We start from the raw sequence: 72,089 nt of genomic DNA on the forward strand, positions 1-72,089 counted from the left end.
GTCACTTGTGGCAGGGACGCCCATGAGGGTGACTGTCCACCTCCGTCTCCTCGTTGTGTGAACTGTCAGGGTGACCATTCAGCGCCCTCTCGCGACTGTGCCATCTAGAAGGATGAACGCTGTATACAGGAAATTCGGGTCAAAGAGAAAGTGTCCACCCCGGCTGCTCGCAAGTTTTTTGATAGTAGGAAGCCCACGCTGCTCCCAGCGGGGAAATACTGTCCTTGCTTCTCCTCGGACTACCAGGGAGGTATAGACGCAGACATGCGATCTTACCTTTGGCGCTACGGTCGTCCGTTCGGCTAGTGCTAAGATCGCCAGGTCAACGTCTCCTCTTCCTCCCGTCACCCCTAAGACACAAGCACCTTCATCAGCCTCTGCCAAGACTAAGACCCAGATGTCAGATGCACAGGCCTTCAAGAAGGAACCGTGCCGTGAAGACTTTGAAAGGCGTGCACTTCATTCACCACTCAGTGCTCGCTTTTCATAATTCTAATCCACGCATTATGGTATTCGGTAAACTAATAATTCAGGTAATATTAATAATTTCTATGGATTGCCTGATTTATTTGACGGTTTTTACAGCTTGTCTCACACTGATCTGTGAGAGGAACTTGGCGCCAGGAATTTTCTTTATTTATGGGCGAGAGCAGCAGTCTTCCTAGCAGCCATGATGGCTCCCCGTTTCCCGTCCTTTTTCCGATCGCCAGGGTAGCACGTGGTGGCGTTTGAAAGTTCAGTAGTGGCCAAAGTTTCTTTTGCTCTCAGTTCCCCAACCTGCCTTACCAACCCTGTAACTGATATTTCTTCTCAACTTTAACGTCGCGAGGTCGCCTCCCTGTGAAATTCTGGCCCTATGATTCGTCAGTTCAGGTGCGCTCCCGTTTTTCGCGGGCGGGCGCCAACCGCCCTCCGCGGATGGATAGTGGACAAACGGGCAGTAGTCAGTGCTAGTGTGACCGTGCCTGAGGAAGGAGGTGCTGCTTCCAGGAGATGAAGTTCGGTAAGCATGAGCGCCGACGTGCACTGTAGATTCGCGCCCTGCGGCCCAGAGGGAACCTTATAGGTCATTGTACTGATGTGCGCTCCTTGAATTACAGTTTATGCAATGTTTTCCGTGTTAAAAGACTGTAGGGTTTTCCGTATACAGTCGGGCATAATGTGCGAGACGTGTTGGTTAGTCATAGAAGCTTGCAGTACGGCACTAAAGTGCAGACATTCATGCTCACTTTTCCACTTCATCCGACAGTAGCTCTTTCAGTTCTCCTGTGTAAAATTCGACTCAGAATTTGTCTTCCTAGCTTGAAAACTTGTGCCCTTTGTCCTACGCCACGTGGTGTCTGGTGCCCCTTCATGTTTCGTTAACGTAGTCGGACCGCGACCCAAAGTTATGAGTAGTTTCACGTCTTGCTGGTCGTATTCCCAAATTTGATTGTATAATTGTTCAGTATTCAACTGTTAAATGAGTCCTTTAATCTGTATATTCTCCCTTTCATTGCGTGAAACCATCCTTAGTGTCACAGTAAAATAATGAACTATAACGGTTGCTACAAGGTCGTGCAGGTCTCGCGCCATTAATGATAGGATCGGGATTAAATATCGCGCGCCTGGCACGACCATTGCACGCATGGCACCGATAATAGTAATAATGATTTCCAGTTATTCCCAATTGATAAACTGGGAAGTGTTCACGGCTCAGTGTGAGTACGTGAGCACTAAAGCCACTTGATGTGGTGGAAGTAGTGGCCTGTGTTTTACCTTGCTGGTTTAAAAAAAAAAGAATATAAAAAATTACAGCCCTTGTAAAATAAAACGAGCCACCTCTTTTAACTTCTTACGTACCCCGAACTCCCATCCATCGACCAGTACTTTGACAAAACGACCTTCCAAGAAGGCTCATAGGAAGCAAAGTTCTCCTTCCCTGGCACGGCGCGTTTCTTCTCCTGCGCCACCCAGCTGTTGCCGCCCCAGGCCGTCACCCGTTTCGCCTGGCCGCACCGCTGGTAGCCGAACATCTGGCCGTTCACCGGCGGAGGAAGCTCCCCCTCCCGACCATCTTAACATGGTGGCCGACGAACCTATTGAAAAAATGGACGCTGACTCTCCCGCTATTGATAGCGGTACCAGTGCTCGCTCGAAGCCAGGCCCTCAGTGGCCTCGAGGTGATCCCTTCTACTTCTCCTTTTTCTTTTTCTTCTCACGATGGTACTTCTTCATTAGAATATTCGCGGCATTCGCTCCAACTGAGAGAACTTAAAGCTGTTGCTACGCTTGCACTGTCCGCTCGTCGTAGCTCTCCAGGAAACGAAGCTACGCCCATGCGATCAAATTGCCTTGGCACACTACACCTCTGTGCGTTTTGACCTACCCCCTGTGGTAGGTATCCCGGCTCATGGAGGGGTTATGTTGCTGGTCCGGGATGATATTTACTACGATCCCATCACATCGCACACCGGCCTGCAGGCAGTTGCCATCCACATTACTCTCCCCACTTTCACATTTTCCATTTGTACCGTTTACACTCAGTCATCTGCCGTTACCAGGGCAGACATGATGCAACTTATTGCTCAGCTACCTGCACCATTTTTGTTAAGTGGCGACTTCAATGCCCACCATCCCCTTTGGGGCTCTCCAGCATCCTGCCCGAGGGGCTCCCTGTTCGCAGAACTTTTCAACCAGCTCAATCTTGTCTGCCTCAATACTGGCGCCCCTACTTTTCTTTCGGACACATCTCACACCTATTCTCATTTAGACCTCTCTATATGTACTCCCCAACTTGCACGCCGGTTTGAGTGGTATGCACTTTCTAATACATATTCGAGCGACCACTTCCCGTGTGTTATCCATCTCCTGCAGCATACCCCCTCTCCGTGCTCATCTAGTTGGACCATCTCCAAAGCAGACTGGGGGCTCTTCTCTTCCAGGGCGACCTTTCAGGATCAAACCTTCACAAGCTGCGATCGTCAGGTCGCACACCTCACGGAAGTCATTCTCACTGCTACTGCATATTCCATCCCTCACCCTACTTCTTCTCCACGTCGCGTACCGGACCCCTGGTGGACCGCAGCATGTAGCAGCTATAAGTGCTCGTCGACGTGCTTTACGCACCTTCAACCGCCACCCTACGATGGCGAATTGTATTAATTACGAACGATTACGTGCGCAGTGTCGTCGTGTTATTAAAGAAAGCAAGAAAGCCAGCTGGGCTGCTTTCACAAACTCCAACAGTTTTACTCCTTCTGTCGTCTGGGGTAGCCTGCGCCGGCTGTCTGGTCTAAGGTCCACTCACCAGTTTCTGGCTTGACGGTCGCGAATGACGTCCTTGTGGCCTCTGCGGATGTCTCCAATGCCTTCGGCCGATTTTCCGCAGAGGTTCCGAGCTCCGCTCATTACCACCCTGCCTTCCTCCCCCGAAAACAGGCAGTGAAGGCAAGGCCACCTAACTTCCACTCCTCGAATCATGAAAGTTATAATGCCCCATTCACCATGCGGGAACTGGAAAGTGCATTTGCTTGGTCATGGTCCTCCTCTCCGGGGCCTGATTCTATTCAGATGCTGAATAACCTTTCTCCTGCGGGTAAAGGTTTTCTTCTTCGTACTTATAATCTCATCTAGATTGAGGGTCATGTTCCCACATGCTGGCGCGAATCTATTGTCCCGATTCCTAAGCCGGGGAAGGACAAGCACTTGCCTTCCAGCTATCGACCCATTTTCCTTACCAGCTGTGTTTGTAATGTGATGGAACGAATGGTTAACTCTCGATTGGTTTGGCTGCTCGAACCTCGACGCCTACTTACCAATGTACAATGTGGATTTCGTAGGCGCCGCTCTGCTGTTGGCCATCTGGTTACCTTGTCGACCTTCATTATGAATAACTTCCTGCAGAAGCGCCAGACAGTGGCAGTGTTCTTTGATTTGGAGAAGGCTTAAGACACCTGTTGGAGGGTGGGCATTCTCCGCACCATGCATCCTTGGGGCCTTTGCGGTCGCCTCCATAGTTTTATTCGTGCCTTTTTAATGGATCGAAAGTTCAGGGTACGTGTGGGTTCTGTCCTGTCCGACGCCTTTCGCCAGGAGCATGGGGTGCCACAGGGCTCAGGTTTGAGCGGTGGTCTGCACCATAGCGATCAATCCAATAATGGATTGCCTCCCAGCTGGTGTATCAGGCTCCCTTTTTGTGGACGATTTTACCATCTACTGCAGCGCGCAGCGTACATGTTTCCTGGAGCGCTGCCTTCAGCGTTGTCTTGACCGTCTTTACTCCTGGAGTGTCGCCAATGGCTTCCGTTTTTCTGTCGAGAAGACGGTCTGTATTAACTTCTGGCGCTACAAAGAGTTTCTCCCACCGTCCTCGCATCTCGGCCCCGTTGCTCTCCCATTCTTGGAGTCAACAAAATTTTTAGGTCTTGCGTTTGACAGGAAACTTAGCTGGTCTCTACATGCCATATTTGGCTGCCCGTCGTACCCGTTCACTAAATGTCCTCTGTGTTCTCAGCGGAACGTCGTGGGGAGCGTATCGAACCGTCCTACTTTGCCTATATCGGTCGATCGTCCGCTCATAGCTGGATTATGGGAGCTTTGTATACTCCTGCACGGCCGTCCATCTTACATCGCCTCAACTCTATACAACATCGGGGGTTACGTCTTGCGATCGGAGCGTTTTATACTAGTCCCGTCGAGAGTCTTCATGCTGACGCTGGTGAATTGCCACTCACCTACCGGCGCGATATACTGCTTTGTCGGTATGCCTGTCGGCTATTATCAATGCCCGACCACCCGTATTATAGTTCCTTTTTTGACGACTCTCTCAACCGTCAATACGGGTTGTATGTATTTGCCCTGCTACCCCCAGGAGTTCGCTTTCGTCGCCTCCTTCAGCAACTTGATTTTCCACTCCCTGCAACCTTTAGAGTGGGCGAGAGCCAAACGCCACCTTGGCTCCAGGCTAAGGTTCGCGTTCACCTTGACCTCAGCTCGCTGCCAAAGGAAGTTACCCCAGCATCGGTATACCGCTCGCGGTTTGTTGAACTTCGTTCGAAGTTCATTAATACGATCTTGATACGTACAGATGGCTCTAGGACCAATGACGATGTCGGGTGTTCTTTTATTGTCGGGGCACACAGTTTCAAATACCGTCTCCATGGCCATTGTTCGGTCTTCACAGCTGAGCTATTTGCCCTCTATCAGGCTGTTCTTTACATCAGCCACCACAGACATTCTGCTTATGTCATCTGCTCTGATTCCCTGAGCGCCATCCAGAGCCTCAGGGATCCGTATCCGGTTCACCCTTTCGTGCACCGGATCCAACGCTTTCTTCAGCATCCGGCGGACGATGGTTCTCCGGTTACCTTTGTGGATTCCTGGCCATGTCGGTGTCCCTGGGAACGAAGCTGCAGATGCCGCGGCCAAGACTGCGGTCTTCCAGCCTCGGACAGCTTCTTGTTGTGTGCCTTCATCTGATTTTAGCAGGGTCATTTGTCAGCGCATTTTGTCGCTGTGTCATGCCGATTGGTCTACACTTACTGAAAACAAGCTTCTGGCCTTGAAACCTCTCCCCACGGCTTGGACCACCTCTTCACGCACTTCTCGGCGGGAGGAGGTCGTTTTGGCCCGGTTACGCATTGGACACTGCCGGTTCAGCCATCTCCATCTGCTGACGGCTGCGCCGGCGCCGTTCTGCCCATGTGGGCAATTGCTGACGGTACGCCACATTTTAACGTCCTGTCCGAATTTTAATACACTGCGCATTGATCTTGGCCTGCCATGTACTCTGGATGTAATTTTAGCGAATGACTCAGGAGCAGTTGCTCGCGTTCTTCGTTTTATCCACTTGACGAACCTGTCTGACATTTGATTATGCTGTTTTCTTTTAATCTCTTGCCTGTTAATGTGCCTTTTATAGTGTTGTCCTTTTTAGTTGCTGTTTTAACACTGTGCCTCGCAGTGCATTCATAATTGTGTCTGGGCGCTAATGACCACTGTAGTTGTGCGCCCTAAAACCACAAAAATATTCTTGATTTGACTGTCATTGTGCACTCTACATGTTATATTCACTGCTAAGCTGTATACGAGGTTAGTGCGCTAGTATCTATTATCTGATCCTATGTTACGTTCTAAAAAGTACTTAAACTACACTACCTGCAGCGTTCCAGGTATGCCAGTGTGGTAGAAACTTCTGTTGTTGGCCGTCCCCACCGAGCTAATATCAGTGTGAATGCTCCTGGCAGCGGGCTGGCCGAATGTCTTGAAATTTGCTGCAGTTAACTACTGTTAGTTTATCCTGTCTTAATCTACAAAAAACCTAAAATTCTTGGTACTGGATCTTACTTGATTTCAGCGAGCAGCGATGAGCAAGCTGGTGGACACACCTCCTCAGGGCAAGACCTACCCAGCAGAAGACGGGATGAGCCGCCAAGGCGCGGCGTGCACTTCGCTTGTGGACCCGTCTCTGGAGTACACGGACCCCACCCCGGACATCCACGCCCTCTTCCTGCAGTTCAACGACCGCTTCTTCAGGGGGCGCCTCGCCGCAGTGGAGGTGAAGTGGAGCTCCAGAATGACGTCGTAAGTTGCCTCATTCTGAGTTAGCACCAGTAAAATGTACGGTGTACATGTCCGCAGGGTTCATATAACAACCTTCTTCGACACACCACTTCCGGTAGCTGTGGAAGCATTCTTTTGCACAGCCGACTGTAACAGTCAGAGGTCATTCAACCGTGTATCACGGCGGTGGAACGATGTGTGTTTAGACTTCACCGCCCGAATCGCGAGGATTGTAAAATCCTCTATAAAAAATCCTCAATATCAAGTGGGGTGCGCGCTAATGAGATGCATGGTTGTTGAGGTGTAACAGTTCTTAGCGGGCAACCTCCGGGGAACCTGCTGCACCTCAGTTGCGTAAAGCTTACCCAGGCCAGCGGTGCTCCACACAGGTGGACATCATCTATTTTCCTAGGTGCTCGTGGGATGAATCTTTCGAAATCACACTGGACTCGCATTTGGGAGGACGACGGTTCAATCCCGCGTCCGGCCGTCCTGATTTAGGTTTTCCGTGATTGCCCTAAATCGCTCCAGGCAAATGCCGGGATGGTTCCTTTGAAAGGGCACGGCCGACTTCCTTCCCTAATCCGCTGAGACCGATGACCTCGCTGTTTGGTCTCTTCCCCCCAAACAATCCAATCCAATCTTTAGAAATTTTTTCTTCTCCCAGTGGAAAGGGTGGGCCACTGGTATGTACAAACACACAAACATAAGGGCTCGTGTAACCAATCCTCCTGATTCTGGCCGTATTCAGAGTGATGGTATTTACAGTAACAGAACACATGCTGCTGGCCAGAATGTATTTTTCATAGTCATGTGGAAAGGTTTCACCCGTTTATATCCAAAAGGAAGTTCGTGGAATCTATGGCTCTTTAAAGTCAGTCATGTGCTTGTGCAATGGAACACTGTTCGGCGAAAACTTCTACTTTATACCAAGCAACTAACCTCCAAAAAGCTAGATGTCTTGGAGTATGCAAGAGAGACAGAGGAGCACACCACCTTGAACCCCAGCAAAAATCTTGTGACTTGCAGGGATCTCGTAGACAATCCCAGAGAAGAACTGAAAAATGGGTGGGCTCAAGCAAGGATTGTTCACGGGAAAACTGTAATGAAAAGGGTGGATTTCGATCTAATGAAATTACTCCTTTATACTTCCATTTAACACGAAACTTCCAGAGCATGTCATGGCAGATTTCCTTCGTCTCATTGAGCGTCCTTATTTCACACACTCACTGAGCTTTTTAAAGTACCAGCACTTTCGGCAGACTACTAGATGTGAGAAGCCTCTTGCGACAAATATGGGAAGGCCGCCCATGGAGTAGTTGTTTGTCCATGTCATCTGTGAAAACTGCTCTGAGGATCACCCGGTCTGGAGTATGGACTATAGCGTTTGCCTTGAAGAGAGGAACACAGAAAATTAAAACCACTAAGTGTCTCGTGTGGCGTGGCCAGAAAGGTCTAAAAGGCCATGCAGCCCCTGATGTTCGCTACCTCCTTTGCGTTTGTTCTTAAACCGTCACTCCCTAAAACCGATGCTGCTACACAAACCAAGATTGCCAGCGTCAGCACCTGACGTCTCCCAGCGCACTTGTTCTGCTGTAGTTTACCTCCCCCCAGAACACTTGACAGGGCTGTGGGTTGCTGCTGTTGCAGAGCTCCCTGCTCCTCCAAACGTTCAGCATGGCCAACCGTCCAGTGCTTCTAATTCCACAGCCACGGTTGTGGCTCCGAGGCCCACTCAGAGCAAAAAACTAAAGACAAAGCGCCAACCATTGAGATATCTAGGAAACCAACTCTCCAATGATGTCGAACTCGTCCTGACGTGTCCACAGGTCGTGATCCAGTGGCTAGCGTTGCTGCCTCTGGATCACAGGGTCCTGGGTTCGATTCCATGCCAAGTTGGGGATTTTCTCTGCCTGGGGACTGAGTATTTGTCATCCTCATAATTTCATCATTATTCGTGGCAGTGGCTAGATTGTATTGTGTAAAAATTGGTACGCTGATGACCGAACAGTTCGCGCCCGACAAACCAAACATCGTCGTCCTCTGTCGTATCTCTTGTACCTTGATGTCGGACTGTGAAAATCATCTCGCCCCGAAATTGAGCCTCCAAACATGGCACGCTACCCTCCTAGGTTGAAAGATGGCGTGAAAGTGCCAACCCCCCCATAATAAATGACTCCCATTCTCCAGTGGAACGTTAATGGGTCCAGGACACATGTGGAGGAACTCCAGCTTCTAGCACAGGAACGCCCCCCTGTGCATGTGTTTTTATTTTTTCACGAAACACATTTTAAACAGTCTCATACCCCTGTCCTACTTATCTGGAGTTATACACTCTATCACAAGGACGACCTCAGTAGGGAAAAACCGATGGAAGGGTGACTTTCTTCGTAAATAACGCACACCTCTCCTCTGCTTTCCCCCTGGCTACTATCTGCAGGTAGTTGCAATTGAAATTCATGTGTGTTGGAAGATCACTATTTGCTCACTGTATTTACTTATGCCAGATGAAGTAAACTCTGGGGGTCTGACAGGTCTTACAAAACAACTCCCCTGACCATTTCTCCTCCTGGGAGACTTCAATGTCCATCTGTCTTGCAAGTCTCGACCTCCACTTGCCCTCAGGATCGGGCATGACATCTCACAGGCTGCGCATGCTAAACACAGGCACTCCCATCATTTCTGTGCTGCATCCAGGTCATTATCAGTCATCGACCTCTTTTTGCTTTCCAACCCTCACTGACTGTTCAGTGGGCACTTACTGATTAACTTCATTCCAATGATCACTTCCCACTCTGAATTCACTTACTGAATGGACTGTTGCTTGAACTGAAGCCACGAAAATGGTAAGCATGGCTAACTGGACGCTGTTGAGCTATCTATCTGTTTTAACACCATGACAGGGTCCAGGAATGGATGGACCACATCATGTGAGTGATCCATCATGGCACTGACTTACCAATCTCAAGTCTTCAGGTCATCCTAGACGGCGACCTGTACCTTGGTAGATTGATTAGTGAAAGGCATGTGGCTGTTCGACAGTTAGATGCCACTCAGCAGCAGACACACCTCATAGCCTTTAGAAAGAGCAGGAAAATCCCATGTCAAGCTTTCTTGAATATCAACTGTGCCTCTTGTTCTAAAAAAGTATGGGAAATCATCAGGATGATTACTGGTGAACAGTCATTTAACAATAACAGTAATGCTGGAACAGAAGTGTCTCCAAAAAGTGCCCAGACACATTGCTGAGATGAGGCACAGCATTTTGCAGTGATCCGGTGTTTTGCTGCTACCATACTACTGCAGAGAGGGGCAAGTTGGTGAGTCTTAAAATTGCATTTTCTCCTTGTGGAGCTGGAATCGACACTAAGATTCCTGATACTGCACCTGAGGATCAAATCTGGTACTTCATGCTTAGACATTTGCCAGCAGCGTCAAAGGAAATCGACTTCGAATGTTTTAATCTTCGATGGCAGACAAGTCACTCTCCAAACTCCTTGAGAGAGGCAATTTTGATACCTCTCCTCAAACCGGGAAAGGACTGCACACCTCAGTAGTTAATGGAGCGTCACCTAAGAGAGCTGTGTAGGAAAGACCCTGGAGGGAACGATTAACCGTAGTCTGATCTGGTCGTTAGAGACTAGGCGGCTCCTTAGCCGCTCCGCATGGATTGCAGAGATTGCAGTCCACTGTCAACATGACCCTATTACAGGCGGCAATTCGGCAGGCTTTGCCATATAAACATCGCTGTATCGCTATATCCTTAGATATCAGCAAGGCGTACTACACTACTTGCAGAGACAGTATTCTCGAGCAACTCAGTCAGTGTGGTTTCGTGGCCACTTCTTCATACGGTCCTTCCTGTCAAAGCGCTGTTTTTATGTTTAGAGTTGGACGTGCTGTCGAATTGTATTGAGCAGGAGTCTGGTGTTCCTGAGGGCAGTGTTTTAAGTGTTGTGCTCTTTGACATCGCCATTAACAGTATCACGACTACGATAAGGAGGCCTGTGCAGTGCTCCGTATTTGTGGATGACTTTGCTTTTTTCTGTTCGTCTCCAGGGTTTCAACAGCGACTGTCAGTTGTAACAGAGTAGAGAGCTTAGAGGAGTGGACTGAGGAGACGGATTTCCAGTTTTCTGGGTAGGTAGGTAGGTAGAGGTAGGTAGGTAGGTAGGTAGGTAGGTAGGTAGGTAGGTAGGTAGGTAGGTAGGTAGGTAGGTAGGTAGGTAGGTAGGTAGGTAGGTAGGTAGGTGTGTCGGTTTCATTTTAATCGTTATCACACTAATTTACCTGGCTCTCATACGACACATACCTGTCTACATAAAGACCTAGTGATGTTTCTTGGCCACATTTTTACTCCAACCAGTCGTGGTTACCGCATCTGAGAGATGAAAAAGCCAGAACCCAGACGGCAGTGAGTATCATAAAGTGCATTAGCCACAGACAGGGTATGTCTGCTCCAGTTTTATAGAGCGTTTGTACGTTAACAGCTAGGCTGTGGCAGGAGAGCGTATGGGACAGTGAGGCCATCTTATCTGAATGTTGATGCTATCCACCATGAGAGGATTAGGTGCTTACAGGACCAGCCCTGTACCCACTCTGAGGCTGTGGGGTTGCCCCTCACCAATTGGTGGCGGCATCCCACGGTGCATCAGTCATCTAAGTTCCTCGCAACTCCGACTTCCGCTGCATACCACACTGTTGCTTGTCTACTTTTGCAACTCCTTTTCTCAAATTGTCCAGAGCAACAATGCCATATTTGGGATAGGTGTGAAGTATGTGCTGGAGTCACTTTGTGTGGAACATGTTCAGTCACAAATCCAGGATTTTAACTGCCTACCACAATGGTTACGGAAGAGGCCCAGGATGATATTATAGTGCAGTACAGGAGATACTAAAATTCTGCATATGTTTAGTACTTCATTTTCTGCCATTTTAATTGAACACCACAAGTCTACAGCTGTCTTTACAGATGGGTCGAAACGGGGGACTGTTTTCCATCATCGTGTCCTCGAGGTCGCCTGGGTCGAGACTTCACCGTATTAGACACGAAACTCTGTGCGACCTTGGGGGCGCTGGAGCAGATGAGACGCTATTAGACTGCTAAATTCGTTGTCTGTTCAGATTCTCTGAGTGCCCTTCGCTCTCTACAACGTCTGTGTACAGCAGATAAAGTAGTCCAGAATATCAAGAACTCTGTCCCAGCTACAACAAACAGGGGAGGAATTGTCTTTCTTGGGGACCAGGGCATTGCAGGGTGGATGTAGTAGCAAAGGAGGCGTGTAGCGATCCTCAGTTATTTCAGTGTGCTGTCCCCCTGCATGCCATTAGGTCGCTGTTGAGGTACAGTCATGTGTCGGTGGGAAAACGAGTGGCTGGAAGTGATTGATATCAAGCTACGTCAAGTAATGCCCACTACACGGCCGTGGCGTACTTCCTTCCAGCCATGAAGACGGGATGAGGGCTCATCACTCATGTTCAGATAGGTCACAGACCTCTGACGTATGGCTTCGTGCTCCGGCGAGAGGACCATCCAGTGTGTGGAGCTTGTGGCGTGCAGATCACTGTGCACCACGTTTTACTCGACTGTGTTTCATTTTCAGATCAGAGAGCAGCTGCAAATTTACTGGCAGATCTCCCCTCTAGTTTAAGTGAAGTTGAAACGGAGTTAGTTTTTAAAGGTTGGTGATCTGTCCAGCTTGTTTCATAAAATTGTAGAAATGTTCGTAGTCTGTTAACACGCACTTTTTTTCTTAAGTGCTCACCCTGTCACATTGCCCTGTGTCTCGTGTAGCTCTTCTGTGGTTTTACGTAGGTCTAATCCCATGTATAGCACCTTTCACCCTCCTCTGTTGTATTAAGGCCTGTGACATTGTGATTGTGTGGATCCATGTGAGGGAGGTGGAGTGAATATCATTTTAAAGGTTTCCTCCTCACAGTGCGAAACAATTTTAGACCTTTTATCCAAATTAATTTCTTTTCATATGTACAAGGGAGCTGATAACCTCGGCGTTGAGCAGTGTAAGCTACACGCACACTTGAGACTTGGTGCATCTAAGGAAATATGAATCTGAACTAAAATAAAGTTTTTTTTTTCTTTGGTAGAATGAAAAATGGTGAACATTGTCACTGTCTCACAAGGGAATAAAGCTAAATCAACAATCCTAACCTTTCTTTAGCGCAGTCATACTAGACCTCTTGGAAACATGTTATTTGTTGTTCTTGACACACAGCGATCATTCTGAAAATGACAAATAGCTGACGTGTTCATGTTGCGGACAGTGTAGACTGTAGATTAAGATAAAGTCGGTGTTCATATGAAATACAGCGCGTTTTGCGAACAAACGTAATGGCATCGGCGTATCATTCATATAAGGGTGTCGCTAGAGGAAATTAATAAATGATACGGCCAACTGAGCAGAAATTTGTTAGAATTTGGAATATCAATGTTACTGGGAAATGTCTCCAAAGTTAAGATCATCTTCTTTCAGGGTGTCTGTCTGAAGTTAAATTTTTGTTTCTACACATTTCTGATCTTTATGTGTTAGTCATCGCTTATGTTCCCACGATTACGAAAATAATTTTAGTAACCTTAGACTGAAACGCCAGTTTCACTATTAACCGAACTCAAAATTCAGCTAAAGTACTGTGAATCAATGAGTTAGGTTTCTGACAAGTAAAAGTTAAGATTGTAATGTTAGAGCTTATTCTTAAACTGCTAAAATACTGACGTGCAGTCTTCATTCCATGATGGAGTTAAAAACTCAACGCCCTGTCGTCGAAGCAACACAATCTCAGTTCGCAGTTCTGTCTCGTGAAATCATGTCTTATTAGTAACATAAAATTTTTTCTGTTTTGATCGTTAAGTATTTTTATTAACATTCGCTAACGAGATGAAAATAAATTTTTGTGTCATTAACAGTAATGAAGTCGCTACATTCCAGTGAGTCACAATTTCAAATTTGTGGTCAGTTTTCAAACTTTCTCGCACGCTGACTCACTGCTTGTTCACTGCTTTCATTCCCCTTACGTTTACCACTTGAGTATGCTAAACATAAATTATTGAGCCACACGCCTGCTCTCGGTGGCGTGATTTTCGTGCAGTTATTTCGTTGTTCAGGCATGAAAATTCTATCAGCACTGGCAATTTAAATTCAACGTTGTCGAAATGTTCCATCGTGGTACTATAGGAGTAAGGTGTGTATAGTTTAAATATCTGTAGACACACATCGCCATTTCGTGCTAGCCATTCAGTATTGCTCATATGGTGGCAGTAAGTAGTCGACACAAACTGCAAGTCTTCAGAACGTGTAACTCACATGCTCCATCTGCCTTAGGAATGTCGGTGTTTGCACGTACGAAGGAGAGGATGGCCTGTGCACTATAAGACTAAGTGAACCGCTGCTGAAACTGCGTCCGAGGAAGGACCTAGTTGAAACACTTTTGGTAAGTACATCATGTGCTATCGTATTAAAATGACTCATACAGATTTTAGAAACGGTTGCACCGTTAATATAAAAACACATTTGTCTCTTACCTTTTCTGGACTCACCCCTAATCCTTGCCTCTTGTCCCTGGGTCCACGTTCATTGGCAGTTATATTTATGCTGAACAGTAGCTGTAAGTGCTCTTGCAGATGGTACGATCCCTTCCTTGAGGTAAGTTGCTAAAGCTGGTTTTCGACGTGGTGGTGGTGGTGGTGGTGGTGGTGGTGGTGGTGGTGGTGGTGGTGGTGGTGTGTTCCTACATGAGGCTACCGTAGTCAGATGGGCTTCGTTTTGACTTAGAGCTATGGACATGTTATCCAGCCCCTAGATTGTAAATATTATTGTGAGCAATATTGTCACGTAGAAGGTGTAAGTAGATGAATGACGAACATTAACTTCACTTAACGAAGGTTTATTCAGCACTTACACATACCCCCCCAGGGGGTCCACAACTCTTTTGTGGATACATGCATGGCGAGCACGGGGCCCCGAGCCATTGCAGCCTTCTTTCTCTCCCGGGCTGCATTTCCTTTCCCTTCCCCCCCTTTCCCCTCCATACCCCTTCCCCTCGCCCTCTCCTCTCCCTCTATTGGTGTCCTTGCTTATGTTGGCCCCCGCTATCCTCCTGGTTCTGTTGGTTTTACACTCCGGCTTTGTTGCGTAATCATCTCCTCCTTTTGGCATTCCTTGGTCCCCCTCTGGGGTTTGACCTCCATTCCAAAATTTCTCTTCCGTAGTGTGAGCCATTTGGGGAAGAGCACCTTACCTAGTGTCTCCAACGTGCGCCCTCCTAGTACATTCCACCTTTTCTTTTACGTCGTTGTCTGATGCTAGGGTGCATAGCCAGCACGGTAGCCAGCCCGTGTGGTGGGGTCGCTATGTACCCTTTTGGTTGAGCCCCCTGAACACACAGGGATCACACTTCTGATACCTGAGCTGTGACCTCCTCATGCATGCCTTGGAGTGGTTGCTCGTCATCCTGGAGCATCGGAACTCCCGGCAATGGCCGCCACGCCAGACGGCCCTTGCTGTGGCTGGGTGGCGCCCGTGAGGAGAGCCCCTGATCGGAGTGGGTGGTATCAGGGCGGACGCTATGCAGATGAAACGCATACGGGTCCAAAACTCTGGCCGCTCTTCCGCGGCCGTCTCTCTGCGTGGTACTGATTCCTCAAGTGCTGCTTTTCTTGCCCCTTCGGCCTTCCCTTCCATGGCTACCCCCTGGGAGGAGGGTCAGGCCCGTCGTCTAGGGGCAAAACCTTTCCCCCGTTATCTAGTTTGCACCAGGACTGATGAAGATACTTTCACCAGTGTCAAACCTTTATTCTTTGTGGAACACATTGAAGACAAGTTCGGCGAAGTGGACTCCCTGAGCAAGATGCGGTCGGGTTCGTTGCTGATAAAAACCGCTTCGGCTGCCCAATCTGCGGCCCTTCGTGCCTGTACCCATCTTGGCACAATTCCCGTGTCCATTAGCCCTCACCAGTCTCTAAATATGGTACAAGGTGTGATTTTTCACAGAGACCTCATCCTTCAAACTGATGAGGAACTTCGGGAAAATCTCGGACGGCGGGGTGTTCACTTTGTTCGGCGTGTTCAGAAGGGTCCTAAAGATAATCGTATTGATACTGGTGCCTTTATCCTGGCCTTTGAAGGGGATACCCTTCCTGAGAAAGTTAAGATTATGGTCTATCGCTGTGATGTGAAGCCGTACATCCCACTTCCTATGCGGTGTTTTAAGTGCTTGCGTTTTGGCCACATGTCTTCTCGCTGTTCCCAGGACCCTCTCTGTGGTGACTGTGGACGTCCACTCCATGAGGGGAGTCCCTGTGTTCCCCCTCCTGTATGTGTAAATTGTCATGGTAGTCATTCTCCATGTTCACCAGATTGCCCGTCTATAAGAAAGAAAAAAAGATACAGGAGTATAAGTCCCTTGATCGTTTAAGGTACACAGAGGCCCGTAAGAAATATGCACGATTGCACCCTGTGTCCATGACATCTAGTTACGCCTTGGTTACATCTTCATCCCTTCCTCCCCCTTCCTTACCCCCATCCCGGACCCCTCTCCTTCCCCCCTCCCCTGCGGCTCCCACACCTTCTCCTCTGGGCGCTGCTCCCCCTCCCCAGCCAGAGAAGTGTCCCACTCCTTCGGCGTCTGCCGGTCAAGGGCGCCTCTCCCGGGATGCCCCTTCCCGGCACCTTCCAGGTCAAAGGTTTGCTGCAACGCGGCGACCGCGAGAGCCGCGGTCTCTCGGCTCCCAGGTTGCCCGGTCTCTTTCTGTTCCTGATCTTGCTGCAGCTGGCTCCTTTATGGCACACAGCCCTCCTCGATCTCAGCCTGAAAAGAAGAAGAAACATAAATCCCGGGACAAAGAGCCTCTGGTGTCACCGGAGGTCCCTTCCCCGACTTCACAACCGGATTCTGACCTGTCGTTTCTGGATGTCGCCCCCTCCTTGTCGGTGACGGGTGGGGATCCGGCGCTATGACTGGCTTTAGCGTGTTCAGCCCTCATTTAAACCATCGTTCTGTGGTTCTCCAATGGAATTGTAATGGCTACTATCGTCACCTTCCGGAATTGCAATCCCTTCTTTCGTCCTACTCAGCAGCTTGTGTGGTTCTCCAGGAATCTCATTTTACTGATGCTCACTCACCGACCCTCCGTGGGTTCCGCGTTTTCTGTCGAAATCGGGTCGGACCCTTGCGGGCTTCTGGTGGCGTTTGTACGTTGGTCCGTACAGACATTGCTAGCACGTGGATTCCTCTCCAAACTACATTGGAAGCGGTTGTTGTTAGGGTCCACTTAGACTCTGCAGTCACAGTTTGCAATCTTTATCTCCCTCCTGGCAGGACTCTTACACCTGCTGCCTTAACCGCCCTTCTTCAGCAACTTCCTCCTCCCTTCCTCCTCCTTGGGGATTTTAATGCTCATCATCCTTTGTGGGACAGTGCCTTTCCATCTAGACGAGGTCTTCTTATAGACCAATTTATAGCAGACCACGACCTGTGCCTTCTTAATGATGGCTCCCCTACTCATTTCAGTGCTGGTCATGGTACCTTTTCTGCCATTGATCTTTCTCTTTCTTCTCCCTCTCTACTCCCTTCATTACACTGGTCGCCACATGACGACCTTTGTGATAGCGACCATTTCCCGTTGATTATCACGCTCCCTTCCCGCTCCCCGATGGACAGGTTACCTCGTTGGTCTTCCCACCGCGCCGATTGGCCTCTATACACTGCACAGGTCGAGTTTTCTCCCTCTTTGTCGGGTTGTATTGATGACGTCCTACGTGACGTGTCTGACGCGATTGTTCGCGCTGCTAACCTTGCTGTCCCGCGCTCATCTGGACAATTTCGTCGTCAAGTCCCGTGGTGGAGTACGGCCATTGCCATTGCCATCCGTGATCGCCGTCGAGCTTTGCAACACTTTAAGAGGCACCCATCTGTAGCCAGCCTTTCTACCTTTAAGCGCCTTCGCGCTAAAGCCCGTTATTTAATTAAACAGAACAAGCGGATATGTTGGGAACGATTCGTTTCTTCCCTTGGTTCCACTGTCCCTCTGTCACGGGTATGGGCTACACTTCGCTCTCTCCAAGGTTGCCATCGGCAGTCCACCCTCCCAGGCCTTCACCTCCCAGATGGCATTTGTACGGACCCATTAGTTCTCGCAGAACATCTTGCGACCCATTTTGCAGTGGCATCAGCGTCGGCCTCCTATCCAGCTGCTTTCCTTCATCAAAAACGGCAGGCTGAAGCTGTCACCTTATGTTTCACCACTTGTGAGTCAGAATCTTACAACGAACCTTTCACTGAATGGGAATTTCTTTCTGCTCTATCTTCTTCTCATGATACGGCCCCTGGCCCAGATTCCATTCATAACCAGCTGCTTCAACATCTCAGTGCTCCACAACGGCACCATATTCTTCGGGTGTTTAACCGTATCTGGCTCCAGGGTGACTTCCCTTCTCAGTGGAGGGATAGCATTGTGGTTCCTGTCCTTAAGCCTGGTCAGAACCCCCTATCTGTTGACAGCTATCGGCCAATTAGTTTGACCAATGTTGGTTGTAAGTTACTTGAACGGCTGGTAGCCCGTCGGCTCACTTGGGTCCTCGAATCTCGGGATTTATTGTCCCCTTACCAGTGGGGCTTTCGAGAGGGACGATCTCCAATCGATCATTTACTTCGCTTGGAATCCGCAGTTCGGCAGGCTTTTTCCCAGCGCCGCCATTTGGTTGCAGTGTTTTTTGACCTTCGCAAGGCCTATGACACGGCCTGGCGCCATCATATCTTACTAACCCTTCATCAGTGGGGTCTTCGGGGCCCACTCCCGATTTTTATCCGCCAGTTCCTGATCCATCGGTCATTCAGAGTTCGAGTTGGTACTGCTTTTAGTTCTCCACGGACCCAGGAGACGGGCATCCCACAGGGTTCTGTGTTGAGTGTCCTTCTTTTCCTCATTGCTATCGATGGACTTGTGGCCTCTGTCGGTCCCTTGGTCACCCCTGCCCTGTATGTGGATGATTTCTGCATTTGGGTTAGTTCCTCCTCGATGCCATCTGCAGAACGGCAGCTCCAGGTGGCTATACGGCGTGCCTCTGCATGGACCCTCTCACACGGGTTTCAATTCTCTCCTTTAAAATCGCGGGTGGTCCACTTCTGTCGCCGTACTACGGTCCACCCTGATCCAGAGCTCTATCTCGCTGCACAAAGATTGCCTGTGGTTCCACAGTTTCGTTTCCTGGGTCTTCTTTTCGACAACAAGCTCACTTGGCTGCCCCATATCAGACTCCTGAAGGTAGGATGTTTCCGTAAACTCAATGTCCTTCGCTTCCTTGCCCACTCCTCTTGGGGTGCGGACCGTTCCCTCCTCCTCCGTCTTTATCATGCTCTAGTTCTGTCACGTTTGGACTATGGTTGTCAAGTTTATGGTTCAGCTGCTCCTTCCACACTGCACGTGCTGGATCCAGTCCACCATCGTGGTATCCGTTTGGCCACCGGTGCCTTCCCTACTAGCCCTGTTGATAGTCTCCTGGTTGAAGCTGGGATCCCCCCCCCCCCCCCCCCTTTCTGTTCGGCGGTCCCAGCTTCTGGTGTCTTATGCCCTTACTATCCGTTCTTCTCCCGCTCATCCTTCCTATTCTATCCTATTCCCAGACCATGGCCGTCGCCCGCCCGACTCCCGCCCTCGGGCGGGTTTACCGGTTGGGCTGCGCCTTGCGTCTCTTTACCGTGATTTTCAGCTTCCTTCTTTGTCCTGTCTTCCTCGCTCCCTCCCCTCCACTCCTCCTTGGTTAGTTCCTCGGCCTCGAATTCGGATGGATCTCCGCCGCGGTCCGAAAGATTCCATCCCCCCGGTGGTGTTCCGTACCTTTTTCCACCAAATTTTATGGGAGTTTCGGGATGCTGTTGTTTTTTACACTGATGGCTCTAAATCTGCTCATCATGTTGGGTATGCCTTCATCACGTCCTCTGTTGGAACGGAAAATCATCTGCTGCCACCTACATGTGGGGTGTTTACTGCGGAATTGATGGCAATTTCCCGGGCCCTTACCTTTATTAAACAATCCCCACACAACCGCGTTTTGTTATGTACGGACTCGATGAGTGGCCTTCTTGCTATTGACCGGTGTTTTTCGCGCCATCCCTTGGTCTCTGCCATCCATGACCATCTCGCTGATCTTCACCGTGCCGCTTGTTCCATTGACTTCCTATGGGTCCCGGGCCATGTGGGTATCCCTGGTAATGAGCTCGCTGATCGTTTGGCTGGGGGAGCAGTTTCTTACCCCCATTTTCTGTAACCCCTCCTGCAGCGGATTTACGGCTTCACATCAAATCCCACTTCGCACAGTCATGGGCCAATTCTTGGGAGGCTACTCCACTGTCTAATAAACTTCGTGCAATTAAGGTGACACCAGGCCCATGGCGTTCTTCCTTTCGCCTCTCCCGCAAGGACTCGACCACACTGTGTCGTCTCCGCATTGGCCATACCAGGCTGACCCATGGTTTTCTTTTGCGTGATGAGCCACCCCCGCTATGTGGTTGTGGAGCCTTCCAGTCAGTGGCCCACATTTTGGTTGAATGCCCCCTTCTTTTGGCTCTGCGTGCTAAGTACAGACTCCCCCACACTTTACCTTTGATGTTGGCTGACGATTCCCGGATGGTCTCTCTGGTTCTCGGCTTCCTCCGGGAGAGTGGTTTTTATTCTCTGTTTTAAAGTTTTTAATCTCTCTCTGGTGTTGGGGCAGGGCGGTGAGTGTTTGGGTGTCTCCCACTGTAGGCAGTGTTCCGAGATTCCCGATTCACCTCCCTGACCGGAATCCTCTTTTCTTCCCCTTTTACTCTGTTTTTACCCCTTCTTTTTAAGGCTTGGTTAGTCTTTCTATTCCCATACGTACTTTCTGCATTATAGCAGTTGTACCTTTTAAGTCACAGATAGTCTTGCCTATGCTGCTTCAGCATGGTGTTGGGTTCGTTCTCTTGCCGACTTCCCTCATTTGTTTTTACTAATGACAACGTGACTGCCCTTTTACGTTTTTTCCCTTTTTCCGTTTTATTGTTCTGACTTTTCTGAGATGTCCCGTTAGCAGAATGGAGTCTATTTGAAACAAGGGACTGATGACCTAGCTGTTCGGTCCCTTTACCCTCAAACAACCAACCAACTTACACATACAAGAGCGAGGAGTTAACTGCCTTCGGCCAGAATACATACAGTATATATACAGGTACATCATATTTCAGTCCAATGATTCTTCACATTTGTGGATACTTCTAGAATGTACTCGAACCGAATATAGAAATTAAAGTTGTATAGTCCAGGTGAGTTTTGAACTCACGACACTCCATGCAACAGTTTAGTATCATAACCACGATACCACGGTGCTACTTAGCACATATGAAAATACTGTCGCAGAAAAAGCTATAATACGTAGCTTATAGGGATGATATTCAGAGACTGTGGAATAATGTTGAGCCGTCTGTGGACAAAACTGACAATACCTTTCGCAATCTCTCGCACGCCAGTCTGGCTAGTATTGTATTCGGTGTTGTGTTGAAAAAGACACGAAGAGCGTTGTCATTAGTGCACCGAAATGTGTTTATCATTGCCGGCAATGTGAGATGTTAGGGCAGATGAGTACAAAAACAGAAATGTTAGAAGTGGATCCTAAGATTGGCTCAGAAAATGCAGGAAATTGTACTGTACAGCTACGAAAGATGACATTTAAAATAAATTTAATTAATGAAAAGTTACAATTTGATGTACATGTAGTTGTTCGTTGTTCTGAACACAAGCTCTTAGTGCAGTTACTATTCCTGGACAAGATTACGTAACTGTCTCAAATACTAAGAAGTTAAAGTGAATTCGTAAACTGTAAGTCTACACCGCAAAGCAGTAGCAAGGTGCTGAAGCGTAGTAGATAACCGATGACTTGGTGGAATTGGGTCTCCGATTCTATTTTGTTTTTTGGTCTTGTGATACGGACGTCCGCACAAATTTATCAAGGAGGGGTGGGACAACAAACGTGTGAAATTGCCATTTGTTATAAGAGTTGTTTACTTTAGACACACAGTATGACACATAGTACGACACAAGAACCAAATTTTATATCCTCTCAGTATTTGTTAGAGTACGTTGATGCTTAAAACCTACAAAGAAACATGAGTAATGCAGAAATAGCGAAAGTCAAAGAACAGTCTCTCTGCGATGAGCCGTGTGGTGGTACATTTCGCCACACGAAAGGTTTGGTTGGGTATGTATCAAATATTGGGAGATAGACGTAAAATGCTTTGAGAATTGCTTTCCTTTTTCAATTTCATTTCTCACAACAGGTTTTCGTGAAGGTCTTTGACGCTCCTTAAATCATTATTTCATCCACTTTTCTTCTTTCTACAACAAAGTTGAGTATCACAGCAGTAGCATTTTTTATCGTCCAACTTTCACATATTCAACTTATTTTTGCGCCCAAGGAATAACTTTACTGCTTAATAAGTAGGCCTGTGTTATAGTGCTAATACAGTAAACGGAACTACAAAAAGCTTTACATACAGGCATTTAGCAATAAGTTACTATGTTATGAATTTATGCATTTTCAATTCTAGAACATGTACACTACTGGCCATTAAAATTGCTGCACCACGAAGATGACGTGCTACAGACGCGAAATTTAACCGATAGGAAGAAGATGCAGTGGTACGCAAATGATCAGCTTCTCAGAGTATTCACAAGAGGTTGGCGCCGATGGCGACACCTACAACGTGCTGACAAGTTTCCAACAGATTTCTCATACACAAACAGCAGTTGACAGGCGTTGCCTGGTGAAACGTTGTTTTGATGCCTCGTGTAAGCAGGAGGAATGCGTACCATCACGTTTCCGACTTTGATAAAGGTGGGATTGTAGCCTATCGCGATTGCGGTTTATCGTATCGCGACATAGCTGCTCGCATTGGTCGAAATGCAATGATTGTTAGCGGAATATGGAATCGGTGGGTTCAGGAGGGTAATACGGAACGCCGTGCTGGATCCCAACGGCCTCGTATCACTAGCAGTCGAGATGACAAGCATCTTATCCGCACGGCTGTAACGGACCGTGCAGCCACGTCTCGATCCCTGAGTCAACAGATGGGGACATTTGAAAGCCAACAACCATCTGCACGAACAGTCACAGGTAGTTTGCAGCAGCATGGAGACCATGGCTGCGATTACCCTTGACGCTGCATCACAGACAGGAGCGCCTGCGATCGTGTACTCAACGACGAACCTCGGTGCACGAATGGCAAAGCGTCATTTTTTCGGATGAATCCAGGTTCTGTTTACAGCATCATGATGGTCGCGTCCGTGTTTGGCGACATCGTGGTGAACGCACATTGGAAGCGTGTATTTGTCATCGCCATACTGGCGTATCACCCGGCGTTATGGTATGGGCTGCCATTGGTTACACGTCTCGGTGACCTCTTGTTCGCATTGACGGCACTTTGAACAGTGGACGTTACATTTCAGATGTGTTATGACCTGTGGCTCCATCCTTCATTCGATCCCTGTGGAACCCTACATTTCAGCAGGATAATGCACGACAGCATGTTGCTGGTCCTGTACGTGCCTGGCCAGCGCATTCTCAAGATGTCTCACCAATTGAAAACGTCTGGTCGGTGGTGGCCGAGCAACTGGCTCGTCGGAATACGCCAGTCACTACACTTGAACTGTGGTTTCGTGTTGAAGCTGCATGGGCAGCTGTACCTGTACACGCCGTCCAAGCTCCGTTTGACTCAATGCCCAGGCGTACCAAGGCCGTTATTACGGCCAGAGGTGGTTGTTCTGGGACCTGATTTCTCAGAATCTATGCACCCAAATTGCGTGAAAATGTAATCATATGTCAGTTCTAGTATAATGTATTTGACCAATGAATTCCCGTTTATCTGCATTTCTTCATGGTGTAGCAATTTTAATGGCCAGTAGTGTACTATGTATCGAACTAGGGTTCGGGATACACACATGGCGTTACGCAGACTAAAATAACGTTGAAAGGACTTCATCAGCATCATAGCAGAAAAAAGAAACCGTTTGCACACACACACACACACACACACACACACACACACACACACACACGTTAAACCAAACATTGAAATAACTAGTGACTTACGTATGCAGTCGAGGGTATTGCTTTTTTTTTAATGCGAACCGCCAAGCGACGTGCGCGCATCGCACATTGGGAGGGGGAGGAGGGGTGGTTAAAATGTTAAGAGTACTGCAAATTCCGGGACTTAAAAACAGCTCCTGCAGCCAGTTGATACACTGTACGTATATCTGCTCAAGTTGGAGATGACGAGATAGATCAGCAACTAAAAGTAAGAACGATCTAACAAATCGTAATCAGTTTTCAACGTCAGGAGTCTTGGAACTTCTTTGAGAACTCGTTACGAAATGTTTAAATTATTGAAATTGTTTGTCTGGTCTACAGATGACTGTCTTGAATTGCGGGAATCGTTTCACGTCAAGAACTGGAAGCTGATTCTTCTGTATTGTGGTTCAGCGGCCGTAATATGTTCAGGGAAGTATTTCGAACACTCGCGCGCGCGCGCAAACACACACACACACACACACACACACACACACACACACACACACACACTCACTCTTACGTGTATGTGTATATAAGCTTGATAGTCAAACACAAGTCGTCTCGAATCCACACCAGCTTTCGTTTCCTCTTGAGGGAATACAGGTGACGCTGCTAGCAAGGGGTTGTATAGACGGGGACGCTACGTTCGCGTATGACGAGTTAGGTCCCTGGGTCGGTCAGGGTGCATGTCCTAATAGCCGATGCAGTTCCATCGAAGCGTAGCATCCGTGTTCGGGTCGTACTCCGGTACGAATTTTCATTTCGTATCATGAATTTGTGTCCAAATGCAGCTGCAGTCGGAAAAATTTCCCTGAATGGTATCGATTTTTGTTTGATAGCGTCAATCTTGTCCGCTATATTTTACCAAATGCTGCTTCCATTGAGTAATAATGGTGGTGGTTTATCCTTGATTCAGTTTTTTCCCTGATGACCGTTGAACCACCGTTCACTCCTGGTCCCCACAAGTGCATCATACCGTCTTTGTGGCTGGTGTAACGATGCTCCAGTGAATGTTTTTCCAGCTCATAATAGTGTGATGGCGTATTAAACACTTCGCGTGGCCTTGAGACGATACGAAAAATAAAGCAGTTCCTATTCAGCTGAATGCTGTGGCTTCTCCACTTTCTCTTTCGGAAAAGTGGGTAGACGCCACTGTATTCCTGATTCCAGGCGTAAATGATCCTACATGTAAGGACGATGAAAGAACGGACATGCAAAATTACAACATACTTTACATTTGTTTGCTACAGAAATCTGAAACTTTCCTGAGTTCTGATATAATAATTTCCTACAGACTGAAAAGCTTATGTCGATGAATCAGAACAGTTTTAGAAAGCATCGCTCGTGTAAAACCCCATTGCAAACTATTAACGAAGGTACGAGCCTATGGAACAGGTTCCCATATATGATTCGAAGACTTCTTAATTGATACAACCAGTATGTTGTCCTCGACGCCGAGTGTTCATCAGAGAAAAGGACACGGCCAGGAGTGCACTAGGGAAGTGTCACAGGACCACAGCTGTTTCCTGTATACATGAATGATCTGGCGGTCAGGTTGGGCACCAATCAACGCTTGTTTGCTGATGATGCCGTGATGTAAGATAGTGTCGAACGTGATTGTTGGATGATATGACGACTTAGAAAAATTCGTAGTTGGTATGATGAACGGCAGCTAGCTCTAAATACAGAGAAAAAGCGGATAAGTAGGAAAAAGAAACCTGAAGTGTTCGGATCCAGCATTAGTAGTGTCCTGCTTTGACGGTCAAGTCGTTTAAATACACGGAATTAAGTTGGAAAGCGACGTGAAATCGAAAGAGCATGCGACGATTGTAGTAAGAAAGGTGAATGGCAGACTTAGGTTTACTGGGGAATTCTAGAAATGTGTGGTGCGTCTATAAAACCGATTGTATATCCGTATTTTACGGACTGTAGGACGTACTCCTTTCTTTGGAAAACTACCTCCAAAATTCAGATGTATCTTATACTTCAAATTGGTGTAAAAATGTCCAATCTTCGATTCAAAATTCCCACCAGTCGTAAAAATGGCCATATATTCGATGCCGCGGAAAACTTCTATCTGGCAACATTGGATTCAACTGGCAGCAGCAGTGCACCGATGCGAAGAAAATGATTCACAAGCTTGCTGACACTGCCTCTCCCCCCTCCCGCCATCACAAACCCAGACCACTGTGTAGACAATGATGCCTGAACTGAAATTGATTTATGTTGTCGGTAACAGTACAATATTTTTGTTAGTAGCTAGTTTCGTGATGGAAAAAAATTGTATTCATATGATGCAGATTATAAATGGAACGTAACGGCATATTCAGAACATGGAAACAGAGCACCTGAACTGCAATTTCGGTCCACTAACAGAAAAAACCAACGGCGACTAGCGGGCTAGAAAAGAAACTGTAAAAAATTTGGAAGAGTAAATAATGGACTGAATGCAAACTGACCGAAACTAGACGATGACGTATTGAAATGGATCCAAGGATACGGTCAAAATGGCACTGGAATTCATACAAAAATGTTTCAAATAGACGTTCGTAAGCTAGCGCTACAGTGGAATTTAAGACTTTAAGGGTAGAGTTCGTTGGTACAAAAGATTTATGAAGCGTAATGACTTAGCATACGAACCAAAATATCTCAGAAAGAAAAGTTCAGATGACGATTTTCAGGGATTTTGTAGGTCAGTTCGGTTTCGTAAACTAAGACCATATTTAGGCAATTGACCCTAAATAACAAAGTGTGAGGTCATCCATATGAGCGCTAAAAGGAATCCGTTAAACTTCGCTTACACGATAAATCAACGAAATCCAAAGGCCATAAATTGTATTACGAACAACTTAAATTGTAAGGAACACAAAGAAAATTTTGTGGGTAAGGCTAAACAAAACTTCCAAAATGTAACAGATCCACTAACGAGACTGCTTACACTATGTTTGTGCGTCCTCTTTTAGGATACAGCTGCGCGGTGTGGGATCCTTAGCAGATAGGACTGACGGAGTGCACTGATAAAGTTCAGATAAGGGCAGCAAGTTTTGTATTATTGCGAAATAGGGAGGTGTGTGTCGCTGAAACGATAGAGGATTTGAGGTGGACATTTTTAATATTTTATATTTAATATATATATAAATATAAATACATATAAATTTTATATATATAAATTTGTTTTAATACAAAGGCTTTTTCGTTGCGGCAGAATCTCCTCACGAAATTCCAATCACAAACTTTTTCCTCCGAATACGAAAACATTTTGACACCGACCTATATAGGGAGAAAAATGGTTCCAATGGCTCTGAGCACTATGGGACTTAACTTCTGAGGTCATCAGTCCCCTAGAACGTAGAACTACTTACACCTAACTAACCTAAGGACATCACACACATCCTTGCCCGAGGCAGGATTCGAACCTACGACCGTAGCGGTCGCGCGGTTCTAGACTGTAGCGCCTAGAACCGCTCGGCCATCCCGGCCAGCTATATAGGGAGAAACGATTCCCATGATAAAATAAGGGAAATCAGAGCTCGTACGGAAAGATATAGGTGTTCGTCCTTTCCGCGCGCTACAAGAGTTTGGAATAATAGAGAATTGTGAAGGTGGTTCGATAAGCCCTCTGACAGGCACTTACATGTGATTTGCAGAGCATCCCTGTAGATGTAGTGTCTGGATTTGCAATCTAATAATAAAATGCTAGAAATGCAATTTTTAAAAAAAATTGCGTAAAAATTCAGGTGCGTCTCAGTAAAATACGGTACTGCGACCTATTTTGAGCACTGGCATTGTTCGGGATCCGTACTGGGTCCGATTAAAGGAAGACTTCAAAGCAGTTCCGAGGCACGATGCTAGATTTGTTACCGATAGGATCAAACAGCACAAGAGTGTTAGGGAGATGTTTAGGAAACTAAAATTGGAATCCCTGGACGAAAGGCGACGTTCTTTCCGTGGAACAGTGTTGACAAAATTTAGAGAACAGGCATATGAAGCTGATATCAGAAAGATTCTACTGCCGCCAACATACAGTTCGCATAAGGACCACAAAGATAAGGTGCTAGAAATTAGGGCTCATACAGAGGTATATACACAATGGTTTTCCAAATGGTCGAATGTTCGTAAAATCTTATGGGACTTAACTGCTAAGGTCATCAGTCACTAAGCTTACACACCACTTAACCTAAATTATCCTGAGAACACACACATGTCCGAGGGTGGACTCGAACCTCCGCCGGTACCAGCCACACGGCCCATGATTGCAGCTCCCAAGACCGCTCGTCTAATCCCGCGCGGCGCGGTTTTCCCCCCTTGGTTCAGTCTGCAAGTCGTACAGGAAAGGAAACAACTAAAAGGTGTTCAGGGTACCCTCCGCCACGCGCCGTGTGGTGGTTTGGGGAGTATGTTGTAGACGCAGAGCGTAAATCTAATTTATCGCAGTTGGCAGACTGTCCTGGTGTACTCGCGTCAGATTGCAGTCGAACGTTCGGAGCGCTGATTGTTGAGGCCTGATCTTAGCCAAATGAGAATTACGCTGCCTTGCATTAGAGAGGAAGCACGTTAGCAAAGGAGGCCGTGGTCTCTGAGTGCAGTGTGCGCTCGTGTCGTGTTGCAGCACGAGATGATCCACGCCTACCTGTTCGTGCGCAACAAGGACCGTGACCGCAGCGAGCACGGGCCGGAGTTCCACAAGTACATGCGGCGCATCAACCGCGAGGCGGGCACGTCCATCACGGTGTTCCACGAGTTCGACGACGAGGTGGAGTTCTACCGGCAGCACTGGTACCGCTGCGACGGTCCGTGCCTCCAGTGGCGGCCCTGCTTCGGCACCGTCAAGCGCTACAGCCGCTGCCCGCCCGGCCCCAGGGACTCGTGGTGGCGTCGCCACCAGCAGCTCTGCGGCGGCACCTTCCGCAAGATCCACGGCCCCGAGGGCTACGTCAAACCCACAAAGGAAGGTGAGGGAACTTCTCACTCGTCTAAACTCTCTTCTCTGTGGCCTGGCGCGCTGCCTCGACAGCGCTACTGTGCTCTTAAAACTGGTTGTTTCGTCAGCATGTCATCACTGTGGACCTCTGAAAGGCATTTATTTCTCATAAGATGGACTTCGGGGCTCTTACACGGAGATAATAGCGTCTAAAACTATAGGTTCCTAACTGCTGGCTTGCCGAATAAAGATTCGGCTGGCAGAACAGGGGTGTGAGGGAGGGCTTTCTAGTTACGTGTGCCGTAGCAGTACAAATTCCTCTGCACATAATTATACCTGCGCATATTCAGTGTTTGGAGGAATGTAACAAGTGGCCAGAGGGAAGCGTGCATACAAATCGGTAATGGCAAATGATATTTAAGGGGGGTAGGACGTCAAACTGGCAGACATGGAGCAGGAGAGGCACCACAGGACATTTTAATTTCCAATGTCTATACTTTTACAAATAAATTCATAAAACTTTGTCAGCATGACCAGGAAGGGTTCAGGATTCACGCTCATAGAAGTGGAATTTCAAAAATATAACAAAATATATTTTTTTTACGTGTGAAATATTGTCATTTTTTCACTTACTATTGGCTGCATTTGTTGCTATAGGTACACTTTTGTTCATAAGTAAGGGAGATTATTCGATGAATTTTGCACAGCATACAAATCATACTTGTAGGTGTATGAAACTCTAGAGATTTTCAAAACCCACGCTCCACAGTTCTTGATCGTTGTTGTTCGTCAGTACACGAGATTAGCCTCGCCTTGGTTCAGCTGTCGTTGTTCCCTCACAACAATGGCACCCTTAGAAGGGGTTGAAATGTCCCTGATTGATCTGTTACGTTCTTCATACACAACGTCTAGTATACTTCCGAAGTCGATGAACTTCCCTGACAGACCCATTCTACTGACGCTTCGCCACTGATAACATAGCATTAGCTATATCCATTTATACTTGTGGGTCCATTTTCCGTGTCAACTAGTGGTCAATTACGCATTATATGCAGATGATAGGTATTTCTGACCAGGCAGTGTATGTGGCAAATGGGTCTGATGTGTTACACACCCCGTACCCCCCCCCCCCCTCCTCCCTATGGCGTTGATAACTCTTTCGTATGTGCTTGGCTACCATGAGATCCCAGCCCCTGCAGCACTACTTCCACTTTTGTGCTCCAAGTCTATACATCCCTTATCCTTTTCCTTCTCTGACTTGACATTGGATGGTGTTCCTGGTGCAGACTGCTTGGAAATGGTACATACCTTAGGACTCTAGTTTTCCATTTCCCTTCCGGAGCACTCTACACATTTTCATTAATAAATACGTGGAGTTTGACCTCACACAACTTTCCCAAATTTTTCACAAGTGCAGATAGTGCAGAGGAGGTCGCCTAATATGGTGTGTTCCACTTTTATGCCTTCCCACTTTAGCAACTTTCGTCTGAAATAAAGTAGTATGCCCAAAACCCAGCACGGTAGCCTTCCTATTGGGTGGGGTGTCCCTTACCTGCATGGTAGTAGCCCCATGACCACACTGTTTGTGCTGGAGCTGAAAACTTCCCATGCCTACTGAGGAGTATGTGCCTGTCATAACTGGGGCATGGGGACTAAGACCAACAGATTACTGGTCTGGTAGCCATTTCTGAGGCTGAGGCTGGGTGGGTGGCACCCATGGGGATAGCCCCTATTTAGAGTGGGTGACCTGCATATGAAGTAGATGAAGCTTTCTCCTGTTGGTGGTCAGACAGCCCGAACAGTCTCTTCAGAAGGAAAGAATTCATTCAGTGTAGACAGATACGACCCCAAAACGATTCCTTCCCTGGCTACACTGTGTGAGGAATGTTGGGCTAAATGACAAGCAGAGAAATACCCTCTCAAATACCTGGTCTCTATAAGGACAGATGGGATTCTTTTTTGGCCACAAAGCCTTAGAGACTTCATGGCTACCAGGGATATTTCAAGAATCGTGCCAATTATGATAGCGTGTCAGGTGGAGTTAGTGTATCTATTTTGAGTATGAGGAAGTTGCAGCCATCTCTAAAACAAAGAATGGGTCAGTTTTGATTAAAACAGCGTCCCCTGTCCAGTCATGAACATTGCTTGCCTGTAACAACTGGGTAACATTCCAGTGACCATCGATCCCCTGAAAGGCGTCATTTTCCATCGTGACTTTCTCCTACAGTATGATGATGAGCTACATGCCAACTCAAAGTGAAGAGCTGTACAATTCGTCTGTTGTCCCCATAAGAGTTCAAAGAGCAATACAATTGCTACTGGGGCTTTCATCTTTGCCTTTGAGGTCGATTTATTTCCAAAGGTGACTGTATACTGTTGACTTAACACTGCATGTCCCACAGCCATGTGATGTTTAAAATGTACGAAATTCGTGCACATCTTCATGTTGCAACGCCAGCCAATCCTGTAGGGTCTTGTGAAAGACCATTGCAAGCAAATGTTTCTTGTGCTCCTCCCCACTAGCCTGCATCAGCTGTGGAGAGCGCCATTCTCCCACCTCACTAGACTGCGCTGTCCTTCAGAGAAAGAAAAAAAAATTCAGGAATATAAGACTCTAAACAGACTGACATAACAGGAGGCCAACAAGTATGTCTACATCCAGTGTGCATGACAATGTCGCACACTACTTTGACCCCTCTGCCGGTAGTACTCTCCTCATTACACGTACTACAGCAAGCCTTGACGCTGCCTGACCATGCTGCCCCTCTTCTCCCAATTATTGGGGACTGTCCTCTTACTGGTTTCCCTACACCCACTTTGGGAACAATGGCTTACCACCCTCCAGGAGTGCCAATCGCCCAGGCAGACACACATCTCCCTCATATGGCTTCTCACGAGGACCTCCGCCATTCATGGCTACCAGGGATATTTCAAGAATCATGCCAATTATGGTATCACGTCAGATGGAGTTGGTGTATCTGTTCTGAACTCTGTATATAGTGAACTTTGGCCCTTGACACAGCTTTGGCGGCTATGGCTGTTCGGTAAGGGCTTTTCAGGACTTCATTTTCTGTAATGTTTCTCTCTCCTGATGGAGTGCCTCAGAACGTATTGTCTGCATTGGTTTCTGAGCTCTCCAACCTTCCCTAGTGTTGGGCGACTTCAGTGCCCATAACTCTTAGGGGGGTATAACCATGATCACTGGCTTTGGTAAAGGTGTTGAAAACATACTTACAGATATTGATCTGTCTTTTGAATACTGTCATTCCACACTTTGTGTGGCACATCGAAATTAGTTGGGCATTGATCTTTCTACTTGCAGCACTGTTTTTTCCCATCCATCCATTGGAGGGTCCACAATGGCCTGTGTGGTAGTGACTATTTCAGTCTTCCTCACTCAGCATCTCTCTCCTGGGCGCTGACTTAGATGGGCTCTCTGCAATGCTGACTGGGATTCTTTCATCTCCTCTGCCATTCTGAGCTCTCTGCTGAATGGAGGTACTGATGACTGTCCAGAATGCCATTGTAACTGCAACTGACATAGCAGTCCCTATTCCTAGAGATCCCCCTGTCCAAAGGTAGTACTTAGGTGGAACACAGATGTTGCAGAGGGTCCCAAACGCCATAAGTGCCATCCAACAGTCGAGCACTTGGTTATCCTGAAACAGCTCTGTGCCTGGGTCTGCCACTTAATAAAATGACAGAAGCAAGAATATTGGGAACAGTATAGTGTACAACTCCTTTGCAGGTACAGGTGAAGGTCAGATGCATCTATGGATACTGGTTCTCTGCTGGTGCACTTGGTATTTCTTTGAACAGTGTTGTTTGCCCTGACCCAGACGTCATAGCTAACCATTTTGTTCTGTGTTATGGGCAAGCATATGCATCTGAGAAGTACCAGCCTGCCTTTTGTGTCCTTAAACAGCTGACTGATTGTGATCAATTTTCACTACACGCCAAGTGGAGCCCTATAGTGCCCCATTGAGTGGGATTCTTCAGTGCCCTAGGTGTTTGTCCTGACATAGCTCGGGCACCTAGCAGTCGATTGTTAGTGTCAACTATTTACCATCCTCAAAGGTACCTGGAGTGAGGTTGAGCTCTCATCTCAATGGGACTGAAACCGTGTAAAAATCTCCTACGTATACACAGCTATCGGCCAGTTAATCTCACCAGTGTCTTCTGTAAGCTGCTTGAGCGCGGGGCGAGTTTGTGGCCGTTGGCTGTGTGTCTCTGGGCATTCTGGCTCCATCCCAGGGCGGTTTTCGCCTAGGCTGTTTCACTGCTGATTGCCTGGAGTCTGTCATCCAAACAGCTTTTGTTCCATGTCTAAACCTTATTGCTATCTCCTTCGGACTATAAACGGCTTGTGACACCACATCGCAACACCACATTCTCGCTACCTTACATGAGTGCGGACTCCAGATCCAGCTTGAAAATTTTGTCCAGAACTTCCTGTCCCACTGTACTTTTTGGGTTCTAGGTGGCGCTTCCCTCAGTACCCCACATAACAAAGAGAATGGAGTCCTGCAAGGTTGTGTATTAAGTGTCCCTCTCCTTTTAGTGACCAAAACGGTCTAGCAGCTGCTGTGGGGGGTCTACAGTATCACCCTTCTTGTATGCTGAAGATTCTTGTTTTCACTATTGCTCCTCTGTCAGTATTGCTGAAGGCTGATGCAGGGAACCATTCGAAAGACGCAGTCATAGGCACTCACCCATGGCTTTGTCTTCTGCCTTCGATATTAACGTCAAACACCTCCCACTGTTGTACTACATCCAGAACTTCATCTCACTGACCAGTTACTCATTGTGGTGGAACCTTATCGCTTTTTGGTTTTGGTCTTAGATGCCCAGCTGATGTGGCTTCCTAAGGTGCTAGCTGTTTCTTAACACTCTTCGCTGCCTCAGTAACACCAGCTGTGGTCCAGATGGCACTACTGTTCTGCAGCTTTATGAATCTCTGATACTGCCCTGTCTTGATGATAGGAGTCACATATATGGTTCAGCATCACCTTTGGCATCCAGTCACTGGACCAGAAACGCCACTGTGGGTCTGACTTGCAATAGCAGCCTTTCGAACTGGCTTGGGGCTGGGGTCTTCCTCTACAGATCAGGCGCCAACAACAGCTTCTCAGTTATGCTATACATATTTGCAACTCCACCAAGCACCTGCACTACTGTGGCCTTTCTCCCATTAGGGAAGTCTACCTCATACAACAGAGATCCAGAACTGGGGTCACAACTTCAAATTTATTACAGTATCTGTTCTGAACTCAAACATCTCCCCACTGTCACATTGTGAGGGAGCAATCCTGTATATCTCCATCGTGTGTACTCTGAGCTCGGATCTCTCTCGATGCATCCTTCAGACTTAAAGATTCAGTTTACCCTTTCATGCTCAGCCACATGTTCCTGGCTGTCTTTTCTGCTTTTCCAGGCTTGGAATTGGTATACACTGATAGGTCAATGATAGATGAGACGGTTTTGCATATACACATGCAAGGTGCAGTGACCTACGCTACTTTCTGAACTGATGCAATGTTTTCACTGCTGAACTGGAGGCCATCAAACGTGCCTTTACCCATACCTGTTCTTGCACTGGCAAGATACTTACAACCTGCAGTGACTCCATGAGTGGCCTTCAGTCTATTGGCTACTGATACCTCATCGGTTATTAGTCACGAGTTTCTAGCATATTCATTCTGAACTACAGAAAGTTGGGCGGCTGGTCGTCTTTGTTTGGATCCCTGGATATGTTGGGACCTTGGTGAATGAACATACTTTTTGGTAAGGTTTGCTAGCAGGATGCCGATTATGGAAATTGGGGTCCCAGAACTGGACCTTCTGTAGACTCTGTCACCAATTGTTCGATGTCTGGACTCTGGTTTCCCCCAGACTTCCTAAACGAACTGTGGGCAACAAAGGAGACGACCCTCTTGCGGCAATCTTTCCTTAGAGCTTCTCGCAGGTAATCCACTTTGTTTGGTCAGATACACACTCACCACGTTTGGCTGACCCATAGCCACATTCTCTGACATGAGAACCGACTGCGCTGCTGATGTGGTAGCCACCTGACAGTGGCCCACATCCTACTACACTGTCCAAATTTGGCTCCTTTGCGGCGATCTCACAACCTTCCTAATATGCTACCTTTCATGCTAGCGAAAGATGCCAAAGTGGCTGACCTGGTTTTACTTTTCGCACACAAAGGTGGTTTCTCTCGTCTCAGTAAGATGGAGCAGTTTGGCCTCATGGCCGCCTGAGGGGTTGGAGAGTCAGCCCTGGCCTGCTCTGGCCCTAGGATCCCACGATGCAAAAGGTGCATCTCCCACAGCATACCATGCTCTGGGGACCGTCAGCAGCAGTCTCGCTCTTTACCCTTTCTCACTTTCCTCCCAGTTCTCCTTGATTTTTTATCTGTGTTATTGTATCTTGTTTATTCACTGTCCCAAGGATTTGCCTTTTGTATCCTCCATCTGAGGAGTATTCTATGTTCGATAATTGTAGGATGAAAGAAGTGATGGTCTCGCAGTTTGGTCACTTCAACTTCAACAACTAACCAACCAACCAACCATTGTTTCACGAGAGATCGTGTACGGTATGAGCAAATGGATAAGGAACTTTAAATTAACGTTGGTAACAAAAGAAACAGCAAAGAAAGTGAGTCCAACTTACACTTACCATGTAAGGTTAGTGACGGTGAAGCTTCAAAAACATGCGAGTGTTCACTAAAGGTAATGTGCTCCAAATTATTTAACTTAGTAAAGGTTTCTTTAAGATGTGAATCGGACATGCAATTACGGAAAAAGAAAGCTAAGGAAGAACATTGGTAAGCGTCTGCACTCGAATTATCGATAAATGTCCTGTGAATTTGGTAAGTGGATGGCGTGTGATCAGTAACCAGTCACAACATTAACGCCAGTGATTTGATCAAATTAAGGACTTGATTTCTTGGGTTGATAACCGAATGTAAACGCTATACGAACAAAAGATATCGAAGATAGGGAACATGAAATATCATTCAAATACTGTCTACGTGTATGCCAATAAGCGGCGTAGATAAAAATTCAGTGCTTTCGCGGCAGTGGGAAAAGTAATCTCTGCCTCAAATTGTGTTCACTCAAGGCCCAGGGCTGTTTCGTAATGTGGGAAATAAAACATATTTTAACCGATCCTGATGCGTGTGATGCAGTCCGCAGCCCCAGGCGATCTGAGCAGTTCTTTTACCCCCGGCCATGGCAACCGTATCTGGTGATCACAAAGCATTTACCCGAGATACTGTCAGTGAAATCTGATGTCTCATTCCTAATAAAGCTCTTAGTACAGAGCGAAGTCGAATGGGTGCATGGCCTGGGCGCAAAGAATTGGAGCTATTGGTATTGGCGCACATACATCAAAGTAGTAAGAGCAGCGATGAAATTATAGACTTTATTTTACCATAAATCTGAGTGGGGAAGTTTATTACCCTACATAAAGCCGCTTTGCAACTGAGACGGTTTGCTGCTTTGGGTATATTGGCGAAACAGTAATGCGAGGATAAAATTTGTACGAAATCTTTGTTTAGCGCTCTCGTTGTGTGCGCTGTGTACTTCGTTTAATAGTAAAACAACTTCTTCAGTTGTCAGTGGATTAGTGACTGAAGATTTCTTGGTTGGACTTTCTCTGGATACTCCTCAGTGTTTCCTTTCCGTCTCATACTATAACGGTCAGTGCCTGATGGTCTCGCAAACCGTTGTACGAGACGTTAACAATTGTGAACGACAAAACAGTTTAGTTACTTGATATTCTGAAACATTTATTTACTCCGTTTACGGATTGGTAACTCATAAATTTAATACCCCTGCCCCTAGGAGGCTCTAACTCTTTGGCGGGTTCATGCTTGGCAACCGCGTGGCCCCAGTCTTTGCAGCATCTCTTCCCTTCCATGTTGCATGTCTATCCTCTTGTTGTACTTTTCCCCTACCGTGGGGAACATGACTGAGCCGGCTTTTGGAAATGTATTCTGCATTTTCGGTTGTCAATATCAGAATCTCTTCATTGCTTCCCGTTACTTTCTTCTTTCACCTTCTCCTGTACTTCCTCTGCTTCGAGGTTTGAGGTTCCTCTTTTTATTCTTCCTCCCTGTGCGTTCCTGAAAGCTGGCCCACGCGTCTGACATGTAACAGGTGACTGAGTAACGCGAAATTACCAGACCCGAGTCGACAGGTACTGTTCGCACCTGCCCCCCCTGCCCCCCCCGTCCTCCTCTCTTCCCGGTACACGCCAGGCCCAGGAAAGGAAGATTGCCTGAGCTGCTACCTTCCCAAATTGCCAATTGGTCCGTCTGTCAAGTGTTCAGGAGGTGTGACCTGAGGCGCGAACAATCGCCTAAAGCCAATGGAGCCCCATCTAAGCGCCCCCCCCCCCCCCACTTGGAACGAGCGCGCCATTGGAGACAATGGCAATCATCGAGTATTTTCTCACCATGAACCAATCATCCTCACAGTCAACGGCTACGAAGCGTAATCGGAATGAGGCCAGTGATTCACACACTGAAGCTGGCCAGTCTTTTGCTACAGTAAATCCTTCCATAATTCAGAAAGGTGTCGATGCAATTGCTGGCCCTGTGAAACCCTACTCTTGTTTACGCAATGGCACTTTACTTTTGGGGAGTGCTTCTGATTACCAAGCACAACTGCTTGCAGCTTCGCTCCTCCATGGCTATCCTGATAGTGTCGAAGCATATCGAATGCTGAATTCTTCCCGTGATGGTATTTACACGAGGCTTCTTGACTGTCTGACAGAGGCAGAAATCCAAACGTACCTCTCTGATCAGGGCGTCAGTGCAGTCGCTGAGGTGATGAAAAAAAGTAGATACCTCCTTAGTGCCCACACACAATCTTCCCAACTTTTGGTAGAGTAGTTGTTCCATCAAAGATCAAAGCAAGTTATGTAGTTATCACAGTCAGACCATATATTCTGAACCCAGTGTGCTGCTACCAGTGTCATTGTTACAATCACACTCTAGTCCTGTCGACACCTGGCCAAATGTGTAATGGCTACCTCCTCCGTCATGAGGACCCACCTCGGTGTCACTGTGGCTCACACATAACTGTCATCCACATCTTGCTGGACTGTTCACTTTTAGCCGCTCTGCGGCGGACTTTCAACCTTCCCAGCAACCTACCTTCGGTGTTGGGCGACAATGCCTCAACAGCAGATTTAGTTTTATGCTTTATTCGTGAGAAGGGTTTTTATCGTACCATTTAAGGGTGTGTCGCCACCCTCCCTCCATTTTAACTCTGTCGCACTTTCTTTTCATAAGTTTGTCATGGTGGCCGTCATTTTCACTACATGTGTTCATCTCGCCTTGTCTTTTTGGGGTAGGCATTTTAATGTGTTGCCGAGTGTCTGGCTCATCCTCTTGTTGTGATAAGCCAGCCCATACCATATGCTCTATGGTTTTAATACCTTCTACTTTACCTTGTGGTGTATGTTATCCCTGTTTTTTTTTTCGTCTCATTCGTTTTCTTTTTAGGTGTGGTGTTGGTTGTTTTTGTACCTAGAGCTTTGCTTGCGTCTGGAAAAAGGGACTGATGACCCTATAGTTTGGTCCCTTTATACCCCGAACTAACCAACCAAATGCGTAACGTGTAGTAAGGATGCGCACGGGGTCACCGTCCGCCGCCTCCTCCCTGCTGCATCAACTGCAATGGCGACCATCCCGGCGCCTCGCGCTATTTCCCGAGTACCTCGATGAGTGGGCTGACCAGGAAACCTAGATGAAGGAAAAAGTGCCTTACCCATTCGCTCGCAAGTAGTTGGCTAGTCGGAAACTCTGCATTCTACGATCTGGCACCTACATAATTATTTTGCTGCATTTCGCTCCACGAAGGACATGGCCACGCCGACAGGCAAACTCAAATTTAGCACCACGGTTGTGAAATCGCCCGGTCATGGTAGCGTCCCCGTCTCCTCAAGCTGTGCAACACACCACCAAACTGTCACTCAACGGGACGAAGTCACCAGCTACACAAGTGGTAGGCCGGAAACGACAGAAGGAATTCTCCAGTGAAGACTTCCTATATCCCTCCCGTTAAGCCGGCCGGAGTGGCCGAGCAGTTCTAGGCGCTTGTCTGTAACCGCGCGACCGCTACGGTCGCAGGTTCGAATCCTGCCTCGGGCATGGATGTGTGTGATGTCCTTAGGTTAGTTCGGTTTAAGTAGTTCTAAGTTCTAGGGGACTGAGGACCTCAGAAGTTAAGTCCCATAGTGCTCAGAGCCATTTGAACCTCCAGTTAAGTCACCTTCTCTGAGAACCGTAAAGGCTCCAAGAAGTCAAACAAAGGCATTCTTCTCCTTCAGACTTGAAGATCCTCTTTGATAGTGTCTCCACACGATACTATCGCCTAGCCGACCTCAGTCTCGCCAGTGCGCATCGCCAACCATTTTTCTGCACTGTACTCTGCATGCAAACAGGAGAATGCCGATGCTTCTGGAGACCTATTAGAGCAGTGTCGCCCTGCCTCTGTGCCCTGTAGCAGCGAATCTTCGGAGGCTGGCACGGGGCAGCTGCTGAGGAGACGTCTCATTTTTTCCTCGTCATGACCGTCCTCCAATCGAACGTTCACTGTCTACGTCCACTTGTTCTGTATTAAGGGAAAAAATGCGTCCTTAACACTTCAAGGTTTCACAATTCTTCCCGGTCCGTTTTGACTTTCCCCAAGGTAGACACTCCATCTCATGGGGAGTCATGGGATGACGTTCGTAGTCAATCCATCTTCCTGACTACCTGCCTTCAACCTGTTGCAGTTCGCCTTTTCCTTCCTCAGTTGACCTTTTCCCTTTGTACCGTTTACGTCCTTCCTTCATTCAATGTCACAAGGGCAGACTTTCCCCAGCTAAATTGGGCAGCTACCTCACAGCTTTCTGGTTCTTGGTGACTTTAATGAGCACCATCCTCTTCAGGGTTCTCCCAGAACCTCTGAGGTGCCCCTCTTGACTGACCTTCTCAATCAACTTAACCCCTTCTGCCTTAACACAGGAGCACCCATGTTTCTTTCAGACTCCATGCACACCTATTCCCATTTGGACATATTCTTCTGTGCTGCCCAACTTGCCCATTGTATCGAGTGGTCCGTTGTGACACAACTTGGGCGATCATTTCCCGTGTACTATCTTTCCACCTGCATGCACACCCAATGCCTTCCTCCATCGGAAAGGAGGGGAGGAGGCTCTGGCGATACCCTTCTCAGTATAGTGAGTGTTAAAATGCCGCGTTTGGTATGAGGGAGATAGATCATGCTCTGTCCATCCCGATCCTCCGCCTCAGGGCCAGACGCTGTTAACATCCAGGTGTTGCAACACCTTTCTCTTGCAGGCAACCACTTTCTGCTTCATTCGTACAACCACATCCGGGCAGAGGACACGCATCACAGACACTGGTGTAAACCCAGTCATACCTATATGTAAGCCCAGTAAGGACAAAAACCTTCCTTCTAGCTACCAGTTGCAAGGCGATGGTATGATTCATGTCCAGCTGGTATGTTGGTTCGAATCTCGCAATTTACTGCAGTGTGGATTTCTAGCGCGCCGTTCTGCAGTTGACCATCTAGTCACTTTTTCCACCCACGTCGTGAACGACTTTCTGCGGAAATCCCAGACTGTGGCCGTGTGTTTCGGTTTGTAGAAAGCCTAAGACACCTGCTGAAGGACTGGTATGCTCTGTAGTCTCTACACGTGCGGCTTCCGTGTTCCCCTTGGTTTTCACTTCCTGCTCCGTTTCCTTTAGAAATTTTCAGACGACAGAATTTTAAGGATATGTGTGGGTTCTGCCTTGTTGACCACCTTTATCCAGGATAACGGTGTGCCTAAGGGTAGGGTTCCATCCTGAGTGTGGTCCTCTTTGCTATGGCCGTTAACCCTATAATCGCCTGTCTTCAGATGGGCATCTTTGGCTCCAATTTTGTTGACGATTTTGGCATCTATTACGATTCTGCACGGATCTGTCTCTTTGAGCAGCGTCTTCCGCGGTGTCTAGATTGTCTTCGCCCATGGAACATGGACAATGGCTTTAATTTCCCAGCGCAAGTGGTTCCTCCGACCATCTTGGGCCTGTTGCTCGTCCGTTCGTTGGAACTACGAAATTCCTGGGGCTCAGGCTCGGTAGGAAACACTCTTGGTGCTCCCATGTGTCTTACCTGGCTGCCCTCTGTACGTGGTCCCTCAATGTCCTGTGTGTCCTCAATGGTACATCCTGGGGTGCAGATCGAACCACCCTCCTCTGTTTGTACTGGTCCCTTGTCCATTCGAAACTAGATTGTGGGTGCTTTGTTCATGAATCTCCACGTCCACCCTTCATACGCCGTCTCAATTCTATCCACCATTGTGGCATCCGTTTGACCACTGGCGTCTTTAACATTAGCCCAGTTGATTCTGTATGCAGAAGCTGCTGAACTAACGCTGTCCTATCGCCGTCCGCCTTGATTTTCTCCTCAGCAGATATGCATGTCGTTCGTCTTGTCATGCGTTTCCACTCATCCTATGCCACTTACCACGATGACGCCCTTGATCGCCAGTATGGGGCGTGTCCCTCTTCTGTTACCTCCTGGAGTTAACTTTCGGCTCTTTCTCTGGCAGATTTCCACGCTTCCTGCAACTTTCCCGGTGGGTGTGAACCCTTCACGACTTCGGCTTCGTGCAGCGGCCTGTGTTCGCCTTGGTCTTCATTCTCTTCCTAAGGATACTACTCCAGCCTCACTCTATCGCCTTCAGTTTCAGGACCTTCGCATGCAATGTTGCTGTAGTGCCTTTGTGTTCACTGATGTTTCTTGGACTGACCGTAGTGTCGGATGTGCCTTCGTCATTGGCGCCGACGTTTTTTCGATATCGGCTTCCGGCATACTGATCAGTATTTACAGTAGAGCTCTTCGTACTGTATAAGGCCACGGAGTACTCGACAGACACAGGCTTTTGAATTGTCGTCTGCTCACACTCTCAGCGCCCTTCAGATCACCTGTGCACTGTACACAGTCGATCCCTTAGTGCAACTGGTCCAGGAAAATTGTCACTTGCTCACCCTTGATGGTCACTGTGATGTTTGTGGGTTCTTGGTCATGTCGGGGTGACAGGAAACGAGGCTGCTGACGCTGCTGCCAACGCTGCAGTCTTCATACCTCATCGTACTAGTTCTTACATGCTCTCTGATGATCTCTGTGTTGCCATCTGTCAGCAGGTGGTGTCACTTTGACATCGCCACTGGTCCCTCCTTAATGGGAACAGGCTCCGGGTTATCAAACCGCTCCCAGCGTCTTGAACGACGTCCTCTCGGCCCTCCGGCCACGAGGATATCATTTTAACTAAGTTGCGTATTGGGCACTGCCCTTTAACCATCGCCATTTAAGTGATGCTCTCCCACCACTTTTTACTCATTGCGCACGACTTTAAACTGTCCGGCATTTTCTGATGGATTGTCCTTTTTTTTATCCGTTTTACTTCCTATTCGTCGTAGCACTATAGCGAAGGCCATTTAATTTTTTTTCTGAACCTCTGCTTCTCTATGGCGTATTTTATAGACTTCTCTACGCATCCCTGTTTTTAGCTGTCTCATCTTCCGTTGACTGGGTTGATGTATAGTCGTTTTTAACTCGTCTTTTTGCCTTAGTGTTCCACAGTTTTGACATGGGCACGTATCACCCTAATTGTTTTTGCGCCCTAAAACAAAACGAGTAAACAGATAACTGGATCTGGCACATGATTAGGATTCTAGTTTCCCATTTCACTTCCAGAGCGACCTTTCTTTTCATTAATAAAAGCGTGGTCCCCTGTCGTTGGGTTTGTACTGGCGCTGTGGTAACAATCTGACGACACAGGGATCCAACTTTTGGTGCTGGAGTTGGCAACGCCCATCAATGCCAAGAAGTATGTTCCCATCATCGTGACTGGGGCAAAAGGACTCTGAGCAATGGGATACTGGACAAATGGCCATTGCTGAGGCTGGGTGGCGCCAATGGAGAGAGCGCTGTTTGGGAAGGGTGGCACCATGGTGGGTAACGCGCATACAAAGCGGATGAAGCTTTCTCACTGATGGTTGTGTGGCCTCTTCAGTGTTTTCAGAAGAAAAGAACTCGTTCAGTGCAGAGATATGACCCCAAAATAATTCATTCCCTGGATGCACTGTGGAAGGAACTTATGGCTAAGCAACAAGCAGAGAAATCTTCCCCTCAGTACCTGGCATATACAAGGACATTATTTGTAGAGACTATAGAGTAAGTTCGGAGAACTTGCAGCCGTGCAGCCATTTCCCCCCCCCCCCCCCCCCTCCCACCCTGCGGGTCCGGAGAGTGGAATAGGCCCGAGGTATTCCTGCCTGTCGTAAGAGGCGACTAAAAGGAGTCCCTCCCCCTCAAGGGGGTAGTTAGCGCCTGCGTCCGGAGACGGACGGTTCCACGACCTCTATTTGCGGTCATTTTGCTTTTTCACTTCTCGTTTCTTCCTTCCTTTGGTTGGTTCCTTTCTTTGCTCTTCTCCACCTCACTGTCTTCCTTATTCTTTCCCTTGCCTTCTTCTCCATGCCTACTCGTCGCCTTCTTCTCCATGCCTTCTTCTCCATGCCTTCTCGTTGCCTTCTTCTCCTTGCCTTCTTCTCCTTGCCTTCTTCTCCTTGCCTTCTTCTCCTTGCCTTCTTCTCCTTGCCTTCTTCTCCTTGCCTTCTTCTCCTTGCCTTCTTCTCCTTGCCTTCTTCTCCTTGCCTTCTTCTCCTTGCCTTCTTCTCCTTGCCTTCTTCTCCTTGCCTTCTTCTCCTTGCCTTCTTCTCCTTGCCTTCTTCTCCTTGCCTTCTTCTCCTTGCCTTCTTCTCCTTGCCTTCTTCTCCTTGCCTTCTTCTCCTTGCCTTCTTCTCCTTGCCTTCTTCTCCTTGCCTTCTTCTCCTTGCCTTCTTCTCCTTGCCTTCTTCTCCTTGCCTTCTTCTCCTTGCCTTCTTCTCCTTGCCTTCTTCTCCTTGCCTTCTTCTCCTTGCCTTCTTCTCCTTGCCTTCTTCTCCTTGCCTTCTTCTCCTTGCCTTCTTCTCCTTGCCTTCTTCTCCTTGCCTTCTTCTCCTTGCCTTCTTCTCCTTGCCTTCTTCTCCTTGCCTTCTTCTCCTTGCCTTCTTCTCCTTGCCTTCTTCTCCTTGCCTTCTTCTCCTTGCCTTCTTCTCCTTGCCTTCTTCTCCTTGCCTTCTTCTCCTTGCCTTCTTCTCCTTGCCTTCTTCTCCTTGCCTTCTTCTCCTTGCCTTCTTCTCCTTGCCTTCTTCTCCTTGCCTTCTTCTCCTTGCCTTCTTCTCCTTGCCTTCTCTGGTCTCCGCCTCGGCGTTTGAGACAGTCTGTCCTCTCCCTCCCTCTCTCTCTTCTTTTTCCTCTTCTTCCTGTGCGCGCCTGAAGGCTGACCCACGCGTTCGCACGCGTAGCCGGTGGCGGGGTAACGCGTAATTCCCCGACCTGGGTAGACATGTAAGGCACGCACGTACCCCCTGGTAAAGGCCAGGCCCAGGGAGGGGTGATTGCCTGAGCTGATACCTTCTGACCATGCCGATTGGTCCCTCCGTCTGTTTCTCGGGAGGTGTGATCTGAGGTGTAAACATTCACCTAAGGCGGGAGTGCCCTCTGAGAGGGTCCCCACAAGGAAGGAGCGCGCCATCGGAGACGCTGGCAATCATGGGGGATTCCTCCGCAATGGATTTCACTCCATCTCTCTCGACTTCTGCCCAAAAACGGAAACTTGACCAGCCACCAGTGACAAAAGTACTACCGCCTGCCCCACAGTTCCTCGTCGTTTCTCGATCTGAGGACGGAAAGGATTTTTCCTCTGTCAACCCTTTCGTTATCCAGAAGGGCGTAGATGCCATAGCCGGATCTTTCAAATCTTGTACCAGGCTGCGTAACGGTACCTTATTACTAGAAACTGAGAGCGCCTTTCAGGCACAAAAACTGCTTCGGGCCAGACTCCTGTACACGTTCCCTGTTCGGGTGGAGGCTCACCGAACTTTGAATTCGTCTCGTGGTTTGGTCTATACTAGATCCCTCGACGGATTGGCTGACGAGGAGATTCAATCTTTCCTCGCTGAGCAGGGCGTGACGGCTGTCCATAGGGTCATGAAAAAGGTCAACAATGACCTTGTACCGACCCAGACACTTTTCTTGACCTTTGATAGTGTTAAGCTGCCATCGCGCATCAAGGCGGGCTACGAGGTAATTTCTGTTCTCCCCTATGTCCCGACACCTACGCGCTGCTACCAGTGTCAGCGTTTCAATCACACTCGACAGTCTTGTTCCAATGCGGCTAAATGTGTCACTTGTGGCAGGGATGCCCATGAGGGTGACTGTCCACCTCCGTCTCCTCGTTGTGCGAACTGTCAGGGTGACCATGCCGCATCCCCCCGCGACTGTCCTGTCTATAAGGAAGAACGCTGTATCCAAGAAATTCGGGTCAAAGAGAAAGTGTCCACCTCGGCTGCTCGCAAGCTATTGGCTAGTAGGAAGCCCACGCTGCTCCCAGCGGGGAAATACAGTACTGTCCTCGCCTCTCCTCGGGCTACCAGGGAGGTGGCAACCCAGACATGCGATCTGACCTTCAGCACCGCGGTCGTCCGTTCGGCCAGTGCTAAGATCGCGCGGTCGACGTCTCCTCTTCCTCCCATCACCCCACAGACACCAGCCCCTTCATCAGCTTCTGCTAAGACGAAGACCCAGAAGTCAGATGCATCGGCCTTCAGGAAGGAACCGTCCCGTGCAGACTTCCTACGTACCTCGACCTCCCAGCCTTCGACCGGTACTTCCACCAAACGACCTTCTAAGAAGGCTCATAGGAAGCACAGTTCTCCTTCTCCGCCACGGCGCATTTCTTCTCCTGCGCCACCCAGCGGTTGCCGCCCCAGACCGTCATCCGATTCGCCTGGCCGCACCGCTGGTAGCCGAACATCTTGCCGTTCACCGGCGGAGGAAGCTCCCCCTCCCAGCCATCTTACCAAGATGGCCGATGAACCTATAGACCCAATGGACGATGACTGTCCGCCTACTGATAGCGGCGGCAGTGCTCGCTCGAAGCCAGGCCCTCAGTGGCCTTCGAGGTGACCCCTTCTTTCATCTTCCTTTTCTTCTTACGACGGCACTTATTCACTGGAATATTCGCAGCATTCGCTCCAACCGAGAGGACTTGAAGTTGCTGCTCCGCTTGCACCGTCCGCTCGTCGTAGCCCTCCAGGAAACGAAGCTACGCCCATGCGATCAAATTGCCTTGGCACACTACACCTCTGTGCGTTTTGACCTACCCCCTGTGGTAGGTATTCCGGCTCATGGAGGGGTTATGTTGCTGGTCCGGGATGATATTTACTACGATCCCATCACATCGCACACCGGCCTGCAGGCAGTTGCCATCCGCATTACTCTCCCCACTTTTACATTTTCCATTTGTACCGTTTACATTCCATCGTCATCTGCCGTTACCAGGGCAGACATGATGCAGCTTATTGCTCAGCTACCTGCCCCATTTTTGTTAACTGGAGACTTCAATGCCCACCATCCCCTTTGTGGCTCTCCGGCATCCTGCCCGAGGGGCTCCCTGTTAGCAGACCTTTTCAACCAGCTCAATTTTGTCTGCCCCTACTTTTCTTTCGGACACATCTCACACCTATTCCCATTTAGACCTCTCTATATGTACTACCCAACTTGCACGCCGGTTTGAGTGGTATGCACTTTCTAATACATATTCGAGCGACCACTTCCCGTGTGTTATCCATCTCCTGCAGCATACCTCCTCCCCGTGCTCATCTAGTTGTAACATCTCCAAAGCAGACTGGGGCTCTTCTCTTCCAGGGCGACCTTTCAGGATCAAACCTTCACAATCTGCGATCGTCAGGTCACACACCTCACGGAAGTCATTCTCACTGCTGCTGAATATTCCATCCCTCACCCTACTTCTTCTCCACGTCGCGTACCGGTCCCCTGGTGGACCGCAGCATGTAGAGACGCTTTACGTGCTCGTCGACTTGCTTTACACACCTTCAAACGCCACCCTACAGTGGCGAATTGTATCACTTATAAACGATTACGTGCACAGTGTCGTCGTATTATTAAAGAAAGCAAGAAAGCCAGCTGGGCTGCTTTCACAAGCACCTTCAACAGTTTTACTCCTTCTGTTGTCTGGGGTAGCCTGCGCCGGCTATCTGGCGCTAAGGTCTACTCACAAGTTTCTGTCTTGATGGTCGCGAATGACGTCCTTGTGGCCCCTGAGGATATCTCTAATGCCTTCGGCCGCTTTTTCGCAGAGGTTTCGAGCTCCGCTCATTACCACCCTGCCTTCCTCCCCCGCAAACAGGCAGAGGAGGCTAGGCCACCTAACTTCCACTCCTCGAATCGTGAAAGTTATAATTCACCATGCGGGAACTCGAAAACGCACTTGCCCGGTCACGGTTTTCCGCTCCAGGGCCTGATTCTATTCATATTCAGATGCTGAAGAACCTTTCTCCTGCGGGTAAAGGTTTTCTTCTTCATACTTACAATCGCATCTGGACTGAGGGACATGTTCCCGCGTGCTGGCGCGAATCTATTGTCCCGATTCCTAAGCCGGGGAAGGATAAGCACTTGCCTTCCAGTTATCGACCCATCTCGCTTACCAGCTGTGCCTGTAAAGTGATGGAGCGAATGGTTAACTCTCGATTGGTTTGGCTGCTCGAGTCTCGACGCCTACTTACCAATGTACAATGTGGATTTCGTAGGCGCGGCTCTGCTGTTGACCATCTGGTTACCTTGTCGACCTTCATTATGAATAACTTCTTGCGGAAGCGCCCGACCGCGGCTGTGTTCTTCGATTTGGAGAAGGCTTGCAACACCTGTTGGAGGGCGGGCATTCTTCGCTCCATGCATACATGGGGTCTTCGCGGTCGCCTCCCTCTTTTTATTCGTTCCTTTTTAATGGATCGACAGTTCAGGGTACGTGTGGGTTCTGTCCTGTCACCTTTCGCCAGGAGAATGGGGTGCCACAGGGCTCAGTTTTGAGCGTCGCTCTCTTCGTCATAGCGATCAATCCAATAATGGATTGCCTCCCAGCTGATGTATCAGGCTCTCTTTTCGTGGACGATTTTACCATCTATTGCAGCGCGCAGTGTACACGTGTCCTGGAGCGCTGTCTTCAGCGTTGTCTTGACCGTCTTTACTCTTGGAGTGTCGCCAATGGCTTCCGTTTTTCTGCCGAGAAGACGGTCTGTATTAACTTCTGGCGCTAGAAAGAGTTTCTCCCACCGTCCTTACGACTCGGTCCCGTTGCTCTCCCATTCGTGGAGACAACAAAATTTTTAGGTCTTATATTTGACAGGAAACTTAGCTGGTCTCCACATGTCATATTTGGCTGCCCGTTGTACCCGTTCTTTAACTGTCCTCCTTGTTCTCAGTGGTATGTCGTGGGGAACGGATCGAACCGTCCTACTTCGTCTATATCGGTCGATCGTCCGCTCCAAGCTGGATTATGGGAGCTTCGTATACTCCTCTGCACGGCCATCCATCTTACGCCGCCTCAACTCCATACTACATGGGGGTTTACGACTTGCGATCGGAGCGTTTTATACTAGTCCCGTAGAGAGTCTTCATGCTGACGCTGGCGAATTGCCGCTCACCTACCGGCGCGATATACTGCTTTGTCGGTATGCCTGTCGGCTACTGTCAATGCCCGACCACCCGTCTTATCGTTCCTTTTTTGATGACTCTCTCGACCGTCAATACGGGTTGTATGTCTCTGCCCTGCTACCCCCTGGAGTTCACTTTCGTCGCCTCCTTCAACACCTTAATTTTTCACTCGCTGCAACCTTCCGAGTGGGCGAGAGCCACACGCCACTTTGGCTCAGGTTCGCGTTCACCTTGACCTCAGCTCGCTCCCAAAAGAGGTTACGCCCGGTTCGGTCTACCACTCCCGTTTTGTCGAGCTTCGTTCGAAGTTCATTAATATGACCTTCATTTATACAGATGGCTCAAAGACCAATGACGGGGTCGGGTGTTCCTTTATTGTTGGGGCACAAAGTTTCAAATACCGGCTCCATGGGCATTGTTCGGTCTTCACAGCTGAGCTCTTTGCCCTCTACCAGGCTGTTCTTTACATCTGCCGCCACCGACATTCTGCTTACGTCATCTGCTCCGATTCCCTGAGCGCCATCCAGAGCCTCAGTGATCCGTATCCGATTCACCCTTTCGTGCACCGGATCCAACGCTCTCTTCAGCAGCTGGTGGACGTCGGTTCTCCGGTTAGCTTTATGAGGGTTCCTGGCCACGTCGGTATCCCTGGGAACGAAGCTGCAGATGCCGCGGCCAAGGCTGCGGTCCTCCAGCCTTGGACAGCTTGTTGTGTCCCTTCGTCGGATTGTAGCAGGGTAATTTGTCGGCGCATTTTATCGCTGTGGCATGCCGATTGGGCTGCACTTACGGACAACAAGCTTCGGGCCTTGAAACCTCTTCCCGCGGCTTGGACGTCCTCCTGCCGCCCTTCTCGGCGGGAGGAGGTCGTTTTGGCCCGGTTACGAATTGGACACTGCCGGTTCAGCCATCGCCATCTGCTGACGGCTGCGCCGGCGCCGTCCTGCCCATGTGGGCAATTGCTGACGGTCCGCCACATTTTAACGTCCTGTCCGGATTTTAACACACTGCTTCTTGATTTTGGCCTGCCGTGTACTCTAGATGCCATTTTAGCGGATGACCCACGAGCAGCTGCTCGCGTTCTTCGTTTTATCAACTTGACAAACCTCTCTAAGGACATTTGATTATGCTCTTTTTTTAATACTATGCCTGTCAGTCTGTCTTTTATCGTGTTTTCCCTTTTAGTTGTTGTTTTAAACTTGTGCCTCGCGGTGCATTCTTGACGTAGTCTGGGCGCTAATGACCATTGAAGTTGTGCACCCTAAAACCACAAAAAAAAAAGCCATCTCCAAAATTTGCTGGGTTATTGTTTAAACCAGCATTACCTTCCCAGTGACGGACGTTGCTTGCTTATGACAAGCTGGATAACACTCTGGTGACTATCACTCCTCTTAATAGTCTAAACACGGTTGAAGGCATAATTTTCCATCATGACCACCTCTTGCAGCCTGACGATGAGGTATGCATGAGCTTATAGTGATGGGATGTAATATATATCCGTTGTACCCAGACGACGGCGAAGGACAATGGAGTTGTTGATAGGGCCTTCATTAGGCCTTTGAAATTGATTTATTGCCTGAAAAGGTCAATGTGACATGATGTGAAGCAGTATATTCCCACTACCCCCGCCCCCCCGCCCATATAATGGTTAAAGTGTGTGAATTTCCGGCATGTCTTTCACGTCGTTGTGCCAGCCAAGTCTGTAGGGATTGTGGACAACTGTTGCATTCAAATGTACCTCTGTGATTCATGGTCTGGCCTGGTCCCTACTTTTCGCACATTTTTTATCCCCTTGTTTTGTGTTTGCCATTTCTAATGTTATTTAGTTTCTAAAATTCTATTACCTTGTCTGTCCTACTCGTTTTCTTGGGGTAATGGACGGTGAGGTGGTATTGTTGGGATGGAGAGGGGTGTCTCCCACTGTATCCCATGCTCTGGGGACCTCCAACTGCACTCTGGGCATAGCGACGCGACCACCTTAACACCTCTCACTACCCTGCTACTTCTCCTTGATTTTATCTCTGTCATACTGTATCTTGCTCACAACTGGTCTTCCTAGGATTATTCCTGGATGGTACATATTGGATGGAGGAGTGATGACCTCGCAGTTTGGTTCCTTTAACTCCAACAACCTACCGACCATCAAACTGCTTTTTGACAGCTCTATAGACGGTTATTCTTTTCACCTACAGTCGTTAAACTTGGTAGTCAAGGGCTGTCAAAACTGCTGCCAGTGGTCAGGGATTTCCTTAGGTTGACTCTACTGTAGGAATGTCTTAGCATTAAAGAATAAATATGTTGAAACTTGTTGCGGCATTTTTTCACGCATTTCAGCACTATCGACGTCATATGTCTCGATATATTTTTCGCAAAATGTAATTTTGTAGGTGCATTCAGCGGCGCATATGTATGTTGGTAGTAGTTAGTAGCAAAGAGGTAATGAAGTTGAACGTCACGCACAACGCGCCAATTCAATTTGACCTATTTCCCGAACTGTGATAGGCACAGCAATTGTTGACTCACTGTAAGGGATATTTGTACACTCTCACTCACTCTTTCTTTTTAGGATTTCAAGCTAGAAATACACGCACACTCTGAATAATGAGTCGCTCGCAACTAATAGACCTCTGGAAGAGAGACAGGGAGTACTACCACAACCTGATACACGAAATTCTACGGAAAAAGCCTAAAATTACATCACTTCCATACGCTGGCCATCAGGAACCAGTCATCACTGACAAAATCTGGTTAGCAATATTTCAGATAGCCTTGCAAAAAGTTATTATAATTACAGACATGCATTTTAGAATAACAGAGCATAAGTATTACCAAATAGTAAAGTTAAGTTAGTCCAACATATGGCACAAATTGGTGTAAGATTTATTTGCAAGCATATGTTAGTCAGGCATAGCTGTGGAAACAAGGTAACCGGAGCACACGACTGCGTTCTATGTAATGTTCAGAGGTGGCACTACGCGGGATATGAAATCAATAAGCATAGGACACTTTTAAATGAAGAAACAATTCCTCTTCCCTTTTTCCAGTTTCTAGTTTTCATACCATGGAACCAGATTAAAATAGTGAAATTTATTACTCGCTTACAAAGTGACTTCCTTTGTAATTCTTAATAGATTTAATACTTTCTTTCATAAGAACTCAATCTATATCACCAATCTCTAAGTCGCACGTAATTTTATGTTGTCAGCTAACCAGTCTTAAAAAATCGAAACCGGTTCCAGAGTGCATAAATATGTTGATCAAAAAGTATTTCGTTCTTTCCTCCTGAGAAGTACTAACTCAGGATTAGGATGTTTTTGACTCTGTAGAAAGCCCGTTAAAGACAATATTGAGGACCGTACATAACTTTATGGTGACGTCTTCTTGCAGTCAGAAATCAAATTTTTAAAGTTTTCAAAATGGAAATTAGTCACCAAAAATTTTGTTTAGCGTTAATTCTAAAACAGCGTTACGTAGTAGCAACCTTTCACTGTAATATTTTTGATATATCGCTGTCTCAAAAGAATTCATTCTATCATTAGCAACTTATTCAGTTTGCAGTGAAAGTCATCATTAATTTCATGTCTTTATTTGCAGAATAACGATAGGAAGACAAATTAATCATAAAACGTCATTGGAATACTGAAGAAACTCTGGTAGAAAAACCTGCACCTACAAGAAGAAACCGAAGAACGACAAACAATTTTTAACTTTTGATTTTAAAAAATAAGTGATTTGCTGGTCAACAAAATAATTTTAAAATGTAAACTTTTTAATAAATTTTAATAGGAAGAGTTTTTCTGTCATGGTTGGCCTCAAAACCCAACGTTCCTTTGATATACATAAAGATAAATATGGTTACCCGAACTAGACACTGATAAAGATGGTGCAGTAGTTCGCACACTGCAGCAGAGTAGTTAAAATAACCATCCAGATGAGTTTTCCATGGTTCATTAAAATAGCTTAAGCTAAATGCGGGATGGTTCCTTTAAATACCACATGGTCAACTACCTTTTCCATTCTTCAGCAATCAGAGCTTGTGCTCACTTTCCGCCTTAGTTTTCTACAGGTTAAAATCTAAACTTCGTTTTTTTCCTTTCCAATCTAGTCCATTCAACTACTGGAAACATCTCCATCAAATTGAAAAGGAACGAGAAAAGAAACTATCAATTGTTTCTGTCACTCAGAGAAGTCTCCCATCCTACACTGGTCACAAAGATAGAGAAAAATGTATTTTATGGTGAACATGAGCATTTCTCATCACCACATAAAGGATTTGACACCTCACGTGTTAACTCACTGGATCGGCTAACGAGGCTACAGTGAAAGTCGTTTTTTATGACTGCCATCCAAACCCACTTATCCGTGACTTGCGGGTAACACATATGACACTTGCCTTTTCTTATGAAGGACTTGAAAACACATGTGCTAGCAGTGAAGGAAACCACGATAATGTTTCTGAAGTGACCACTGCCCCTAGTGCATCGAAAAGGAAAGTAACTTTAGAAACGGGTGGCAGTGGTAAAAGTAATATTATGGAAATAAAACCTATTTACAGAGATTTGGAAAAAAATCCTGAACTACTAAAGAAGTGTTTACATGGGAGACCCAGAATGTTAACGAGTTCAATAATGTGTGGTGCTGTGTGCCTAAAAATGTATTTGTTGGCCTTATTGAGCAGTGCATGGTTCGCGTTTATCCCATTTATTGTTTGTCATCTATTACGGTTCTGCCGCCTCGTTTTCTTATTCCATTTACTGGCGTCACTAATTTCCTGCCCTACTTGCCTGTGGGCGGCGGCGGCGGCGGCGGCGGCGGCAGCAGCAGCAGCAGCAGCAGCGCGTATCGGTAAGTGCAAAGTCGTACCATCTCTGGAGTGACTGATAGTATTTCTAGGTCGTCTGGCAGTAAGTTCAGGGCGGACCAGCAGTGCAGTCGCGACGCAGCAGCAGTGAAGTAGCGGACAGAGCGCCAGTGAGGTGACGACAGCCAGTGCTCGCCGACCACTGGCGACAAACACATGAACTGTCCGACGGAGGGAGATTGGAGCAGGGCCTCGTTTGCTCGGTTTGTCGCTCGGTTTGTCGCTCGGTTTGTCGGTCGGTTTGTCGGTCGGTTTGTCGGTCGGTTTGTCGGTCGGTTTGTCGGTCGGTTTGTCGGTCGGTTTGTCGGTCGGTTTGTCGGTCGGTTTGTCGGTCGGTTTGTCGGTCGGTTTGTCGGTCGGTTTGTCGGTCGGTTTGTCGGTCGGTTTGTCGGTCGGTTTGTCGGTCGGTTTGTCGGTCGGTTTGTCGGTCGGTTTGTCGGTCGGTTTGTCGGTCGGTTTGTCGGTCGGTTTGTCGGTCGGTTTGTCGGTCGGTTTGTCGGTCGGTTTGTCGGTCGGTTTGTCGGTCGGTTTGTCGGTCGGTTTGTCGGTCGGTTTGTCGGTCGGTTTGTCGGTCGGTTTGTCGGTCGGTTTGTCGGTCGGTTTGTCGGTCGGTTTGTCGGTCGGTTTGTCGGTCGGTTTGTCGGTCGGTTTGTCGGTCGGTTTGTCGGTCGGTTTGTCGGTCGGTTTGTCGGTCGGTTTGTCGGTCGGTTTGTCGGTCGGTTTGTCGGTCGGTTTGTCGGTCGGTTTGTCGGTCGGTTTGTCGGTCGGTTTGTCGGTCGGTTTGTCGGTCGGTTTGTCGGTCGGTTTGTCGGTCGGTTTGTCGGTCGGTTTGTCGGTCGGTTTGTCGGTCGGTTTGTCGGTCGGTTTGTCGGTCGGTTTGTCGGTCGGTTTGTCGGTCGGTTTGTCGGTCGGTTTGTCGGTCGGTTTGTCGGTCGGTTTGTCGGTCGGTTTGTCGGTCGGTTTGTCGGTCGGTTTGTCGGTCGGTTTGTCGGTCGGTTTGTCGGTCGGTTTGTCGGTCGGTTTGTCGGTCGGTTTGTCGGTCGGTTTGTCGGTCGGTTTGTCGGTCGGTTTGTCGGTCGGTTTGTCGGTCGGTTTGTCGGTCGGTTTGTGCTACGAGGTTCACCAATCCTGGACATGAAAGTTTAGTTTTGACTTAATCTACCAGCAAGTCATGACTGTTCGCATTCTGTCGTTTAGATTTCGTTGTCGGCTGTTGGGATATTCCCACGAGCAACAACGTGTGTTTTCAAGTTGGCAATTTTTAGCCACCATCTGGTGAAGTTTAACTGTACTTGGTTATTTGAATTGAAGTGCACCAGCAGAATCTTCGACGTTGTGGCCGTTAACTTTCCAGTTACCTGCACTGGTCGTTGACGTAAATTCAGGCAGTGTATATTCCTCATCGTGTTGTTGCTGTCCAGCATGGTGTGTAGTTCAACAGCTCAATGTATAATTGGTTGTAGGCGCCAATATCTCTTCCATTGAACTCCCTGTTGTGTGCTGGTCGGGCGAAGCGGAGGTTATCTTGTCGGTTGGGTTGTCATTGGATCGACAATGGTTGGGCCGAATGCCTGTCTCACCTAACCGAGCCTTTCAGCATAATTAAGGAACTGTTTTAAGATAAGGCTTTGCCGTTTAAATTTCTGATTTTGGTTGAGCTTTAAGACATGTTGAAAGTGGTCTTGCCCTTAAGACATGAGATTGTACGGCCCATATTAAACTACCTGTCCTGTCATTTTGGTTTAGCATGGTGCATCACTTATGACTCTAAAGTTAGCAATGACTGATGCCGTAATAACTTTTAATGATGAAAATTCGATAATTTAACATTGGCAGCATAGGACATACAATGTCCCCTTAAGTAAACGCAATCAGCAATACAAGAATCAGCTTAATGTTCAAGGAACTCTTCAACAGAATAGGAGTGACCCGTACGGTAACTGTCCATGAAGTAACCTATTTGTAACAGTTTGTTGAGTCACTGTGGTGCCAATTGCTGCTGAACATGCAGTACGATGCATCAGCCTCTCAGTAGTGCCACGTCACAATCTGGAGCATGGTCGTCTTGCAACTGCACAGTTCAGTGACTACTGCTGCCAGCAGTCATGCAGAGTTGCTACGTTTCTGCTAAGCCTTTCCACAAAACTGCAGCTGCTCGTGACCTTTTACATGACCTAGTTCAGACTCAGCCTGGTGTTAATGACTTCTTTATAGTCTTAGGCATTCATGACGAACGTTAAAGCGTCGTCAAACGATGTTTTCTGGGTGTGATTTCTTTTCCATCAGTGTATCTTAGCCGTTCAGATTTGTCCGTTGGACGTCTCTCACCTTACCGGGTCAGTAGACCAACTCAAACGGGCCTGACCTGAGAAGACTACCCCGATCATTGCCCTGCACAAGCCGAGGAGAGCAGCTTTCACAGTTGGCAAGATGGGGATACGCAGTGCCGACAGCAGAGGACGTGCCCTGTACTCTTGGCGCTAGGCTTCCGGGAAACCTTTACCCCTACATCTAATAGCCAAAACTGGCGCTCTTTAACGCATCAGTGTTTTGAAGCATCGAAGTTTCGTTTAATGAGACGAAAATACTGTAATAGTCAATTCAATGGAGAAAAATTAGGGCAAAAATTCGTGTAGTCGCAAATTTTTTTACAGTGGTAGGAAGGAGTGTAAAGAACAATGCACAAAAAAATTCTGACCGAAGGGGGTGTGAACATGGTGGTGGGGGGTTGTATAAATGTCAAATTTTTAGGAAATTCTCGACTCACGAAAACCTCTGCTTGTAGCGAATGTTTCCCGGTACAAAATTAAACTACATTAAAATTTCTAGGCGAAAGGTCGTAGTTATTTTTTCTCTAGGATTAATAGTGTCTGAGTTACAGGGTATGGAAAAGTTGCAGGCTATGAAAAATAGTCTCGAGATTGGATTCCATTAAAATTTGAAACACTTTTTTGTTTGTAGTCGCATATCGATTTGTCACAGAATGATCACCTGTAGTGGAAGACTAAGTCTGGTGGACTCCTATAGTAATGCACAAATGTAGCTTCAAACGTATATGTGAAGAACAAGCCAACTAACAGATAGGATTCAGAATCTACCCACTACTTGGAATTTTTTTCACTATGGCATCACCTCGGTTCCGAGAGCACTGGAACCTGTACAGAAACATAAAAACCATTTCCGCCCTTCTTATTGCTCATCAGAACCTCACATTGCATGTTTTACCACCATATAGAGACCCCGGTGGTGGTGGTGGTGGTGGTGGTGGTGGTGGTGGTGGTGGTGGGTGCTGTACACACCGGTACCTCTAATACCCAGTAGCACATCATCCTGCATTGATGCATGCCTCTATTCATCCTGGCATACTATCCACAAGTTCATCAAGGCACTGTTGTCCTCAAAGGTCGTCCATACACATCCCTTTTCAGTCCATCCCAGGCATATCCGATAGGGTTCATGTCTGGAGAACATGCTGGCCACTGTAGTCGAGCGATGTCGTTATCCTGAAGGAAGTCATTCACAAGATGGACACTATGGGGGTGCGAATTGTCATCCATGAAGACGAATGCCCGGCCAATATGCTGCCGATAGGGTTGCACTATTGGTCATAGGATGTCATTCACGTATCGTACAGCCGTTACGGCGCCTTCCATGACCACCAGCAGTGTACGTCGACCCCACATAATGCCACCCCAAAACAGCAGGGAACCTCCACCTTGCTGCACTCGCTGGACAGTGTGTCTAAGGCGTTCAGCCTGACCGGGTTGCCTCAAAACACGTCTCCGACTATTGTCTGGTTGAAGGCATATGCGACACTCATCAATGAAGAGAACACAATGCCAATCCTGAGCGGTCCATATGGCATGTTGTCGGACCCATCTGTATGGCGCTCCATGATTTCATGGTTGCAAAGATGTACCTCGCCATGGCCGTAGGAAGTGAAGTTGCACATCATGCAACCTATTGTGCACAGTTTGAGTCGTAACCTGATGTCCTCTATCTGCACAAAAAGCATTATTCAATATGGCGGCGTTACTGTCAGAGTTCCTCCGAGCCATAATCCTTAGGTAGCGCTCATTCACTGCAGTAGTAGCTCTTGGACGGTTTGAGGCATGCCATCGACAGTTCCTGTCCCTCTCTATCTCCTCCATGTCCGAACAACATTGCTTTGGTTCACTCACACACCTGGACACTTCCCTTGTTGAGAGCCCTTCCTGGCCCAAAACAAATATGCGGACGCGATCGAACCGCGGTATTGACCGTCTAGGCATGGTTGAACTACAAACACGAGCCGTGTTCCTTCTACCTGGTGGAATGACTGGAAATAATCGGCTGCCGGACACCCTCCATCTAATAGGCGCTTCTCATGCATGGTTGTTTAAATCTTCGAGCGGGTTTAGTGACATCTCTGAGCAGTCAAAGGGACTGTGTCTGTGATACAATATCCACAGTCAACGTCTATCTTCAGGAGTTCTGGGAACCGGGGTGATGCAAAAACTTTTTTGACTTGTGTATTTTCTGCACGATTATACGAGTCCACTGGACTTACTTGCACTGAAGATGATTATCCTTATTGAAATCAATATGGAGAACCAATGCCGAAGATTGCTTTGTTTGCAGGTGAAACAGTGTCTTAATGGTACAACATTTAAGTGCAGTAGAAACCTTTGAAGGGATAATTGTGCTCCGAAAGTGTAACAGGGTGAAAATGCGCGGTTGGAGGTTACAAGCATGGAGGAGGGTTGGCCACCGTCTTGTGATTGTGTCCTTCCATCCTTTTGCTAAACAAAGAGCAAGTTCCATACTCCGTGCAGCAATACACTACAGAGAGAAACTACAGAGTGTTTCATAAAGTTATACCGACCGTTCCGCATTTGACCTTATGAATCACTGGCGACAAAGTGTGCCGACATGCCTTGGGGCGTTTATTTTTCACAAAATGCGTTAACAATTACTTAAAAGCATTTGACGCTTTACACAAATGCTCATGGAACATGCACCTTTGTTTAAAAATTGACCGCGACAAGGAGGTGTGTGTGAGGTGTGTGTGTGTGTGTGTGTGTGTGTGTGTGTGTGTGTGTGTGTGTGTGGTGGGCAGGGAAGGAGCATACGGCGCTGCAGTTAGATCGTTTACTGCTTCTACAATCGCAACTTACCAAGATTTAACTGACTTTGAACGTGGTGTTATAGCCGACGCATAGCTACGGGACACAGTATCTCGAAGGTAGCGATGAAGTGGGGATTTTGCAGCACGACCATTTCAGGAGTGTACCGTGAATATCCGAAATTCGGTAAAACATCAAATATCTGACATCGCTGCGGCCGGAAAAAGGTCCTGCAAGAACGGGACCAACGACGACTGAAGAGAATCGTTCATCGTGACACAAGTGCAACCCTTCCGCAAATTTCCGCGCTGGCCATAAACAAGTGTTAGCGTGCGAAGCTTTTAACGGATCACCGATATGGGCTTTCGCAGCCGTAGGCCCACTCGTGTACCCTTGATGACTGCACGACACGAAGCTTCACGCCTCGCCTGGGCCCGTCAACATCGGACTGTTGATGACTGGAAACATGCTGCCTGCTCGGACGAGCCTAGTTTCAAATTGTATCGAGCGGATGGACGTGTGCATATATGGAGACAACCTCACGAATCTATGGACCCTGCATGTTAGCAGGGGAGTGTTCAAGCTGGTGAAGGCTCTGTAACGGTGTGGGGCGTGTGCAGTCGGAGTGATATGGGACCCCTGATACGTCTAAATAAGACTCTTGCCAGGTGACATTTACGTAAGCATCCTTCTGATCACCTACATCCAGTCATGTCCATTGTGCATTCCGTCGGATTTGGGCTATTCCAGCGAGAAACGCGACACCCCACACGTCCAGAATTGTTACAGAGTGGCTCTTCAGAAGAGATCTCCACCCCCTCATACTCTTACGGATTTATGGACAGCCCTGCAGCATTCATAGTGTCAGTTCCCTCCAGCATTACTTTCGACATTAGTCGAGTCCATGCCATGTCTTGCGACACTTCTGCGTGCTCGCGGGGGCACTACACGATATTACGCAGGTAATTTGGCTCTTCAGTGTAATACAACTATGAATTACGATAATGTAAGAAATGTATATTGACCGAAGCAACGTAAATCTGTGGACTCTTGTCTATTAGGTTAGACGGGTTACTGATCGTTACTCATCCTGTGTGGCAGCTGTAGTGCTGTTCCGGAAAAGGCAACTCCCTCCACCACGAATGCTGCTAGCTTTTCAGTTTACAGATAGACTATACCTCCCCATCATTTCCTGTTCAGTTCTGTCTTGTGAACAGACAAAATAGCTTCACTGATGTATTCAGAGAGCAGAGTTATTTTCATTTTATTAAGGAAGAATTTATTTGCAGTTGTTAAATGAGCTATTAAGACAAAGCTCAACAGTTGGAGCTGTCAGCTGTCTACCACGCCAAGTTTCCGTACCAAGTGTAAAATGCTCTCAATATGTATTCGATAGTGTCTATTTCACTGTTTCCACAATCAACGACTGCAATGAAACTTCCTGGCAGATTAAAACTGTGTGCCGGACCGAGACTCGAGCTTTCTAATAGGAGTTGGTCAACTACGTATTATACAACTTCAGATATTTCAACACAAGTCAACCACCGCCGTGCTAACGACCTTGTCAAATGGGGCAGAGTAGCGGACAGAGGTTCAAGGTATTCTCTGGCCTCTGACTAGGAACTGCTTTTAAGAGGCGGACAATCAGCAATGATCAGCGGTATGAGGATGTGTTAGAAGTCTGAAGCTAGTGGTAAACCTACAAAATCTGAAAAGGGAAATACAAAGGCTCAGTGTAGATATGGCTCAGTGAAGTGAAAAGGAAAGAAGATAAGGATTTTTGGTCAGATGAGTGTAAGGCAATACCAACAGCAGTAGGGTTCGTTATGAATAGGAATGTAGGGCAGAGAGTGAACTACTGTGAACAGTTCAGCGATAGGCTTGTTCTCATAAGTTTCCACAGCAAACCAACGCTGACAACGGTAGTTCAGATGTACATGCCGACACCGCAAGCAGCACATGAAGGGATAAAGAAAGTATATGAGATGAAAATCTAACAAGCTGGGGGATTCAAACGTGGTTGTCGCGAAGTGACAGAAGAGAGGGTTATGGGAGCATATGGGCTTGGCAATAGGAATGAAAGAGGGGAAGGAATGAGTACAATAAATCTCAGATGGCAATACCGAATATTTTGTTCAAGAATCACAAGAGGAGGAAAAGAACTGGAGACATGGAAAGATTCCAACTGTATTACATCATAGTGAGTCAGAAATTCCAAAATCAGATGTTGGATTGCAAGTTGTACCCAGCAGCAGATACAGACTGAGATCAGAATTCAGTAATAATGAAGAGTAGATTGAAGATTAAGAGAATCGTCCAGAAGAATCAGTGTGGAAGGCAGTGGGATGCTGAGCTACGGAGGAATGACGAGAGACGTTTGAAGCTAGCTAAAGATGTGGACACTTCAATAAGGGATACTAGAATAGGCTATTCATTTCATGAGGAGTGGAATTCAGACACAGAAACAAGGAAGGTAACTGCAAAGAAACCTCGGGTAATAGAAAAATACTTCAGTTCATCGAAAAACGAAGGAAGTACAGAATGTTAAGGGAAAGACAGGAATAGCGGAATATAAATTCTTTAGGAGTAAAATAAATATTAAGTGCTGTGGCAACCGTCACCCAATGAGCGTAGAGATTTCGAGTTCAGACAAATGAAAAATACGTAACAGCATTAAGCAATCCCCTGCTCCTTTGTGTCTCAACATACTTCAGCCAGTCGCACAGAGGCAGGAAGCCAAGGCGAAATCGCTGTGGGAAAGATGTGAGAAAATAAAAAAAGAAATGATTGCCTCAGTGAAATTAAAAGTAAGGGTGGTAACGTTAAGAATGCAGGAAAGAGAGCGGATTGGTGTAAAGAGTATATTGAAGGGTTTCTATGAGGGGGGGGGGGGGGGGGGGGGACATGTCTGACGACAGGACAGAGAAAGAAACTGGAGTCCATGTGGAAGAGATAGGGGTCCAGTATTAGAACATAAGAGATCTGGAAGAATTAAGATCAAATGAGGTGTCAGGGACAGACAACATCCCATCACAATGTCTAAAGTCATTGGGAAAGTCAGAACCAAACTGTTAATCAAGTTGGTGTGTAGAATTTAGAGACTGGCGACATGCCACCAGACATTTCGAAAAAATGTCGGCGACGCACTTCCGCAGATAGTGCGGTGTATCGGTTGTATAATAGCATACTCCTAGGATGCACAAAACCAAACTCTAGTGCCCAACAGTATGAGGAACCTTCCTAAATGGTCAGGAAAATTAACTGAAAAAAAAAGGAATGTAATACAACGAAATATGTCTTATTGGAGTGAATATTAATAGGGGTGTCCGAATTACACATGAAACAAATGGGTACCACACCACTTGCATAGATTTGTTAATGAGAGAATGGATCTCCTTGCTATGAGTGGAAGCAATTGGGAACTACAACAAACAGATTTATTGACTTTGGACATGAAAGTTACGAACTGACATCTAAAAACAAACCATTGACAGTCAGACAAGGAAATACAACTCAAAGAGTAACCTTCGCACAAGTGAGTAGAGAGGTTAAAACAGTTACGTTAATAATTTGTAGGCACGGCCAGTTACTGCAAAAGTTGTTAGCTAAATGAAGTAAGTACACAGAAAGATAGAAAGGAAAAAGCACAGAACTGCCAAAATGCTCGTTGAGAGCAACGAACTAGATACGTGACCCCATAAGGTGTCAGCTTGAATGAATCTTAATTTAGCAACTTACATGATATTTTACACGTTGTAACGAGTAGATGGATATGCCACCTGACATACTTCGGTGATAGTGAGCAGATTTGCCTACCAAAATATGCAGGCTTCAAATGGCTCTGAGCACTATGGGACTTAACTTCTGAGATCATCAGTCCCCCAGAACTTAGAACTACTTAAACCTAACTAACCTAAAGACATCACACACATCCATGCCCGAGGCAGGATTCGAACCTGCGTCCGTAGCGGTCGCGCACCTCCAGACTGTAGCGCCTAGAACCGCTCGGCCACTCCAGCCGGCCCAAAATATACAGTATGTAATGCAAAAAAAGAAAGCAATGACACTAGATTCGATGGTATTAACACACCCAACCCAAATCCTGCATATCAGCGAGCAAAAGGTGAAAAAAGCTACTGGAAGAAACGCTTTAGTTTGGAGACAGACGCGAGTTGCGCAATCATGGCCAGCATACAACGAAAGGCTTGTAATAAGTGTCAGTGACCTGTGGCAAGAGAGACATCGAGGGGAGCAGGTAGCGCCCCAGCGCTGCCTGCGATGGAGAAATTCTTTAGAAAATTATATTGGGGAATTTCCAGATGGATACAAACAGGCCAGAGAGACAGTTAAAAGAGAGACGAATTTACTGATCATGTGAAAGGTCCGTGATGCTCTCATGATGTAAGCTTGTAACTTTCAGGCGTCAGGAGCGGGCACAAAATGCCCGATTGTCTGGAATAAACTCGGAAGGAATAGAAGTGTCGATATTTTGGCACAGTTTAATGGTACACCCTTTGCGATTGGCGGGGGTAGTTTCCACGAGATGAAAAGAACGCCACCATTGGTCTGAAAAGGCCGTGACGCGAAACACGAAAGGACGCAGGTGGGGGACAGTATGCTATGAAAGACACAATACCGAAAACTTCGAGAACTCTCCCCTGAACCAGCTTCAAGTGCAGAACAGGGAGCATCACGCTCTGTACGACGTCTAAAGAGGAATTTTGTGTGAACATTGTGTTCACTTTGGCTGACATGCAGCTAGAAATTAGCTGAAGCATCGTTGAGCTCCGATAGTGGAGAAACGAAACAGCAACAGCCACGTACTTAATTGTTCTTGCGAGAAATGAGAGAATGTTGATTTATACACGCTGCTCCATCTATGCACTTCTATATCGCTATATTTCTCAGACTTGGGAGGAGTGCATGTTTTCTCTGCTAACAAGAAACATAGGCCAGTTTCAGCTGATACAATCAGCAAAGATTTTGATTAGCTTTTTATAGGATTTTCAGAGGACGAGAGCATCCATGCAGCTGACAAGATGTTACACTTAAAGGTAAATGCCACTGGCAGAGACGTAAAAGTATTGGATCACCAGCTTGTGTCCACTGTAAACATGAGCAACCTTGAGTAATCTTTTGCATATCTTGTCACAAAAACGAACCATCCTCCATAGATTTGATCGTCATCCTAAATAGTACCGAACTTAGAACTGGAATCGGTTGATTTGACGTAAAATTGGGCAACTCAGACAGTGCTTCACTTCCAAGGTGTTAGAAAAATCTTGTAGAGAACCTTCTATTTAAATTTGATGTTGTTGTGTTCAGTGTTATTTCTGCTAATCAGGACGTAATACTTTATTTTGACAACTGTCCTGTAATTGTCACGTCACAATTTACGCACAGAGGTCGGTGAGACGTCACATGAAAGACGCGAAGGACAAAATTTACACCAAATGGTGACAGTTGACGATGGCGGAGCGTCTGATAGTGTGTTCGCAATGGTGAAGCAACTCACTATTGTTGTCAAGCAAACAAGTGAAACGATGAGCTGCAAGGGTTAGCAGATTTAAAGACTGAAACGGCGAATCTAAAAACCGAAAGAAATGCTGTTGTAAATGGTCTCAAATTTGAAACCAATTCTGGATTCTAAAAAGTTCACAAAGATCAGCAAGAGATTCGAACGGAAGTTAATAAACAGTTTATTGAAATACGGAAAGAAGCGAGAAACTTGCGCGAACTAATTCACTCGCTTATGGCCGATCAGAAAAAGATGCGTACTGATATTGATCAGGTGCAGGATGCAGTGTCTAACATCAACCAAAGAGTTGATAATTTAGCACGTAAGGCGTCTGGTAAGGCGCAACAAATCGCGGATGAACTCAATGTCAGAAAACGTGTCACGTGACCCGGGTTAAAAAGATTCGATACACGCATTGTAAATATCTTCTCGAAAAATAAGCAGCAGTATGAACAGCTTCGCACAGAACTGACGTAGTGTATTGAGAACCGTACAGAAAGCAGTAGTGAGGCGACGGAATCGGTAGTATCATGTGACACAGTGGTGGCAAAAAATGTCCAGATTTAACCAAGCCCGTTATTCAATCTTCCGTGTCAGCTGCAGAAATGCAAAAAAGTCATGAGATTCCACTTGTATGTCCACAGAATGTTGACTCAGTATTTTCCGATCCTAAAGAGAAGCAGATGGTGAGCGAAGCAGGTAATGTGCGTTCACAGCAGACAATGGTGCAAGAAGCAGTAACTGCTCGCATACCAGCAGAGCTGCAGCCGGCCCACCGAACGTACGCGAATGACGCGATAACAGAGCAGTTTGCTTCGCCGCACGCAGCAAATTCTGAATTTACGAGTTACAGTACAACCGGCCATATAGCACAGGTCAATATGAAGCAAGTACAAAGACCAAACACTGGTCCAGTAACGGGAAATTTAAACATATCTTTCAGTCCGATACACGAGGAACGGTGAGGTGCAGATAATTGCACATTATTGCGTAGATGCGATGCTTGATGGGACTCAAATATGTCGTCTCAGGATTCAAATGTGGTAGTACGAATAAAGGAAAACATGACGCAATTGAAGGGAACGGAAAATGGTGCGAAAACACATGGTGCAATAGAGAAATTTGACAATGATCATTTTTGGATAGTCAGAAAATTCCAACATTACAAAGATACCGGGAACGTCTTACACTCCCGCAAGTTTATACATCAATTCGAAATCGGTTTACCAGAACATTGGACACTTAGACGTAAACTTGATTCCATTTGTGGCCATATGGAAGGGGCAATAGCGGAAACGATGCAAAGAGTCGCTGCAAACTTTCAGTCGCATGACAAATTCAAGTCTGCATTCTTGGAGCGATACTGGTCCGCGAAAACCCAAAATACGATAAAATATGAATTGTTACAGAAGACGTCATTTGAAAATTCAGGAGTAAAGAAGCTAGTTAGACTTTTTGAAGAAATGACGAAAGAGAATCAGTGTTTAGACAATCCATTCAGTGATGGGGGACTGATACGTATGTGCACAATGAAGTTACCCTTGCGTTATAAGCAATCGTTGGTTGGCATAGCTGGAGATAATATACAGGCATTTCAGGGGACGTTAAGAGAACTTGAATTTGTCTTCAGTGAAGATGACGCGAGAAAACAACGTGCAATGAGAGAAACCAATGATAGGGGGAGTAATAGCAACCGAATGGCCTTTAATCATGCTTACAAAGGCAATAGTGATGTTGGGAAAGGTAACCGTTTTGGGAAGAATAGTAATCGACCATGGGATAATAATAGCTATGGTTTTGGTAATTCACAGAGGTCAAACAACAGTTATGGTTTTGGCGAGCCGCGGAATTACAATAATGGCTTTGGTTCCAAACATTATGGCGGTAACTATAATTCGCGATATGATCACCATGCAAACGAAGCCAGAAGGTTTAGAGGTTTTCCACCGCAAAATCCAAATTATTCGGGTGGAACTGGAATGTCTAGAACGCAGAAAGGTTGGGGAATCAGACTTCAGCAAGACAATACACGCGAGATGAACCGGTGCATGAAATCGAGTCGAGGCCACCAAACCCTGGTAAAAAACAGAATTCACGAGATGAGCGGTAAGAAGAACAGTCACAAGAGATTCAGTCGCCAAATGAAGTTGATTTTATAATTAAATGTATTAATAGACTTAGCTTTGACCAACAAGATTCTGAAGTAGGTTTAGGGGGTGATCAAATACAAATGCCAGAATGCTGGGAGACAATTGACTGGTTATCGTCCGATGATGAGGAACAAGAATTGTCAACAGTTAATGCATGCAGGTGTACAAAAACTGATGACCAAATTGTGGTGGATGTTGTTGATTTATACGAAACCGAGAGAGATATGGTACGCCAAGAGGATAATGCACCATTGGCAACACTAGCATAAAAAAAAAAAAAAAATCCGCACTGGCTGTATGAATGATTTTTATTAAATCTGCAGATTTAATAAAAATCATTCATACAGCCAGTGCGGAATTTTCTTTGAAAAAATGTCGAAATTTGGCTGTGGTTACCCGCCCTACAAAACAACACAAGTCAGATGATGTATGTAGGACAGGGACTTACGAAGAGATCATAGAGGCGTATGATAAAGAATATGGGGAAATAGCTTCATCCTGGACCATTCAGGTGTTAAGAGTAATGAGGACAATAAGATGACTGTAGCAAACCAGTGGGAAATGCAGGCCAAACGCATTGACAGGTTAACGTATGACTCGACAGAGGATACGTTAATGCATGAAAATGAAAGTAAAGCTCCTCATGAAGTGCAACCGATCGTTCGAGTTGAGGTACGTGGCACGCTTGTGAATGCCGTCTTTGATACGGGAAGCGAAATGACGGCGATTTCGGAAGAACTTTTTGAGAAATGTAACGCTGAACATGCGTTACCAGTGTTGCGGACGAAACGTGTTAAAGGACCGATTATGGGTTCGTCGACAGTGGTTACTAGACAGACGCGTGTAACTTTCTCCTGTAAGGGCGTAAAATAGAAGCGAACATGGTGACCGTGCCGAAACTGGCTGTGCTCTAATTATTGGAGACGATTTCATGTGTCAAAATCGTGTTACATTCAATATGGACGAGGGGTATACCACGCTCGAGAAGAGATGTCTTACATTTGATGAAAAATTCAGTCATGAAGAGATGAAAAATTCAGTCATGAAGAGATGCCAGGTGCTTAGAAGCAACTGATTATGCAACTGTATCTGTCTCAATCGCAGAAGGGACATCCACGGAATAGGTGAGCGGAAGAAACAATACCCGCAGTTGATGAAGTAATGGTGGAAATTCATCAAGAAATAGACAATAAGTTGCTAAAACCAAGGGATATTTCAGATACAGACAAAGCCGAATTGGTAGGAGTATTACGTGAAAATGCCGAGGTGTTTCTACCAAAACCAAGTGCCGTAAAAAATTTTCACTTCTAATTTAAAGTTAGAGATAAAAAACCAGTCAGAGTACCACCTTGCACTATTCCACTGTGTTACCGAAGACAATTAGTTTTAGACGATGACATTAATGACACTTCAACATCAATACAACAGTCCATTGCAAATTGTGGATAAGAAGGTTGGAAGTATTAGGTTGGTCATTGACGCACGACAGATAAATTCCATTATCATTCCTGAAACCGATCGCCGAGAAAAATTGGAAGACCTTTTACAAAAGTTCTTTGGGGTCAAGATTTTCTCTTCTCTTGATTTGAAGGCAAATAGAACTAACACTTGAAAGTAGAACATTTACGGCTTTTTATCGCGTTTGGACGAAGTTATCAGGTCAAAAGGCTCCTTTTCAGGCTGAACATGTCCTCTGCTGCCTTTATAAGAGGTTTAGGAACTATATTGGATAAAGAGCTCCAACAGCATCTCACCTGTTATGTCGATGACATATTAGTAGTTGAACTGTCGTGGAAACTGCATAATGAGGTGCTAAATAAATTGCTAAGGACATTAAAAGAATGTGGAGTAACTGTGAACATAATGAAGTCCACTTTTGGGAAAAGGAAGGTAGAGTTTTTAGGCCATATTATTCCTGAACAGAGAATTGAAGCAAACCCTAGCAAACCGCAAGCAATACAGAATATAGGCACTCTGTACAACAGAAAGACATTGCGTGGCTTCTTGGGGCTCATTAACTTCTACAAAAGGCTCATTTGGATAGAAACACTTGCTACCCCACGTTTATGTGCGTTAACTAGTAAATAGATGCCCTGTGTGTGGGATTCCCAAGCAGGACAGGAGTTCCAACAACTAAAAATGTCACTGGTAAAGGCCCCAATTTTAGCGGATCCCGATTTGACGGAGGAATTCTGTATGGCGACCGACAGTGCTAAAACAGGCTTGGGTGTGGTACTCTTTCAACAGTATAAGGAAGACGGTCAGTGGATAAGAAAGACGATAGTTTTCGCTAGTCGAGTACTTACCAAATGTGAATAAAATTACTCGATCACAGAGTTAGAAAACTTGCCAGTAGTATGGTGGTTTCATAGATTCAGATACTTCCTGTTTGTTCGAAAAACCAATGTTTTTACTGACCATAAGGCACTGGAATTTATGTTAAATGCAAAGTTGTTGCCAGGAAGATTAGGTCGGTGGATGTTAACGCTGCAGGAATGTGATTTTCGAATCACCTACATGCTTGGGCCATCAAACATCATAGCTCATATCCTCTCCAGATTGCCGGAAGAAGATAACGTAAGTAGAGTGAGCAATAAAGAAGAAGAGAAAGTAGCCACATATTGCTTGAAAAATGTGCCATTTGAAAATTACGCCACCAATACATTAAAACAGTTAGGCAGGGAACAAGATGGAGATCCAGATCTCGCCACAGTTAAAGCTAAGTGGAGAAGCCGTGAATCAAGGGCCATTAGGCAATTCTGTCTCATAAAGGACAGCGTCTTATCCTACAAAATTTTTAACATTGTGCAGCCGTTTCAGCAGCTGTTATAATTGAACATGTAACAAGTCAGCGTCAGTTACAAATAGAAACCAATCTTTACCCATGTTTCATCCAAAATAATTTGGCCTTCTTCAGAAGCCTGTGGCACAAAACTATTGCATGCCTAACTTTAGCATGCAATTGTTTAGTGCCACAGGCTTCTGAAGAAGGCCAAATTATTTTGTCTGAAACCTGGGTGAATATTGGTTTCTATTTGCAACTGACGCTGACGTGTTACGTGTTCTTATTCTACAGACGTAATACAAATATAAGTTTATGGGTCACATGTATGCCACAGGATCTTATTTATATTTGGCATACTCATTTGAGTAACAAACATTTTTGTCCTAAGAAATGTTTGTACATATTAAAGATGGGCAGAATGAGATTTTCACTCTGCAGTGGAGTGTGCGCTGATATGAAACTTCCTGGTAGATTAAAACTGTGTGCTGGACCGAGACTTGAACTCTTGACCTTTGCCTTTCGCGGGAAAGTGCTCTACCATCTGAGATACCCAAGCACGACTCACGCCCCGTCCTCACAGCTTTACTTCTGCCACTATCTCGTCTCCTACCTTCCAAACTTTACAGAAGCTCTCCTGCGAACCTTGCAGAACTAGCACCCCTGAAGGAAAGGATATTGCGGAGATATGGCTTAGCCACAACCTGGGGGATGTTTCCAGAATGAGATTTTCACTCTACAGCGGAGTGTGCGCTGATATGAAATTTCCTGGTAGGTTAAAATTGTGTGCCGGACCGAGACACGAACTTGGGACCTTTGCTTTCCAGAGCAAGTGCTTTTAAATTAAAGATGTCTTGTCACTTCGCAAATATGGAGCGAAGAATCAGACATGTTCTGGATAAATGTAAGAATGCCAGAGAACAAAACATGTAACTTTTCAAATGAGACCACCAATGTTCCCTATCATTCTGGAGAAGCTGAGACACATAGCAGCAACAGATCTCATAGGCCCATTTCCTCATACACAGAGAGGTCATGTATTCATTTTCGTGATCCTAGAATTATCGTCGAAATGTGATGTTTACTCCCTTGAAAAAAGCAACTGGGAGCAGTACAAGCAAAACGCTGACTCAAGATTTCCTTTGATTGATTGGTCTTGCCGATAAATTGCTGTCAGACAATGGACCACAATACCGTTCAGCACAATGGCGAAACGCACTGCGACAGCATAAAATTAAACATATTTATATTTCCAAATGTATGCCAAGCGCCAACCCAGCTGAATGGACAACGAAGGATTTGGGGCCCCTCAGTCGTTTGTGTTGTAGCAAGCAGCATAATACGTGGGACAGACATTTGTCTGAGTTCCAGGATGTGATAAACAAAATGCCACACAGCAGTACTTTATTACCTCCAATAACTGTTATGAAAAAATAAACCGGCACCAGATAAAATCCGAGAAATAATTAAATTACCACCACCACCCAGACTATAACATCAATATACAGTAAAATTGGCACTGAGCAGTTTGAAGGCTGCGGTGTTAAATAGAAAGAACCGGATGGACAAAACGGCAACCTCATGAGTATTTTCACTAGGACAAAAAGAACTTGTGAAAATCCACCATCTCTCTAGCAAGGAAAAACATCAAAGCTATAAATTCTTTTCAGTATATAAAAGCCCTATGGAAGTAAGTAAGATGGTTCATGAAATGCAGTTGAACTGATAAACCCAAAAACAGGAAAATCATTGGGCTTGCACTATGTGAGTCACTTGAAAGTGTAAGAAGGATAAAACTATAAATGTTAACTTCCCAAGAAAAATTAAATGTATCAGATATTCAGATTCCAATGAGAGCAAAATGTCGAACTCAAAGACTAGGGAAGCTAAGAAAATGCATACAAATAAAAAAAGTTTTTAATTTGTGCTTACCTCATTACAATAAATTGGTTAACTTCCTCAGTGTATCAAAAAGATAGTTGTGAAGGAAAGGCAATAAAGTAGGAACTAAAGTAATCATTCTGCAGAGGAAATGTGTTATGGCGAAAGAGTAGAAAGAAAGGGGGAAGATGGAGATTAGCATGTGGACAGTTTGACGAAATAGTATGTAGGTTCTCTTTTCAAGTATAGTGTAAAGTAGAAAGAAGTTTATTTTTCTGGATGAAAGGAAGTAAAAAAAATTACGTGTGAAGAATTATGTAAGAAAGAAATACTTATTTTAGTTTGTTCCGTCACGGACGGTGAACATTTTGTTCAGGAGATATTTTTGGGAATATGAGTGGCATTTATTATTTGTGGAAGTTACCACAAGATCACACTAAAAAGGGAAGTTAGGAAAATGGATGTAAAAGGTTGTTAGGAGATAAGAATTAAGAGAGGGAATTTCCAGATGGATACAAACAGGCTAGAAACACAGATTTTTTGTTGTTTTTTGTTGTTGTTGTTTGTTGTTGTTTGTTGTTGTTTGTTGTTGTTTGTTGTTGTTTGTTGTTGTTTGTTGTTGTTTGTTGTTGTTTGTTGTTGTTTGTTGTTGTTTGTTTTGAAATCGACATCTACATCTACATCTACATCTACATTTATACTCCGGAAGCCACCCAACGGTGTGTGGCGGAGTGCACTTTACGTGCCACTGTCATTACCTCCCTTTCCTGTTCCAGTCGCGAATGGTTCGCGGGAAGAACGACTGTCTGAAAGCCTCCGTGCGTGCTCTAATTTCTCTAATTTTACATTCGTGATCTCCTCGGGAGGTATAAGTAGGGGGAAGCAATATATTCGATACCCCATCCAGAAAAGCACCCTCTCGAAACCTGGCGAGCAAGCTACACCGCGATGCAGAGCGCCTCTCTTGCAGAGTGCCTCTCTTGCAGAGTTTGCCACTTGAGTTTATTAAACATCTCCGTAACGCTATCACGGTTACCAAATAACCCTGTGACGAAACGCGCCGCTCTTCTTTGGATCTTCTCTATCCCCTCCGTCAACCCGATCTGGTACGGATCCCACACTGACGAGCAATACTCAAGTATAGGTCGAACGAGTGTTTTGTAAGCCACCTTCTTTGTTGATGGACTACATTTTCTAAGCACTCTCCCAATGAATCTCAACCTGGTACCCGCCTTACCAACAATTAATTTTATATGATCATTCCACTTCAAATCGTTCCGCACGCACACTCCCAGATATTTTACAGAAGTAACTGCTACCAGTGTTTGTTCCGCTATCATATAATCATACAGTAAAGGATCCTTCTTTCTATGTATTCGCAATACATTACATTTGTCTATGTTAAGGGACAGTTGCCACTCCCTGCACCAAGTGCCTATCCGCTGCAGATCTTCCTGCATTTCGTTACAATTTTCTAATGCTGCAACTTCTCTGTATACTACAGCATCATCCGCGAAAAGCCGCATGGAACTTCCGACACTATCTACTAGGTCATTTATATATATTGTGAAAAGCAATGGTCCCATAACACTCCCCTGTGG

General features: G+C 46.6%; 1 protein-coding gene across 1 annotated transcript; it reads left to right on the plus strand.

Annotated features, from left to right (window-relative positions):
- Positions 1–6,346: 6,346 nt before the first annotated feature.
- Positions 6,347–28,776, plus strand: LOC124798166 (DNA-dependent metalloprotease SPRTN-like). The gene is made up of 3 exons (XM_047261449.1): positions 6,347–6,564; positions 13,881–13,989; positions 28,252–28,776. The coding sequence occupies exons 1-3, from the start codon at positions 6,347–6,349 to the stop codon at positions 28,774–28,776; spliced, it is 852 nt and encodes a 283-aa protein (XP_047117405.1).
- The last annotated feature ends 43,313 nt before the right edge of the window (positions 28,777–72,089 follow it).

Source organism: Schistocerca piceifrons, chromosome 5, assembly GCF_021461385.2.
Source record: "Schistocerca piceifrons isolate TAMUIC-IGC-003096 chromosome 5, iqSchPice1.1, whole genome shotgun sequence".
NCBI classification, from domain to species: Eukaryota; Metazoa; Arthropoda; class Insecta; order Orthoptera; family Acrididae; genus Schistocerca; species Schistocerca piceifrons.

What these genes read in the sequence shown, in the direction of transcription:
- LOC124798166 (XM_047261449.1), top strand. Translation starts at nt 6,347, where the DNA reads ATGAGCAAGCTGGTGGACACACCTCCTCAGGGCAAGACCTACCCAGCA. An exon ending in TGGAGCTCCAGAATGACGTC is followed by an intron (nt 6,565 to 13,880) that starts GTAAGTTGCCTC and finishes CATCTGCCTTAG; the next exon opens with GAATGTCGGTGTTTGCACGT. An exon ending in ACCTAGTTGAAACACTTTTG is followed by an intron (nt 13,990 to 28,251) that starts GTAAGTACATCA and finishes GTCGTGTTGCAG; the next exon opens with CACGAGATGATCCACGCCTA.